Consider the following 72089-nt stretch of genomic DNA (forward strand, 5'->3'; position numbering starts at 1 on the left):
CACTAGCCAAAGATCGAGAGTTCAAGTCTTATTGAATATAAAATGTGTAGATTTAAGAGTAAAATAGCAAATGTGTATATGTTAGTTGTTCTAAAAAAAAATAGTGAACCAATTAGTTACCTGAATAAACTTGAAATTATGTTTCAAAGTAATTTAAGACATTTAATTTCCAATATGTTAGTTATGCCCTCATGTTAATAACCATATAGTAAATTCACCAGCAACTCATACAAAATTTACCAATGTATCATTCTAATATTGTACAAGTCAGGTCATAAAGAATACTAGTAAAGGACTAAAGGCATCGACGTGTTAAATGCAACAACAAACGTGAAGGGGCTGAATTTTTACACGTATAGGTAGAAAACATGTACCATTATGTAATCAATGCAATGAAACTAACTGGTTCCCAAAAATTAAAATCAGCAGGTAGAGAACGTCTCCATCGGAAGAGAAACAAATGTTTTTTTTTCTATCTAAATATTCACCAAAATTTGCATTATACTCGGAAAATGTAGCAATAGTATCCTAACTGATATAAACAAATACTACTATATCATTCGTTAATTCATTAAACTTTTAAAGAATATTCACTATAAACAAAATGATATTTAATGGTATATATTTTTAGTGATATATTTTTTATGCCTCGTGATTATGTTTTTAATGACTTATTATATATCCGTATAAAAATTAATAGATTTAATAATACTAACAATTTATGTTGTTAATTTTCATATTTGTTAGTGGCTTAATAGTTTAAGATGTCATTAAATTTATATGTCTATGTCATAAAATTATTATCTATTATAATAAATCAAAATCTATTTTGCCATATATAAATCTCTCATAAGTTTTGACTTTTGTTATTTATGATATTTTTTAAATAAATAATATCCACATGTTAATTTTTTTATTTTTAAAATTAAAAAATCACATAATATTTATATTTATATATATAAAATATTAAATGTAATAAATGTTTATTAAGATGTTTCTAAGATTTTATTGTAAAAAATATTTATTTTTTATTTTTTGATATTTAATATTTTTTTTAATCAATCATGTAAGATACATATCTTACAACTAGAATATCATTAAATGTTCTAGTGTGATTTAACCGATTCCATTTGCCCATACCATAATGAAATAAGTTAGTTTGGTCTGTTATTTATTTGAAATATTTATCGACTTATTTTAGTTTGATACTAATAATAGAAATGATAATAAGGAGTTTTTAGTGTTTGGATAATAATATTTCATAAGCGCTTATTTACTTAAATAGTAAGTTTTTGATAAGTTACTTCTTACTTACAATTACTTCTTACTTACTTATTTGCTTATTTAAGGGGTTTTAATAAGTTGTTTTATTATTATACATAAAATAAAAGTTTACCAAACACGAAAAATTATTTATCAACTTATTTCAATTTGATATCAGATAAGTTGATCTAAACATTTTTTTTAAAATTTCATTTTGACACCGCATAAGCTAATAATCACTTTTAAAGCGGAGGGTATACTCACCTTTCACCACTCACTTTCTTAGTGTCACGTTGGATTTCTCATCACTTACATTTCACTCATAAAATTCAGGAAATAGTCATCTTTCACTACCTCTCATTTTTTATTTCTTTTGAAAAAAATATTATTTATACATATATTATACTCATTTTTGTAGGGAATTAAAAACTCTGAATTTTGATATATTTTTTATGATTTTTTAATATATATATATATATATATATATATATATATATATATATATATATATATATATATATTAAAATCTAAAAACAATAAAAAAAAATACAAACAATAAAGCTGGACAACCACATAAGGAGAGAGAGGGCGGGATACCCTCGTCTCATCCTGTCCCCGCACTACCTAAACCGCGTCCCAGCTGTCTTGTTCAAAGGTGCGGTTTCCTCCCCTGCACAGCTTACCTACTATATACCCTTCAGTCATACAAATAAACATAAGTTGTTTTAAATAAGCAATCTCAAAAACCCCTTTAGTCATTCAACTTTTTAACTTTGTGTTTATTAAGTTATTTAACTCGTTTTAAGTTTTAAATGGTCATTTAATTTTTTAAAGCTTTGCCAGAGTTTGTCACTATAACCGCGGAGAACAATTATACACACACACACACACACACACATATATATATATATATATATATATATATATATATATTCATAATTTGTATTTACTACTTGATTTTTTATTTCAATTTTCATGTTTTTCTCGAAATAAATTTTACAACTTTATTTTTTTCTTCATTTTTATATGGCTTTTACAATCTGTTATTAGAATTTAATATATTTGCCTCGTTTCTACATGTTTTTTTCCATATGGAAACAGAACTTTATTCAATCTATGGTTTTTGATTTGATGATTATTGAAAACTTGTAGAATGTAGGATTATTACGGATCGAGGTGTTTTTAATTTACTTTTCAAGAATGTTCATCGTAGTCTCTAGTTTTAGTCTTGTTTTTGTTTTCTGTGTTTTTTTTATCTTGTTAGCATTTGATTATCGTTGTTGTGATCATTTGTTCCTCGTTTTGCTCTCTTTTTTGTTGCTAGTTGTGTTCCGGTATTAGCTTATATGTTTTTGCTTGATTATTGACATTATGGATCCAAAAAAATGATTATTTAGTTTATTAGTACCAAACTTGATGACGATAAATATACCTATTGGAAGTTATTTATGAAGAATTTTCTACGTGAGAAAACATATATGAGGTATTGTTATTGGTGTAATATGTAAAAAACCAGATGTAAAAATTATTAATTATGCAGCATTATTGGATGTGTAGAAAATAATCATTCTAATATTATTAATTATATAGTTCAGTTAATTGGCACCTAATTGACCAAGTAAATATATGAGGCTATGAAAACATATTATGAGAAAAAAAAACATACAAATCTAAATAAAAGTTGTAAACATGGATTTTGAATAACATAAAAACGAAATAAAAAATATAGTTATAAAATTAGTTTTTGAAAAGAAAAACATGCAATAACGCAATAAAAAATTAAGTTATAAAAAGTGAATTATAGGCGAAAAATATAAAATAAAGTTATAAAAACATGTGAAAACGAAATGAAAAATAAAGTCATAAAATGAGTTATATAAAAAACAAATAAAATACAATTTTAAAACGAATAAACACTAATTTAAAAGTTTCATAACTAATCAACTATAATAAATGAAGATCCATTTTGTCACATGTCAATCTCTCATGAGTTTTGACACTTGTTATTTTGTGATATTTTTAAAATCAATAATATCCACATGTCAATTCTTTGGTTTTTTAATTTTTAAAATTAAAAAGTCACATTATATATATATATATATATATATATATATATATATATATATATATATATATATATATATATAAAGTATTAAACCTCATAAATATGATATTAAATTACAATTAATATGTTTTTTTATTTGTTATTTCAAAATTTTATTTTAAGAAATATTTACTTTGATATTTAATCTTTTTTTAAATTAACTCGTGTAATGGTTTTATAACTACTTATATAATCAAAATTAAATTCAATGAATTTAGATAGAAAGAAGAAAAAACATTATAGAATGGTCCGTATGGTTTCCCAAAATCCGAAGTTTAGTACCCGTGGTTTAGAAACGTCATAGTTGGTCCCTGTGCTTTCAAAACTTTTGACAGTTGGTCCTTATCCCTAACTCCGTTAAGTTTTGTCCGTTAACTGAAGGGCATTTTTGTCATTTCACTACCACAGAGACCATTTATGATGTTTTCTCTTATTAAAAAATAAAAAATGAAATAATACTCTCTCTCTCTCTCTCTCTCTCTCTCTCTCTCTCTCTCTCGAACACGAGCCAAAAATATCAGCAACACCCCATCATCTTCCTCCCTCACCCTTCATCAAAAACTCCAAACACAAACATACACTTGAAAAATTGAAAACGCATAGCATGATGTTAATCCTTGTCTCAAGATTAGAGGAACCCTAGAAAAATATATTGAAAAGCTACTACAAAATCCTCAATATTAAATATCCAAACAAGAACTCTGATTTTGTTACCTAGAAAGTTTGGGCTTTCAATTTGCAACAAAAAAAGCTATAATCGGACCAGTAGGATCTTTTTAAACCCCAATCTTCTTGACAATCAAATGAAGTGATTGCTCCAGGTACTTCTTTCTTTTTCTTCGATCAATGACTTTCAGGTTCTTCCTTCTTTTTCTTCCTCCTCATGCTCGTTTCCTTCATCTCCATAGCCAAATCTGACCGACTTTAATCCTACTCCAATCACTTAAACCTAAAAGTGACAAAGTGGATTCAATCGAAGATCTTGATGAAGAATCAAAGTGTAGATTGTAACGCCCGTAGATCCGGGCTAGTCAATTTAGAGACGATAAGCATCAAAAAATGACTTTTTGATGGAAGATTATTTAGAAGGATTAATCTTAACCAAGTTGTAGTATATGTCTCGAGGTTTCCGAAAATATAAAGAACGCCGAAATCCGAGTTATAACGAAGAAGTTATGACCTGTCGAAGTTTCGCAACAAACTGGCACGGTGCCGAATGTCGTAAAAAGTGAGTTTTTGATAAACTACTTTTTGGCCTTAGTGATCTAAATGAAACTCGTAGTATTCGTTAAACTGAGAAGTTCGATAAAAAGAACGCCAAAATCTGACTTCGTATGAGGAAGTTATGATTTTTCGAAGTTTCAGCTTAGCAGTAGATAGCTAAAAACTCGAATTTTAGATCGATTGATTTTAGCCGACACGACCTAAACGAGAATCGAAGGTCTCGTCATTAGCAGTACAATGGTAAAAAGTTTGACGAAAACGGACGTCGAATGAAGAAGTTATGAATTTTTAACGGATTTACCAGTCCCGGTCTGTTAAAAATAATAATATAAAAATAAAGTCAAAATTTTCCGACGAAGTCTAAACGAAAGTTGTAGAGCATAATTTTCTCTACGCGTGCATATAAAGAACGTCAAAAATGGAGCCCGTATGAGAAAGTTATGGATTTTACAAGATTGGGCATATTTTTCGAGAAATTTTGCATGAATAGTGCTGCCACGTCACCCTCGCTCTGAGTTGGCCACGTGTCCGGAGCTGCTGCGTGGCGCGTCCGAGAAGCGACGCATGTCGCACAGGTGTCCGAATCGATGATGTGTCTGATGCGCTGGAAGCTTGCATGCGCGCCTCGTGTAGCTTCTGATCCATCCGAGCCTCGCATGAGCCACGAGCCCCCCCCCCCCCCCCACCTCGGACCCGGACTTCGGTCCAATCAGATCCCTCCAGCGAGGCCCTCGCATGCGCAACCCACGTGCGAGCAGGTGCTGCCTCCTTCGGATCTGCTGCCGCGTGACTTCTCTCCTGGCCGTCCGATCAGCAGCTCGCATGCTATAAATAGGAGGGTGCGAACCCTCCCGGCTAGAATTTAGAAATTGGCAATTTTGGCCCCTTTTTCAATATTTTGGCTATTTTCACGTCCCCCAAAGCCCCGGTATCAATTATAACCCCCGGAATACGCCCCAAAGTGCCCGAAGACCCGGAAAATTTATCTTTTCGGTTTTGAAGCCCGACCTTTCGCAGAGCCCGGTTTCTCAATATTACTCCCGGTTTTATTAGAAACGATCGTTTTAGGAAACGAATTGCTGCCCGATTTTCATTAAATCAGGTGAGTGTGTAGTCACTTTCATCTTACACATAGATATGAAGTATTTTATATAAAATATGTGCTATGTGTATATATGTTGTTTGTTTATTTGAGATGGATGTTGAATGAATGTTTTATACATGTTTAAAATGATTTAAAATGTATAAATATTTTATCTTCAAATATGTTGGGTAAAACATGGGTAGATAAAGTAGGAGGGATAAAAGTACAGTATAGATGTACGTTGGTAGCTATGAATTTAGTACAGTATAGATGTACGTTGGTAGCTACGGATTTAGTATGTTGGCAGCTATGGACTTAGTGCCTGTTGTATAAACCTTGGCGACGATGTGACTTCGTGCCTATTAGATAAACCCTGGCGACTATGAGACGTAGTGCCTATTGTATAAACCCTGGCGACGATGTGACTTCGTACCTATTAGATAAACCCTGGCGACGATGTGACTTCGTGCCTATTAGTTAAACCCTGGCGACGATGTGACTTCGTGCCTATTAGATAAACCCTGGCGACTATGAGACGTAGTGCCTATTGTATAAACCCTGGCGACTATGTGACGTAGTGCTTGTTGTATGAACCTTGGTAGCAATGGACTTTGGATAAATTCCTTAGGTCAATCCTGAGGAATGATTGGATGAAGGATAGTCGATTCTTGATCGACGTTTGTTAGTGCTTGTAGTATAAACCTTGGGCAACGATGGACTTCGTGCCTATTCCTTAGGAATGAGTGAGATTTGATTCTTAGGGTAAATCCTTAAGAAATAAATAAGATAATGGGGATTGGGTAATTGGGTTGATTGTTTGATGTTTAAGCATAATAAATTATTTATTGTGGGTTGAAAACCCTATATGCTCACCAGGCTCCCAAGCCTGACCCACTCAGTTTGTTTGTATCACAGGTATCGATACGAAGTTACTTTACACTGAGAGATTAAAAGAGATGTAGATCACTAGTGTAAGTTCTGTTTATGCTTATGTTTCTGTATTGACGATGACATCCCAATGGTTTAAGTGAATAAAATACATTTCTTCGAAAATGATTTGATAATATAATTATCATGTTTTTATGGGAGCAAATTCCGCAACACCCTTTTTAAAAGGATTACTCTGATTTTTATTTTAAAAAGCATAAACGAAATCGGTCTTTTCTGGCCGAGAAATTAGGGGATGTCACAGTAGATACACTGCATATCTTAAAGAAGTATCCAAGTGTAGATGCCCTGCACCTATCGAATAGGAATCGATCAATGTTCTTCCCCAAACTAGTCATAAGTGTGTGTGTGTCCATTTCTAGATCTGTAAGTTTGTATGTGTATCGATTTTAGGTGTGTAATATGTGAATGTGTAAGTGGAGGAAGGGGATTGTCGGAGATGAAGGGGTTTTGTCGGTGATGGAGAGTGCCAAAGATTAATCGAGTATCTGTATGTGTGTTGTGTGTATGTTGGGTAATCTTGAAGGTCCGATTTCAAATCCTTAGATCCATTGTAGTTACTCAAGTTCCTTGTACTTACACTCTCCCGATTTTCAGAAACATTTAGTTGAAGTTGTTGAAGATTTAGGTTAGGTATTTCATGGTTGTTAATGTGTGTTTGTGTGTGTTGATCGGGAAGAGAGAGAGAGAGAGAGAGAGAGAGAGAGAGAGAGAGAGAGAGAGAGAATATTATTTCATTTTTTTTCATTTTTTTTATTAAAATAAGAGAAAACATTATAAATGGTCTCTGTGGTAGTGAAATGACGAAAATGCCCTTCAATTAACGGACAAAACTTAACGGAGTTAGGGATAAGGACCAACTGTCAAAAGTTTTGAAAGCACAGGACCAACTATGACGTTTCTAAACCACGGGTACTAAACTTCAGATTTTGGGAAATCACAGGGACCATTTATAATGTTTTTTCTAGAAAGAATATATAGAAACCTTTTGTTGCATATTATAATGACGATTTTGAAATTTGTTGACAAAACTAAATCGTAATATGTGTCTAAATAAATACAAAACTAAAACTTAATTAACCAAATGTAACGTTAAGTAGTTAACCCTAAAACATAAATAAATAAATAAAAGTTTATTACTGTATAAAACTATTTTCTTCGTATAATTCTTTTAGCATCACCGAGTAATCGCCAAGGAAACGTATATCGAAACGGAGAATAGCGGTTGCAAGAGAGTTGTATGGTAGAAACAGCAGCGATGGAGGGTGGCCACAGAAGCGGCGACGCCGGGAGGGCGACGGCCGGAAGTGCCTCACCCGCTAGATCAGTCTCTGTCCTTTTCCAGTTTTCTTAAATACTGTCGAGCTAGGATTCTATAAATTTTCCAATGTAAACGAACTGTGAATAATTTTTGAATACTTTGTTATTAACTGTGCTAAGGAAGATGATGTTTGCCTAATAAATTTGATAATCACAGGTTTTATAACTTTAGTTGAAATTGTTACCGCCTTTTCGGTTAGCAAGGAAAATTGAGGATGGGGACGCAAAAGAAGAAGTTTGATTGATTTGACTCCTTTGAGGTATCGCTTCCAATTCAAATAATCATTTTGGAGAGTTGATGAGATTATTGGGTTAATCTGTGATGCACATAACTCATTTTTGGCTGATTGATTTGATTTGATTCTCATGATGCTTTTGTTTAGTGGTTTTCGACAACCCATGTTTTTTCAAGCTTCGCGAGATGTTTTTTCAAGCTTGGCGAGTGGAGACTCTCTTTTTTCCTCCGTCATCTATACGTGGATAAAAAAAATTATGAAGTTCAGTTGAGATATTCTTGTCTATGCATAACGTCTAGAAACAAGGGGAAAAAACCATCATACATTAAAGAAGTTGCTTAGCTTAGCAAGTTAGCATGGTATTTGGTTTAATGGGCTATATCTTATTGGCTAGGTTTAATGGGCTAGAATGGTATTAGCCTATTAGGTTTTGGATAGCAGATAAAAAAAAACTCATCCGGTAGCAAGACCAACTATACATGAATAAAAAGACAATCTAAAGAAAGACCGAAACCGAACTAGTCTAGATCTAGACCGGAGTTAAAAAGGGACCAGTTTGAAAAAAGAAGGGGACTGTTCTGAGACCGGTACCAAAAAATTCAAAGATCGATCCAAGCCAAGATCTGAAACCGACCTGAGAGCGGTCTAAAAAAAGAATGAAATCCAAAGTTTATATTCATATCATTTTTGTGTTAATGACACATACCTAACTTATCGCCTACTTTATTTTATTAAATTTTAATGTATCACCTGAAAACAAAACTAAAACACCGAAATCGAACTTAAAAATCCCCGAAATTGAATCGAAAAGATGCACACAAAGACAGTGAGACCAAACCAAAAAGGACCGAAACTTGTCCTAAAAATACTTATCCGAAAAAGACCGTATGGGATAGGTCCGAATAAAGACCAGACAATTATGAGGCTGGTCTTAAAAGAATGGAACCCGAGATCAACAACTAATGTGTAGTTCCAAGACCAACATTTATTTTAAGAGAAAATTAATCAAATGACCAAAAGAAGGGGGTGTTTGTAGCAAATGACCATGAAAAACATAAATTTATTAAATGACCACGACTTCGGCTGAGAGGGGCTTTGCGGAAGTCCTTACGCTCTGAGGAATCGAATACATGGGGAAAAGACAAAAAAAGTGCTTTTACATAGTTCCGCAGAGAGGGGCTCTGCGGAAATGAGTACACCTCTGCGGAACGCATGTACACCTCTAAGACATTTCCTCAGAGGTGTACATGCGTTCCGCAGAGGCGTACTCATTTCTGCAGAGGCCCTCTCTGCGGAACTGTGTAAAAGCACTTTTTTGTCTTTTTCCCCACGTGTTTGATTCCTTAGAACAATTTTCCCATTCCTCGGAGCGTAAGGACTTCCGCAAAGCCCCTCTCGGTGGAAGTTGTGGTCATTTAATAAATTTGTGTTTCCATGGTCATTTGCTACAAACACCCCCAACCTTTTGGTCATTTGATGAATTTTATCTTATTTTAAAGTTTATTAATCACTAAGAATAAATTACAATTTTGGTCCTTAAGCTATACATATGTTTACAACTTTGGCCCTAGTTTTGAAATTTTGATACCATACATCCTCATGGTTTCCAAATCCATCACTATTGGTCGCCGCCTCTGCTACTGTTGTATATCTCTGTTAGGAAGCCTCACGTGTCTTGCACACGATGGTTTTTTTGTCTATTCCCTCCCCATATGATCCCAACGTCCATATTTAAAATAGAACAAATTACTAAAATGGTCCCTGTTGTTTGCATAAATTCCGCGTTTGGTCCCTATAGTTTATTTTACACGTTTGGCATCCTTAACATTTGATTTTAATACGTGTTTGGTCCCTACGCCCGTCTGTCGTTAGCCCTCCCAGTTAATACACCCTACGTGCCTGGCACGCCAGGGGTATTTTTGTCTTTTTAAGAACGGTTTTCAAATACGAGATGAATCTAATCTTTCTTCTCTACACCTTCGACCTCTACTCTTCTTCTCTGCAACTCGTTGATTTCAGAAATTGATAATGGTGATAAGGTGTGATTGTGGTTATCCAACTGTTATACGAACTTCAACGACCAAGAAAAACCCTGAAAAGCGATTCTATTGTTGTATTGGACGGGTGATTTTTGGTTTAATCGATTCTACTACTTGATCTCAACACTTAATCGAAGTTACACCTAATTATTACAACTGCAGGGACCACGATGTGGGTTTCTATGTTGGGTTGATGAAGATACCACTGCTTGCTCTCAATACTTAATCACTAGCCAAAGCATACAAACCAACGTCCAAATCTGATAAAGGTTTTTTGAAGTGATAATATAACAACTTATCCTCCTCAACTTGATGAAGCTCCTTCATTATTTCATGAATTTTGTGAGCACATAATGTATCAATATCCAAAAGATCAATATATGTGACTTTTCCCTTCACGTATTTTCTGTCAGGGAACTCTGTGAACTCTCCACCATAGTGCAACTTGATGGAGAACACAGTCGGGTGACCACCTGTGGAGAGAAAAACTTAATCTTTACTCTCTTACATGTATGTTCTAAAATGAATCTGATGAACAAAAATTCTATGCTTACCATATGCTTCAAGAAGGTCGATTTCATCCATAGATGCTCTATTCTTCCATATAATCATCGTCGCTTGGGAGAGGGTTTTGACGTGAGGGTTTTCCAAAAAGGGTGATCAATTTGGGAGAGGGTTTTGACGTGAGGAAGAAGACGATCGGAATGGTACAAGACTAGAGTCTATTTCATATTAGGCGCCATGTTTAAAAAGACAAAAATACCCCTAGCGTGCCAGGCACGTGGGGTGTATTAACTGAGAGGACTAACGACAGACGGACGTAGGGAGCAAACGCATATTAAAAGCAAATGTTAGGGATCCCAAACGTGCAAAATAAACTATAGGGACCAAACACGAAATTTGTGCAAACCATAGGGACCATTTCAGTAATTTTTTGTTTAAAATATTGAATTAAAAAGCATCATCTTCCACCTTACACCTACACCTTATGACACTACTTTGACCTCTCTTCTGAAATTTCTTACATGAAACTCGATCAAGCAATATGGTGATTTTTCATAGTTGAATCCCAACAATCATGATCACATCATGGACTAACATTAACTCATGTAAATATAACAAAATCACGTTCTATGTTAGTTGGGTTGTTGAGTTTCTTCATATGTTTTCAATTTGACTAGTGTTTCGTGTGTTTTAGGGATCTTTTCGATGAAAATGTCACTGTCTTTTGGTAGGTTTAAGACAGAAAGTTGTAATGGTGGTGTGTTAATGTAATGGAAATCTCTTTTGGGATGAAACCTATATTTGTTAATAAAATTTTCACAAGGGTGAAGTTGTTTTCCAGGAGGTTTATCTAATATTAAACTATACATTGTTTGTAAGAATGATTATGTGATAATTTTGTGGAAGTTTTAGATCGCAACATATCACAGAGTGAACAATACAAAGGGTATTTATGTAATTATCATATCAATAAGAAATGTTATAAAAAGTATGAAATTGTGATGACAAATTGCGTAATGTTTGCTTCTTTTTGTTTTGAGAAATTGCATTAGACATTTGGTAAAACTATACATGCAAAGTAACTTTATTCGACTTTATTCGGTCAACGAGCAATAGATATTTGGTGGTTTTGTGATCAAGATTGCATTTTTTCTTTTTCATTCTCAAAATAAATTTGACAAACTGGATTGGTCAATAATTATATTGCACGGGTCCAAATACATGCAAAATGTGTCATACCAAATATTACAAATTGTTGCATAATAAAACCAAATAAACAAGTTTTGTTTAGACATTAACCAACAATGCGGCTATTGTCATTGTCTTGTAGTATATTTAAGATAATTATAATGTTTTATAACAAATTAATGTTATAATAAGTATTTCAAAGTTAATGACAACGACATAGTTACTTTTAATCTTATATATTTATTAATATTTTAATTATATTATAGTATCAACAATATATGAAAATTCACCTAGTATATTACAATATAGTCGATTTGACTTTAACCATATTATTTTGTAACCACGGAGTTTTCAACTTTTTGACTTTAACCATATTATTTTGTAACCACAGAGTTTTCAACTTTTTATTAGTACATGACATGCACGGGTCACTGTTGTGAACAAATGGTATCTGCTATGTGTCTTATTTTAATTTTTGCCAAAGCAAATTGTGTGTACTAACGGGTCTCGCCTAAACTCGCATAACGGGCCTCGCCCTAACTCGCATAACGGGCCCCGCCCAACATACAAAACATACAAGTATAACAAAGGTAATAGCATACAAAATAACTATCAGGCCCCGCCCAATAAACATATAAACTCATAACTTATGCACTAATCACAAAGATAAATAGCATACAAAATGGTTATTAGGCCCCGCCCGATAAACATATAAATACATAACATATGCAAGAGTCACGCAGACATCTAGCATCTAAACATAAGAAACCATGGGTCGGCATTGGTGCCTTTAACCCGCTAATCACAGTGAGGAAACTCACCTCGCCGACAAAATCCACAGCTAACAGCTCACACAGCCAACGAACGAGTGACATACACCTCCTAACAAACCATACAAGGTAAACCCTTAGTCAACCTTCTAAAAACAGCAATTTGACCAAAAGTCAACACTCAAATTCAACGGTCAAAGTCAACAATCAACAGTCAACATTTCCATCAGTTGACACTCACGTCGTGACCAGTCCTTGGTGACGTCGTGAGAACGCACTCAGCCAGATTCCAACTCAACTCGCTTCAACTCGGTCAACTCGGTCCCAGATGACCCACTCAGCAGACCTCACGACGTGAACCTTCCTTGGTCACGTCGTGAGCTCAGACAGTCAAAACATTCGCGTATAAACCACTCTCACGTCGTGACACTCCCTGTGTCACATCGTGAGCCACGTCTGATGTTAAATCCTAATGTCTTAAGTCCTTAATCCATTAAGTCATCCATTCCAACTTTCTAGAGGGCTTTCATACATCAAAAGCAACATAAAAATCTTTGCTTTATGGACATGCATGTCCAATGCATGTTTTGAACTTGATTAGGTCAAAATGGTGAAAATGAGATCCAAATCTCATTCATGGGACCAAAACTCAACCAAACCATAGATCTAGCACACCAAACCTCAAAGGGACCTCATGGATCCATAAAGTTGCCAACTTTATGGAATCCAACCATCAAACCACCTCCAACATGAAGAAAAAGGCATAAAAGTATAGATCTAGAAGAATAACACATAAATGTTGGAACTTGAGGACTTACCATGGTCCAATGTATGATCTTTAAGGTGGTGAGGGAACTTGCTTGTTGGATCTAAGCACCAAGAACATCTTTTTCTTCTTCAAAACACCAAAATCTTCATGAATGGATAAAAAGGAGAGGGGAGGCTCAAAATGGTGGAAGGGGGGCTAGGGTTTCTCTCAAGATGACCTAGATATGATGGAGGCTCATAAAATGCCCCAAAAACACGGAACCAACCCTTATATATGTTGAAAACCCTAAAAACTCGTGGGCATGGGCTGCACAGTTCTCATGTTGTGAGCCCTTAATGATCATGTTGTGAGCACAGTTTAAATCAGCATTTCCGTTTAATCGCTTCTCACGTCGTGAGCTCCAACTGCTCACGTCGTGAGTTCAGTTTTTCCTCGAATAGTCATAACTTCTTCGTTTCAACTCCGATTTCGACGATCTTTATATCCACGGAATGGTAATGAGAAGCTCTACACTTCTATCAACTCCCCCTTGCCATAAAAATTTCCAAACTAAAATCCAAAATTCATAAAATGCCTGAACTGCCACTTTACCGATATACCATTGGGCTCCAAAACACAAACCGACCTCCCAGATCATCTAAACTACATTACCCACACTCAAAGGGGTCTAGGTCTCTTTCCCAAAGGCCCTAAGCCTTATGATGACCGGTCCTCGGGTCACGGCCCTGAATTATGAAACGATTCGGAACAGGGCGTTACAAACAACATATAGTAGTTTACTAAAGAAAACATGATCTAGGAGTGACATCATTGAGCATAAGAAAAAAGCAGCCACTTTTCAATCTATCCTACCACCAGAACTATAATACTGCACAATCTTTGGATGGCTTAACCGACTCGGTAAAGAAACTTCCTGAAAAAATCAATAAATATCATTTAGCTAAATGGTTTTCAAAAAGGATAAGATCTGAGGAACGTGACATGTATTGGATTTCTCAATTTTGTCAACACCAACTATTTTCCATTGGAATCTGCCCAACTATTTGGAAGACCAAATCCCATGTTAGTTTGACAAAGCACCTGACCAACTCAAAAGTCTACGAAAAAATGGTAAGAAATTGTCCCATTTCATATATTTGTCATGGTTTCATTAGGGTCATCCATTATGAGATACCATAGGTGAAGAAGGTTTGAAATTTAAGAAATATACCACATTAGGACATGTAAAATCAAACGTCATGCAGAGATTGTTGATTCCGTTCCAAGGGTTTTGAGCAGGAAGTTCCTTTCCTACAAAACGATGAAATAAATTAAAGGTCAGATTATTATTTCTAAATGACGCCAATAATAACAAACAATAAATAAATAAATATATAAAATTGCGCTTTCTAAAAACTATGGGCTTGGAATTCCTTCTACCATTGATCTAAACAATGGAGTCACTTACAGTGGGGAATTGAACTTTGAATTTGGCAAGGGGCATATTCATCGATCACATAAATCAACTCTTTTGTATTACAATCTTCCATTGTAGCAACAATATTAAATTTCTCACCTAACATCTTCATACAACTATTACATAAATAGGTTAAACCACAGCATAATTCACACAAACTTAATAAAACTTTTACTTTTTTTTTTATTAACAAAATGTTTAGTACGTATCTTCAATCAAATGGCTTCAATCCATCTGAACTGTTCAGACCCATGTATTCATACAAATCTCTCTTAGGCATTTAATCAAACACATGACAAACACAATTGCAAACACAACCATATACATGGAAGAGAAAAAAAGTGATCACAAATTGGCTCTCAAACATGAAACAGAAGGAAACAGAAACTTTAGACCATAAGGTTTTATTCTTAAAAATTGTTTGTGCATCTTTTGACACAGAAGATGATGCATTATATCGAAATTATAAGTTGAAAAGCTAAAAAATCTAAAAAAAAATAGCCAAAATAGTCAAACAACCTCAGCAAGTGCATCATAAGACATCGCTGCAACTTTCAACCTCTAGATGTTGTTTCATGTGTACAAATTTAAAAATTACCCAAAATAGTTAAAAATGAAACCCATGGATGCTGTTGTATGTGTAAAAATCAAATGGATAGATGAAATATTAATTTATATGTATGGATTAGTATTAAAATGGTCATTCATTACTAAGTTCGGGTGTGCAAAACTATTATCAACAATATCTAATTAACAATTTCGTTTGACACAACCAAAAAAAATACCCGATTCATTGTAAGTTACCAAATCTTGAAGGCCATTAATCATCAAAAAAATTTGGTTGTTATTTCTTGTACTTACAACCAACATTTTTTAGAGTTAGATGCAACAAATAGAGGTTATAGAGCACTAAAAGAGAATCTGAAGAGGGCACATAGAATTTTGATCAGCAAGCTCCTCTATATCCAAAGACGAACTCTTTCATTTCTCAGCCTCCATTTGCATTTGTGTATCAACCTTTTTTAATATTTATATAGAAAAAAAGTAGGTAAAGAACAACACAAAATCGGTTTCTACAATAAAAAAATCATAATGTGATAAAGAAAGTCACACAAGCATTTCATCGAACACTTATTGTGCATAAGAGTTAAAATTGCCAACTTTTTCGATCAGGTGAAAAACACTTCACGGAAACCCATAATTACTTCTGGGAATCATGATAAAAAAAACAGATTAGAATTGAGGTAAATCCGAAAATCCATTTGTGAATTTCTTCAAGTCTATCTGAAAAACAGGAATTACACATTTGGAATAACAAATGACGGAATTACCTTTGGATCTTTGAACGAAGAGAGATGCAGAAACTGATGAAGTGGAGATTTATAACATATGGGGGGTGTGGATGTAGGACTGACATCAAGTCCAACGATGTCGCCAACTATATCGATTCCGGCCTGATCGATTTCTTCTCTGACTCTTCCCCTTCCCTTTTCTCCAGTACTACCGAAGAGGATGTTGATGAAGCAATCAGAGGCGGTGGATACATGTAACCATCTCTATAATCATTTATTGGAGGTCATAGCGGTGGGCAGGAGAAGAACATGTATAGTTTGGAAGACGGAAGTGGTAGAAAAAGGGAAGTGGTCGTCACAATTCGATCGACTGTTGAAGCATGAGGATGCGAGAAACGGTGGTGGAGTACATAAGTCATATCTATCAGTGGAGAGAAGGCGGTGGAAAGTATCAGAACCGATAGTTTTAGCCAAGCAGAGAAAAAGGTAGAAGGGGGAATATTGAGGGAGTCGGGAATGGATCTGGAGAAAAAAGAAGGGGGATGCGGTGGATTTCATTGGAGGATATGAAAATTGGAGGAAAAAACGGTGGATAAAAGAGAAGAAAAATGCATGTCCTATGGTGTCAGAAGCGGATGACATTGCTCACTGAAGCCTCAAGTCCATGCAAGTCAATGCAAAGAAAACCACCGACTCCAAACTTCCAAACTTGCTACCGTAGACAACCTAGAATTAATAGTATATATAATGTAAGTTTAATATTAACTCTTTATTTTTCAAAATAATATATTCTATATTTGTTAATTTCAATGGATTCAATATATATATATATATATATATATATATATATATATATATATATATATATATATATATATATATATATATATCCGGTAAGAATTTTTTTTTTTTTTGTAAGAAGGTAAGAAATTTTTTTCTACATATTTTTTAGACGAACAAAACAAATGAATCACTAGATGAATCAAAAATAACATGATTCACAAAAAAAAATTCTCAAAAAAAACATCTCGATAATTCATTTATACAATGATTTTGTTGTTATTCACTAAAATTGTTATAAAAGTGAATTTTTTCTTAATTTACTTAAAAATGAATCATGGTGATGTTTTTTTGGGAATTTTTTCTTGTGAATCATCTAATGATTCATTTTGTTAGTTCGCTAAAAAAATATGTAGAAAAAAAGGTTTTACCTTCCTACCAAAATTTTCCTTCTTATTTGATCTTGACTATATATATATATATATATATATATATATATATATATATATATATATATATATATATATATATATATATTAAAGTAGGACACCTCTTAGGAGGGTACTGTTCGTGAGGTTATCTTACCTGGGTTACTCTACCATGGTCACCGCTCTCTATTCTTCTCTTTGATTCCATCGCCTATCGACTCTAGATTCCAATGGCATTGACTCCAGATTCAATGACATCGATGTCTAAGCTAATAGGGATTAGATTGTTGTCCACCTCTTCTTCTTTCGCTTATTTACCTAGGTTAATCTCCACCGCTTTTCTTTATCTGCTTTTGTTGTACCTCATGCCGTTTTCTTCTCTATCTCAACAAGAATTGATTTTTTCCTCATCGTCACCGCTCCACCAAGGCTGTGCGTCGTCGCCGCTTTCGCCGAAACCCGCTCCTTCCACTCGCCTGCCTACCGCCTCTCTTCTGCTTCCACATTTACCATCACCACCGTCTGCTCCCATTCGTCTCTACCGACTCTTAGGGTTGGTTTTCACCATCACTCATCTGAACATCTCTCAAAACGCCAATCCCCATCACCGGTGGATGCTTCCTTGATATTTAGATGTGCTCCATAAAGTTTTTTTCTGATTTTCTAGGGTTTTTGTCTAGCTTACATGTTAAGATCGACAACACCACCGGAGGAACCGATAAAGCAGGAGGTGGCGAAAACCAACGGTGGAAACCGGTTGTTGGTTGCAGCCTTCTTCCGATTTACAGACGAATCGGAAGTGGGATAGATGGAGATTTGTTGATGTATACAAAAAAGGCGATTTTGGTAGCATCAGAGGTGAAATCCTTATCTTCTTAACGAAGCTTTGGATCCCTGGGTAAGTGCCCTGTCTTACCTTATGTATATATATTCATATAATTGTCTTTTTTACTCAAATCTATGTTATTGATGTTCAATTCCCTCCTACTTAACAAATCAGAAAATCTACCATGTAACAGTTGAGGTATGTGTGGCCACTGCAATACACTCCGTCAAGCACGTGCTCTCGAAGATCAATTGATTTTTGGCGGCGTCAGCGCTGCTAAAATCACTCTCACCAAAGGCCCTCCGGTTACACCTCTGGATGAAAGGTTCTCTACATCCTCTTCATTTTCAATCAAAATTCCTATTTTTCCTTTTACAAAATTATATTTTTTGTGAAAATGTTATCTGTTGGTCTCATCGTAACGTGGCTGCATAAACTGTTTGAAGTGTGTATATAGACTATAGCTCTTTGCCTTCCATACCTCGATCACGTATATCAACCTTCAATTTAGATTTAGGTCTCTTCCATAGTTTGTAGTTAGGTCAATAGTTGGAGTTATGATAGGATCGTTTTGCAAGAATTTGAGTAACATATCTCGCTCTATTTTTTTCAATAATATTGAAAGCAGGGGATGTAAATGATGAGTCAAGCTTCACTTCTAATCTCATTCTGGGGGTATGCCTTAGAGACTGCAACCTACATTTTTAATCTTGTCCCAACTAAGAAGGTTGCCAAAACACCTCACAATATGTGGACAGGGAAGGTTCCCTCGTTAGCACATATCAAGGTTTGGGGTTGTTAAGCTTTCGTTAGACGAGAGACTCACGACAAGCTTGAACCTCGAAGTGAGAGATGTATTTTCATCGGTTACCCACAAAAGTCATTTGGATATTTGTTTTATAGACCTAGTGACAACGTGGTCTTCGTAGCATGAAGGGGAGTCTTTTGCGAGAGAGAGCTCATATGCAAAGAGGACAGTGGGGGTACAATTGATCTTGAAGAAATTCAAGACTCAAATGATGAAGGAACCTCTGAAAATGCTAGGGCTCAACCTGTGGAAGAAATTCCAGTTGAACCAATTGACGAGTCATTACCTCTTAGGCATTCTAGTAGAGTTAGCATTCCGCCTGTCTTTTATGGTTTCCATATAATGATAGAAGGTGATACATTTATCAGTGATAATACACTAGTAGATTTGGATGAACCCGCTAACTACAAGGAAGCAATGGCGGGCCCTGAGGCTGCTAAGTGGAAAGAGGCAATGGACATCAATATCAAGTCCATGTATGACAACCAAGTTTGGAATTTGGGTGACAATGTACCAGGTCGTACGACAGTTGGGTGCAAATGGATCTTCAAGAAGAAGACCGACATGGATAGAAAGGTACACACTTTAAAAGCTCGACTGGTTGCGAAGGGCTTTACTCAAACCCCATAGGTTGACTATGATGAGACCTTATCACCAGTAGCTAAGATTAAATCTATTAGGGTAATATTGGCCATAACTGCGTTTCATGACTATGAAATTTGGCAGATGGATGTCAAAATCGCTTTCCTTAATGGGAAGTTGGTTGATGATGTTTACATGAGTCACTTAGAGTGTTTTGTGGATGCAAAGTATCCCAATAGAGTGTGTAAGCTTGAGAAATCAATCTATGGATTGAAACAAGCTTCTCGCAGATGGAATCTTTGCTTTGACGAGAAAGTTAAAGAGTTTGGCTTCTCTAGAAGTGAAGATGAATCTTGTGTATATTTCAAAGCTAGTGGGAGTATAGTAACCTTCGTGGTATTGTATGTTGATGACATACTTCTTATAGGTTACGACATTCCAACCTTGCGAGAAGTTAAGTCTTGGCTTGGAAAGTGTTTCGCTATGAAATATCTGGGAGAGACTGCTTATATTCTAGGGATAAGAATTTTGAGAAACATGAGCAAAAGACTAATTGGACTTAGTTAAAGTATGTACTTGGATAAGGTGTTAAAGCGTTTTAGCATGGAAAATTCCAAGAAAGTTGAGTTACCTATCTAGAGCAATACCAAACTGAGTAAGACTCGGAGTCCAAGTACAGATGTCGAGATAGTGGAAATAAGTCGAGTTCCATACGCTTCCACCATTGGATCGATCATGTATGTTATGACATGTACTCGACCTGATGTGGCCTTTGCTTTGAGCATGGTTAGTCGATATCAGGGAAATCCAGGTAGAGCTCATTGGATAGCAGTCGAGAATATTCTTAAGTATCTGGGAAGAACTAAGGACTGGGTCCTTGTGCTTGGTGGCAGTGATAACTTAAAAGTGATTGGGTATAGTGACACCAGTTTTCAGACAGACAGAGACAGCTTCCGTTCTCAGTCTGGTTGGGTATTTACCTTAAATGGAGGAGCGGTAACTTGGAAAAGTTCCAAACATGAGACGGTGGCTAATTCTACCTGTGAATCAGAGTACATAGCAGCAAGAGAAGCATCGAAGGAGGCTATATGGTTGAAGAACTTCATCGGAGACCTTGGAGTTGTGCCATCCATAAAGGAGCCAATGGAGATTTTCTGTGATGATGAAGGAGTGGTTGCCCTGGCAAAGGAACCGAGAGATCATGGCAGATCGAGACATATCAACAAAAAAATACCATTTTATCAGACATAGAGTAGAAGAATGACACCTCATCGTGAAGAGGGTATCATCATAAGAGAATCCTGCAAATCCCTTCACAAAGGGTATGAGTAGGATTAAGCACGTTCAACATGCAAGGAGCATTGGTCTGAACAATGATATTAGTTTTAGTAGTTAGATAGGTATTTAGAAACTTGTAACAAAGTAAATGCAATTGACTTTTGATGAGCAAGTAATAAAGAGTTATTTATAAGTAGTGTTTACTATATTTTGTCAATTGTTTATTATTGTGTTTCATTTTGCATGTTTTACTTCGCGAATAATCTGGTTATTCAAACATCCACAGTCGATCATACTTTTGGAAGTAAGTAGTGAATAAATACTGTCATGAATTGGATTGTAGATTGTCTAAAGAGTTTTAGACAAAGCAATGGCTTTGATGTAATGTTCATGAGTACTTTGAAATGGAGATTTAAGTATTGGATTAACCCGCGCTGTGAGAATTAGTTCATGGAATTTATCTTCTGAGACAATAATATCCTATAATCTTTAAACGGAGATATATAAGTCGTGGTTTACAAATCAATTGTGCATTGATAATATGTAAACACATTAGTAACTTGATGTTATAAAACGTATTGTTGTGCGTGATTTGGTGAGTAAATAGCACAAGCATATAAGTAAAAGTTTATATGTTCCTTTTTTTCTTAATGGGAAAAAGCGATATCTTGGGCCACTCGATGATTTGGTGTTGACTTATAGTGTCGGGCCCAGCCCGGACTAAATTGATATGTTCGATTATTAGTTATTTGTCATTACAGATCAGAAACTGGGAAACAAAGTATTAGACAATAAGATTGATTATGTTCCATGTCGTTTGTCCACATGATATATTGCAGAACAAAGGATTATATGATCACTTATCTTAGGACACGTAACTAACTAATTCAGAGTTCGACAACAGCTTTGAGAGCTACAATTTGGTGATCTGTTTAAAGTTATACTGGCAACTATAATTATTAGACTTATCCAAGAGGGAGACTGTTGGATTAGGTGTCTAAGCCCATAACTATAATTAACTATAATTGGTATATACTTGAATTGATAGTAGCACAGTCGTTTTGGGTTGCCTTCAAAACTAGCAACTAAATAGGATGACTTTTGGAGAGAGAGGTTGAATTTATCATTTGATTAATAAATTGAAATAAATAATTTGTTAATATCTTATGAGAATAATATATTAATTAGAAATAACAATATTTAATTAATATTTAATCTGAAATTAATTGGAATTAATTTTGGGATTAAAAGAATTAATTAAAAGTGTAGGGGCTAAAGTGCAATTGTTCAATAGTTGAGCAAGAGGTTCCAGTACCTTCCTAGGAAAGGAGGTTGATAGTTTTCATATGGATAATCTAGGGTTTCTAGATTATCCCATGTGGATAAATGTGGAGCTGGATAATTACCAATTTGAAATATTAATATTATATTCAGATTAGGGTTATCCAGGACATCCTATCTGCACTATAAATAGACCTCTAACCCTCATGATTTTCGGCCACTTGAAACCCTAGAAGAATAGCCGAAATTCTTAAGCCTCTTTTCCTCTCTCCTCTCTCATCCTCTTGTTAGTGTTGGGTGTGATCTACTAGAGGCACGACACTTATGGTGCTTGCTCTTGAAGCTTCAACAACACCAAGGATTTGTATTGTTATTTCCATATAACAATTAAGGTATGTTTTCTTAACCTTGTTCGTGATTTCGAAAATATACTAGTAGAATTAGGTTTTCCATTTGATGTTTTAAAGTTGTATGTTACATTAGAGAAAACATAGATCAAGAATTAGGGTTGCATGCACACATAGGTTTTTGTTTGTTATGCTCAAAACCAACAATCTTATCCCTCTATCGTTGTTGATTTAATTCTTTCATGTTCAGGTAATGTGATCATTTGTCAGCTTTTATGATGTTCAAGTTTTAATTTTAAGTCTTTCATTGCAAACTCAAAAGTTTTATATTTTGAAACTTGATCTTGAACACCATGTTTCCATCAATTGGTACCATCATGCATGTTTAGATCATCCAACTTTATTGTGGACCCTGGATTAAACTTACGTATTTCCTCACCATATGACCACAATATGGCATAATGCTCTTTTAACTTACTTTCTATCTCACCAATTGCTCTTTTCTTTGCTCTTTGATACTGGCTAACACAAACATTTAGGCTATACTTCTCTTTTATATCCTCTTGCAATTCTCTACAACTCAAATTTAGTTTTTCCAATATTTGCTTGGAATAGTTGTTGGCAATCCCGTTATCTGTAACAAGTGATCCACGATGCAAATTTCTAGAGCAATTATGGTATGGTATCAAGCTTTTAATCTGGAAAGATCTCTCTTTGGTCATCCACGTAGCCCGAAATCTAAATGGACACTATACTTTACTCCTCTTTTCCCACACCTAACCAATAATCTTTCTTTATATGATTTTTTATACCACAAACCATAACCATGGTCCATAATATAGTTTGTTAGACACTCCTTCAGTTCTTTTGGATCTTTAAACTTCATCCCAAGAACCAGTTTCATTGACCTTCAAGGTATAGAAGGGTTATGAGTAGTGTATACAATTTCATCAAGATCATCATCAGAAGTAGAATCATGTTGACCACTTTCTTGCTCAACAACAAACTATGTGCAAAAATAACTATCATCCTTACTCTTTAGCTTGATTATGTCATCTTCTTCTTCATGGTCCACATATATTCCATCAAACAAAGCATCATCACTTGACTTTACTATTTGATCGTCATCTACCATGTATCATATTAAATATTCACCATGAATATCAACATATAAACTGATTCTACCAACAATATAAGCATGTCGAAGGAATTGTTGGTAATCAAGAACACATTGTAGCTTCCTTAGTCTAGTTGCTATGTTTGGTCTTGGAATACAATAATAAACATGTCTACAAAATTCCCCGATGAGCTTTCTCAAGAATTATAAGAATGAGTTGTACTCCATTAAACCAAAATTAACACCATTTACCATAATGATTTTCGGATGGTGATATTTCATTGGTTTAAGGACAAAACACCCATAGTGATGTACGTCGGCTGTAATAAGCCCATCCATCTAGCTGACTCCACTGTTCGACGTCGACTGGTAATGCATTTCTTACAAGAATTTTAGGGGTTTTATAATAGGGTTTAGAATTTCGATCAAAGAGTTTGCACCGTTTACGGTGCAAGAGCAATTTGGGGGTTCGATGTTTGATTAGGGAAAATGATTGTAAAAAGGGTTTTAACGGGTTTGTTTAACGTTCGTTAAGGAGGAAAAGGATTTTTACTGGTTTTACCTTGGATAACAGGTTAACATAAGTAAAAGGGACAATGTTACCATCTAAAAACATAAAACCGTTTAACCGACAAATTTAAGACATTCTGAATGAAAAGTTACTTGGCAAAGAACCCTCTTTAATAGTATGTATCTATCTAGATGTCTTTCTTAAAATTCTATACCGTTGGTTTAGCCCTCATATTTCCAGATATTTACAGATGTACCCTCGCGTTTCACACACGTGTGCCCGAAGCCCTCAGCTTGGTTGCTTGCGGATTTATATGCCCTGGAAAACACTTATCTCAACCCTCTCTCTGTTTGGCTTACCTCTCTCTCATTCATCCCGCCGTAACCTAGCGGCGATCTAGCCATTCTCTGGTCGGATCTCCGACTAATCTATCCATACCTATTATCCTTCCCTCTCCTCTCTCTCTAGCTACCTGTACCCATTTCAAAAACAAAACAAAAAACAAGCATCTACAAAAAAGCGAAAAAATTTCTAGGGTTTCTGCGGTGTGTTTTGTTGTAAGTTGAATTTTTATCTGAGTTTCCCTTCTATCTATCTATTAAGATTTGAAATAAGAAGGGGGAGAGGGAAGTTACAAAAGCAAAAAAAAGAGAAAAATACCTGGAAAAGAGAAAATTTTTGCTAGGGTTTTGAGATGGCGGCGCAAGTTCTTCAACCTCAATCGGTGAACGGTGGTGCTGCATCTGGTGGCAACGCTCAGCAGTTTGTCCCGACGTCGTTGTATGTCGGTGATTTGGAGATGAACGTCACCGATTCGCAACTGTTTGAGCTGTTTAGCCAGCTAGGTCAGGTGGTTTCGGTTCGAGTTTGCAGGGATTTGTCTACTCGACGATCTCTTGGCTACGGCTATGTCAACTATGTGAACCCACAGGATGGTTAGTTCCGCCGAAATCTATTTTCTTTAGTGAAATGTGTATAATCTGTCTAACTTGCTAGCGTTTCGCTTTCTTCTGATAGTACTTGATTTCATTTAGCAATAATAGTAGCTGAAAGTCGAATCTAATATGCAAATAAGTAACTGGATTCGTTTTTGATGAAGACGAAATTAAAAACCTAGAATATAAATGCATTGTGTCAAACATTTGGATTGATCTTCAAGATTTATGTCTCAAACTCCATTTATGTTAATGACAGCTGCAAGGGCGATAGAGGTGCTGAACTTCACACCTCTCAATGGAAAGGCTGTTAGGATAATGTATTCCCATCGTGATCCCAGTGTACGCAAGAGTGGATCTGGGAATATATTTATCAAGGTATCTAAACATCTAAATCTATCTCACTCTGTATTTGTTTTCTTCATTACTGATTGATCTCTTGTTTGTTTCTTGAATGTCACAGAATTTGGACAAGGCAATTGACCAAAAAGCACTTCATGACACCTTCTCTACATTTGGCAACATCCTTTCTTGCAAGATTGCTACTGACATGACTGGTCAGTCAAAGGGCTATGGGTTTGTGCAGTATGACACTGAGGAAGCTGCACAACAAGCCATTGAGAAGCTGAATGGCATGCTTCTGAATGACAAGCAAGTGTTTGTGGGCCCCTTCCTACGTAAGCAAGAAAGAGAATTGGCTGTTGACAAGAGCAAGTTCACTAATGTCTTTGTTAAGAACCTGTCTGAATCAACAACAGATGATGACTTAAACAAAGCATTCAGTGAATACGGAACAATCACAAGTGCAGTTGTGATGAGGGATGCAGAAGGCAACTCCAAATGCTTTGGTTTTGTTAACTTTGAGAATGCTGAAGATGCTGCAAAAGCTGTAGATGGTCTTAATGGACAGAAGTTTGATGATAAAGAATGGTATGTTGGAAAAGCCCAGAAAAAGAATGAAAGAGAACAGGAACTGAAACAACGATTTGAACAGACCATGAAGGAGGCTGTTGACAAATCACAAGGGCTGAATCTTTATATTAAGAATCTTGATGATACCGTTTCTGATGAAAGCCTCAAGGAGTTCTTTACTCCTTTTGGTACCATAACTTCTTGCAAGGTCTGTTAATCAAGAATCATCAGATACAAACTAATTTCATAAACTGGTTATTAATTGTATCTGTTTAATTATCAGGTCATGCGGGATCCTAATGGAACTAGCAAAGGATCAGGCTTTGTTGCATTTTCCACTTCTGAGGAAGCTTCTAGAGCTGTAAGCAGATGTTTTTGTTTATTATGTTTGGATATTTTATGTAAGAGGTTATAATTTTATATCTAATTTTATAGCTGACTGAGATGAATGGGAAGATGATTGCTAGCAAGCCTCTTTATGTTGCTCTTGCTCAACGCAAAGAGGACAGAAGGGCAAGATTGCAGGTTTGTTTACAAATTAATTTTTTTGTAAACTGAATTTGTGTTCATTTTTTTTATATAAAAATTGGTGATGGTTTAATTTGTATGAAAGCAGGCACAGTTTTCACAGATGAGACCTATTGCAATGGCACCTGCTCCTGGTGGTCCCCGCATGCCAATGTACCCTCCTGGTGGTCCCGGTCTTGGTCAACAAATGTTTTATGGTCAAGCTCAGCCTACCTTCATTCCTCCCCAAGTAATTCCAATTCAAATTCCAATTCCAATTCCAATTCCATCTTTTTGTGAAAAGAATCTTGAATTATGATTTTTTATTGTGTGTGGATACAGCCTGGTTTTGGGTACCAACAGCAACTAGTTCCAGGGATGAGGCCAGGAGGGGGCCCAATGCCGAACTTCTTCATGCCAATGGTTCCGCCAGGTCAGCAAGGACAGCGTCCAGGTGGCAGGCGAGGTGGCATGCCCGGTCAACAGAATCAGCAACAGCCCGTCGCCCTCATGCAACAACAGATGGTCCCACGTGGGCGGATGTACCGTTACCCACCTGGACGCAATGTCGGTGAAGTTCCAATGGGTTCCATTCCGTACGACATTGGAAACGGAATGCCACTTCGTGAGGCCGGAATGGCACAGCCGATTCCGATCGGTGCTTTGGCTTCTGCTCTTGCAAATGCTTCTCCAACAGAACAAAGAACAGTAAGTTTTTTCTTTTAATGTTGTTTTTGTTGAAGAATTGGATTTGGATAGGGGGTAAAAGTGTAAATATGATGTATTTGGTTGTGCAGATGTTGGGGGAGAGTTTGTACCCGTTGGTGGAACAGGTGGAGGGAGAGTCGGCTGCTAAGGTGACAGGGATGCTGCTGGAGATGGATCAGACAGAGGTGCTTCATTTGTTGGAGTCTCCGGAAGCTTTGAAGGCAAAGGTGGCTGAGGCTATGGATGTGTTGAGGAATGTGGGTGGTCATGGTCAGGGTGGAGTTGGAAGCCCTGCTGATCAGCTTGCTGCTTTGTCCTTGAATGACGGCATTGTTTCTTAAACTAATCGATGTCTGAGGTTTTGAGACTTTAGAGATTATGTTTGGATTTATTATTCGGTTTTTGGTTGTTTGACTTGAGTGAGTTGTTAGGAGTTTCTTTTGACTATTTAATATTTATGTGTGGTTGAATTTTGAGATGGTTTCTTATCTCTTGCTCTTGGTTGGTTGCTTTATTTAATTTTCTTACCTGTTTCCATAATATTGATGAGATGCTTGTTAGGGCCTAGGGTTATTTGAAATATCTCAAATAGGGGTGTAAGTGAGCCGAGCTATTCGGGATCGACTCGTTAAAAACTCGACTCGAGATCGAATTAAACGAGCCTGAGCCGAGCTCGAGCCTAAATATGAGGCTCGTTTATTAAACGAGCTCGAGCCGAGCTTCAATTAATGGGCTCGCGAGCCTAAACGAGCTTAAACGAGCCTCTATATATATTTTAATTAAATATAGGGTAAGGATCAAATGAGAACTGAGAACGCGAGAACAGTTCTGGACCAATGAATATATAAGGGTATATTAGTAATTGTATATTTTAATTAAATTAAAATAAAATAAAATTTAATCAAATTCCCTTAAATTTAAGATCATTTACCAAAAAAAATATTCTATTTTTTATTTTACTTATTAATGGAATATAAAAAATATTTTTCCAAAATTTATTTTAAAACTGAAAAAAAATTCTAACAAATCATTTTTTTCCCCTGATTTCAAGTAAATTATACATCAATCGTAAATGGATAAAAAACTAAACTATCAATCATAAATGATTATATTATAATTTGACTTTGTATATTTATATCGACACAATTCTACTTAATGATTAAAATCACTTTGAAACCATGTATTCATATTTAAATGCACATCTTCATTCATAAATATAAAATAATATATTTTTTTTAATAAATACAAATATAATTGTACTTGAATAAAGAACATCATAAAAATAAAAAAATCAATACATTTGTAATCTTAATTGAATAGAACACAAATTAGAGATAAAACATTAACTTTGCAAAAAATATATAAACAAAACACATTTACAATCATATATGAATACAATTAATCACAAATGAAAATTACAATGTCTCAATATAAATAAATTTCGACTCCTTCCAAGTTGTTATCCATATGCATTCATCCTTCATCCTTATAATCCTTTAGTCCATCCGTTTTAACTAGATCAATCTACAAGAAATCAAAGATTTTTTTTGTATTATTTGTTCACAAAGTGCTTAACTCATTAACCAATTTGTTTTTTAAATTGCATTATTAAATCAAAATGTAATAAACAAAAAAATAGATTATCATTAATGAATAAAATTAAAAAAAAAAACAGAAAGTTGAAAATCAATCTTACAACAATAAAAAATGATTACAGTGTATTCATGTACTTAAAAGTTGACAGATTATAATGTATTTTTTTATTCAACATTGATTACTAACTTAGGCTTACCTACACATAAATGACTAAATTGAAAAGATTTAATCCCTTGTTTTAAAAGAAGTAGAAAACGACAAAAGCACAGCAGTTGCAGAATTGAAAAAATATTACATTCCATTTTCATCTGTAATCAACGATTCAAAAAATGATTATAGAAAAAAATATCAACTATATTTCATCTGTAAACCGATCTAATCACGTTATAAAAACTATCAATTTCAATTTACCTTTACTATCAAATTCTCGGTATTCACTGCAACCATTTGATTGATTTTCCCATTCCTCACCTTCATTACCTTTAATAATCAAGACTCATTGAAAATCGCAACAACCTTCTCCCTTTTCTTACTGAAATGAATTACAGTATTAGTCAAACTACAACAAAACAATTCACAAATCAGAAAAAAAAGCATACCTTGATCCAAACAACAAACTCAAATTCACAGCATCACGAGATACAAATTAGGGAGAAAGAGAGGCAGCGACGGCAACGCACGAAGAAAGAAGAAGAATGAGGCGACATAAGTAGGTTGTGATGAAAAAGAGCATCAGGGCGGAGATTAGGCAGGGACGACAACGCAAAATGGTGCTCACTTCGGCCCTGAAAATCGATTCAGCACCTGGAGCCTCTTGATCTTCTCTATTCATCGAGACCTTCATAGAAAATGATAAAAGATGAAGGTTGTAATGATGGTTTTGGAAGTGTATGGTGGTGACGGCTCAATTAGGGTTTAAAGTTTGAAATTTGTATTTAGAGAGTGAGAAGAAGAAGGATACGTGAGGGGAAGAGAGAGAGATTCCAACAACTTGACAAAAATAGGCTAACATGTAATGACCATATTACCCTTTAGACTATTAAAAATTTACAATCTCGTCCCATGACTTTTAGAAATTTACAATTTCATCTCATGATTTTATAAATTATATTAGCCTTTGATCGTAATATTTGAAGAGCTCAGATCTGTTCTCGCGTTCTCAACATTTTTGGTGTTCTCATTTGATCCTACTCATATATATATATATATATATATATATATATATATATATATATATATATATATATAGGCTCATTTAGGCTCGCGAGCCCACTAAATTGTTCACGAGTCGAGCTTGAGCTTCATTTTAAGGCTCGAATCGAGCTCGAGCTTCCTCAAAATTAAACGAGCCGAGCACGAGCTTGGTCAGGCTCGGGCTCGGCTCGGCTCGTTTACACCCCTAATCTCAAACTAATAACTTGACCTAAAAAACAAATCAGTAATACCGATTTTCATGCAACTTAAAAATCAGAGATTTTCCATATGATATCTCATCTTAAAGAGCTTACACCTCCATACAGATGAATGTAGAGCTGTGTTACGAGATACTATTACTTCTGATCATGGATTGTTTATGTCAGTGGTGGCAACTTTGAAGGAGTTTGGTCAATGAATATGTGGGAACTGTGTGAGATATTATGTCCCGAGCGTGAGGTATTATGTCCCGAGTCGTTCATGTCAAGTTGATGACATGAGCGGGCATATTGTTGGCATTCAAAAGCCGCCACCCAATGGACCAGAAGCCAACCTCAATGATGGGTTAGTGATGAATGTTCAGCTACTTGATCGTGTTTTTAAACTACCTATCACCACCGTCAAAAGCATCCCTCATAACTGTCGTATGGCTTTCTCTCAGACTTTGAAACTTGAAAACAACCCTTTCCAAGGTGGCTCATCCCGGGTCCATTGAAGCGTGGGTTGCTTTGTTAATTCTTCCTAGGTGTACTCTTCAGGTGTCTATGCCCAAGAATAGGCAAAAAAGTAGGTCTGACAACAGGTTGTCTTTGCAACATCGTAATATCCTGAGCGCATTAGCTACTTGGGGGACTGAAGACGGTATCGTCAAGCTAGTTAAAAACTTCGTTGACAATGCAAGACTGGCGCAACAAGGCAAAAAAGAAGAGTACATTCAGGAGGAAAGAGCATCGGGCAGCACCAATGTCAGACAATGTCTTCGTAAGGTTGCTGACGGACATTTTACAACAACAGTGAATGTTTTATGTTTTTCGGGGGTTGCTCCATTTGGGGGTGATACCACGAATGCATTAGAGGATAAGCTTCCATACAAGCTACCACCTTCCATGCCCAACACCATATGTTCATAACCTCCCCTTGTAGTGGATGTTGACAATGTCCTTGGGGGAATTAAATCCTTCCCTAAAGGTACCTCGTGTGGGAGAGACGGGTTGAGAGCTCAACACATTTTGGATGCCCTTTGTGGAGAAGGTTCAGCTATAGCCAAAGACCTCCTACGTGCTATTATATTTGTGGTTAATCTATAGATAGGGGGAAATACCATTCGAGTTTGGCATAATTTGTTGCCTCTGCTCCTCTCACGCCGCTCTTAAAACCTGACAAGGGAATACGACCTATTGCAGTAGGTACTATATGGAGACGTTTGGTTTCCAAGTTGGCTATGAAAGGTGTTGGTAAAGAAATGGCCAAGTATCTTAATGATTTTCAGTTCGAGTTTAGGTTGTCGGGTGGCGCTGAGGCCGTATTACATAGCGCCAATAGGGTGTTGAGTGAGCGCCACAATGACGGATCTCTTTCCATGCTTACCGTGGACTTCTCTAAGGCCTTTAACCTTGTCGACAAATCTGTATTACTTCATGAGGTCAGATTGAGGTGTCCTTCTATATCCTTGTGGGTAGAATTCCTATATGGTCAAGCAACAAGGTTGTATCTAGGCAACACACATATTTGGTCCACTACTGGGGTTCAACAAGGAGACCCCTTGGGACCACTTCTCTTTGCCCTTATGTTGCACCCGCTCTTGCATAATATTAGAGACAATTGCAAAATTCTTCTCCATGCATGGTACCTTGATGACGGCACACTTAATGGAGATTCGGAGGAGGTGGCCAAAGCATTGGACATCATTACGGTGATTGGCCCAAAATTGGGCCTTCAACTGAATATCAAGAAAACCGAGCTCTTTTGGCCCTCGTGTGATGGTAGGAAGTTGCGCGAGGGACTATTCCCGGCTGGCATCGGGAGGCCGCCTTTGGGGGTGAAACTTCTTGGGAGATTTGTTAGTAAAGATGCCAGTTTCATTAGCAACTTAGCCATAAAGAGAACCGAAAACGATGTAAATTTGATGCGCCTTCTTCCACAATTGTATGACCCCAGAGTGAGCTCCTTCTGCTTCGATCTTGTATGGGTATTGCTAAGCTTTTCTTTGGGCTGAGGACATGCCAACCCGTTCACATGGAGGAGGCGGCAATATTCTTTGAGAATGGGTTGCGCGGGGTGATTGAGGACATTGAGGTTTGTGGTGGCCCTTTCTTTGGCGACATACAGTGGCAAATTGCTTCCTTACTCATTAGGTTTGGTGGTTTAGGTTTATACTCGACAGTGGAGGCTACCTCATATGCTTTTGTTGCCTCAATGGCCCAATTTTGGGTATTGCAAGACTACATCTTACGGGATAGCGACATATATGGTATGAATTCTGATTATGATTGTGCATTGGCTTCTTTTCGTAACAAGCTTCCAGATATTGACCTTAGCAGTTTTACTACTAAAGACACCGCCCCCTAAATCCCAGAATACACTGGTGAGTGCCCTTTTTCGTAAAATTGTCCAAGATATGGAAGTGCATCTCGACATGACGGCTCAGCAGAAAGCGGTTTTCCAGTGCTTACGTGCACCACATGCTCAAGATTTTCTTCTAGCTATCCCTATAGATGGGCTTGGCCAACATATGTCTCTTCTGGAGTATCGTGCTATCCTCAAATATCGACTCATGATTCCAATATTCCCAGCTGACGAGATATGTCTGGTGTGTCGTAAGACATGTTTGGACTCTTTTGGAGAGCATGCAGTTCACTGTAAAGAAATCTCGGGTTCAAATACAGGCACAATATGGTTAGGGATGTTTTGTTTAACATATTTAAGTGTGCCAGGGTTTCAGCCAACAAAGAGGCGCCTGTGAATTTCTTGACTGACCCGGCAGAAGGATGGTCAACCCTTAGACCGGCTGACATTTTGATTTTTGGATGGGTCGGAGGGAAACACACATGTGTGGACCTTGCAGGGGTATCCCCTCTCGTGGGCTTGAGGGTTTCACGGCGGGACAGACTGCTTTAAAAGCTGCTACAGGCAAAGTCACCAAAAATGAGAAATCGTGCATGGAAAATCAACACGTGTTCATACCATTTGCATTTGATACGTTTGGCTTCCTCGCGCCGGATGCGGTGAAACTTCTTAATAGAGTACAACGGATCATGCATAACAATGTTATATCTCCTAGATCTATGGATGTAGTCTTTAAAAGAATTAACTTTACCATACAAAAAGGTTTAGCGGCGCAACTTGTTGCCTATTTATCATCTCACTCGTTGTACGGTGATAATTAATTTAATAAAAAAAGTTAATAACAAAAATTACTTTATGTTTAGAGGATGTTTACATTTAGAAATATGATAGTATTTGCCAATTAAATCAACATATGCCATGTTTATTAGATGAGAAGTTGAGTAATATAGCCAACAATGTAAGTTATTTTGAATAGAGTAACAATTACCCGTTTTTGTTTGAAAAATAACAACTGCAATGGGACATTACAAGGCGGGGGTTATCTAGCCCAACTCGTTCCGTATCGGGTTTGAACTTATTGGCCCCATAAGGCATTCCGGAATGTGTGTCGAAACATCTTCATATTTCGAACAAAATAGGCAAAAAAGAAATGACATCCGATTTCAATGGCCCCATAAGGCATTCCACAATGTATGTCGAAGCATTCGAACAAAGTAGGAAAACAAGAAATGACCTCCAATTTCAATGGCGCCAAAAGGCATTCCAAAATGTATGTCGAAACATCTTCATATTTCGAACAAAGTAGGCAAAAAGGAAATGACATCCGATTTCTTTGATAGCATGTGTTACAGGTAAATATTTATTTAGTCTTATTATAGACCCCAAAGATTAGAAGACTAGTTAGGTTAACAATAACATGTGCCTTAGGTAATTCTGAAATGAATTTAGTAATCCGGAACATGAAAAACATGTCCGATTTCGAAGAACAAGTCTGAAAAGTATAAATAGTCTATTCCAAAACGCCATAATCGACCCGTAATTATCTTCAGTGTTGTTTTGAAGCTAATTTCTTTTGTTTTTTTTTTCTATATGACCGTATTTTTTATGGTTCTCTTACAATGTCTTGAAAACCTGTCATTGCCACATATATTTTTGCAAAAATCAAGAACCGAAACCATACGAGGCCATCTTCTGACATACATGTTTCGGTAGGTGGTTAGTTATTATTGTCGGGGTACAAGGGGGTCATTTGTTTTTACATTACATATTCTACAAAGAAGTTGTCATACAACCTCAGAGCGATATAGTGGAAATGGTTTTTGAGATTGGGGAATACCGATTGACATTTAGGAAGAGTGAATTTTGCCTTGTCACTTGCTTCAATTTTGGTGATTTTTATTGTATCCTTAAATTCCGGTCATGCCTTCTGATTACGTGTGTTTTCTACGATCAAGACGAACAAGTCGGTAAATTTGGAACATGTTATAAATGTATTTGAAACATCTCTTCATGTGTTATCGTACGAGGATGTGGTTGGTATGTCTTTATTATATCTGTTGGAGAGGTGGTTCAACGGTCCGTTGCCTTGTCAGCTTGTCAAAGATGAGTATTTTGGTTTGGTATCCAACTTTGATGAATTTAACAGGTATTATGTCGTTAATTTATAAACATAATTAGTCGTTAAACTATAAATATCATTAGTAATTTCTTTTATGTAGGTAATTGTGCATATTTTTTTGGTTGACGCAGATATCTTCCCTAAGGGAAGATAATTTGGGAACAACTGTACGGTCAACTACGAACCATATTTGGATAACTTCATAAATTTCTTCATCTTGTCAAAGTTAATAAGTCAAAACCTCAAAACTGACGTACAAATATGATCCCTCTGACCATTGGATGGTCCAAGCTTACGCAGTTACAAAATATGCATTGTGATGTGCTTGTTGATGTTGACTGGGTATGGTTGTTTATATAAATTTGCCATTATCACTCCATGTATAAAGCTTTTAAAATTATATTATGAGAATAATAAGCTTATAGAAAAGTTAGAGATGACACTGGATGAGAGTCTTGTTGCCATGCAGTCTTATAACTACCACATAGATTGAACGTGTTGCTTTACTTAAGGCACTCGATCTCAGGACACCGTCTATCACACCATCACCTTGTAGGTCACCCAATTATGAGCCTCTACAAAAATAGGCACAACAAGATGCTAGAAAAATGTTCATATCAATCAGACCCACAACCACTACAAAAACTAAAATAACAAGAAATAAGGATAAAATCATAATGAAGTTGCAAAAATAGCTTCAAGATAATTAAAAACAGTTGCTGGCACATGATATGCGTATGTCTCGTGTAGAGAATGCATTAGGGCTACATGTAGATCATATCGTAGAGGATCATGGGTACACCTAATAATAAGGGTACCAGATGGCACCTCACTAAGGTTCGAGGTGCATTGTTATTTCAATTTATCGTATATCTGTTATTGCTTTGTTGATTATTTAATAGTATTGAACTGTTATATTTTTTGTAAATCGACAAAGTTACTGTCATAGACCAGATTATCATCGAGAATCATGGTACGTCACATGATGACTTTTAGACACATGGGTTTGAGGTATATAATTAATTGTGTATGTGCTATTACCCGTTGTAATGTTGAATACTTAAATATATTTAATCTTAAGTTTTTTTGTATGGTACCACTATTTTTTGTAGGGGTTCTCCGTTTAGATTACCAAACGCCAACGTTGTCACTTAGGCATATGTAAAGAGAAAGAAAAGACATCACACACGTATACCCATCATCGTTAGACAATTGTATAAACAATAACAATGACCGTCTATATCAAGTATTTGGGGTACCAAATCCACTAATGTAATTCCCCCTTGAAAGTTTCACACTCACCATTGTGAAAGGCACCAACACATCACAACAATGTCATAAAAAGAATTGTGAAGTTTTCTTATGTTGGTTCCTAAAGAGGGTTGATCGATCAATGAGGATAGAAGGTTGCATTAAGACTTGGGCCAACTAATATCGACGGGATTTGTATAAAATTGCATTATATTATTATTTGAACATATCTGAAGTTTTGTAATTACAAATTTTTGCATTAGATTTTTTGTTTCATACAATTCCAACATTTTATTTTTCGCAATACATTTTTTGTTTCATTTGAAAAAATGAGTTATTTTCAGAAACCCAAAAAAATGTTATTTTTGTCAAAAAAGGACATTTATATTATGATCATTTTCTTTTGTTTTGTGTTGCATTCCTGACTGTGTTTTCACTTTTCAAATAAACATTAACAGATGTTTGACATTGGCTTAAGGCTTGATTGGTGGGATTTATGTTTACAATTTGCAATCTAATTTCATTTTCAAGGGATGGTAAGTTTGGATTTTTGGTGGTATTATCTTTATATTTTTTTCTTGTTCTATGACAGATGCATATCATTAATAATATAACTGTTATATCAAATATCATTAATAATATAACTGTTATATCAAAGAACCTGAATCTTACCAATCAAACCTAACCTCTTAGCAAAATTAAGAAAAAAAAATTGTAATTCTAATTTCATATTAGAGGGGGTATTGTCAGCAGCTTCTGATCACGGTATTGACACGAATCAGAAGCTTTGAATCAGAAGCTCTACACTAATTCTAATAGATCAAATCCCTTTTCAGTTTTATATTTGTAAGTTTTGTTTATCCGAGTGGGTTGTGTTTATGGATGCAAAGGAATTTATATTAGATAACGAAGAGGGCAGAAGAAGTGGATCGATGAAAGCAAATGCATGGCATCATAACCTACTTCATTTAACATTTGATTCTGAAAATGGACATAACCACACTCATCAGGTGGAGACTAGTTATGATCCTAAAAGCAGGACTCGAAATAGATAATTTCTGCCCTTTATTTCTCAATACCCAAAGACTCATCATTTGGATCCAAATAGACGTCGAACATCACGAAAATTGGAAAATAGATGGATCAGATTTCTGGCTTGATTCTCCTAAAAATTTAGAAGAATGTTTAAATAGCGCACAGTATAATCAAATTCGATCATCTGGGGAAATAATCATCACTTCCATCCCTTTCTAAACCTAATAAATCAACTCTGGAAAATTTTCATCTTTAAATACAAATCATAAGTTTAAACCATTGATCAGATAATTGTAGTCTGGAAGTATTTTTAGATCGACATTATGTTTTCCGACAACTTTCTCATCACCTCAATGACAAAAACTAAAATCAATTGCATATACTATTAAATAAGAAAAAAAAACAGAGAAATACATGGTAGAGGATGCTCAGAAGGATCCATTGGTTGTTTCTAATCACAAGGAGAAAACCAAGTTTTCCCTCATAAAATAGGTAGATTTCATCATCACAGCATCTCTACTTCTTTCTCTCCATCGATTCGATTACTAACAAAAAAAAAAAAAAAAAAAAAAAAAAAAACGAAAACCAATTTAAAAAGAGCTACCAGGCATCTGATCGGCGATGGGGGATTTAGAATCAATCGGTTGTGTGCATTTATAGTGTAATTTATGCATACGGCGGCTGTAACGTGTAGCTAGGGCACAAAAGAAAAACCAAGTTATAGTTCATGACCTTGAAATATTAATGTTTGCTTTACGCCCCTTTCATTTTTATGGTTATGCACATTTCACTCCCATCAATATTTTCTATTTCAAATTCTCTTTTGAAGCATAATATTTTTTTTCTTAAAGAAATTATTGTAGAATTTAAATAAATTTATCATTATATTTTAATATATCTAACATTCTCATTTTTTTTTTCTAATGCAGCGTATGTATTAAGATGCAGCTTGTTACGTTTGACATGAGAGTTTTCAAAGTTAAATAGTTTTGAAAACATAAACTTTTTCAACCTATCATTAATACACTTACGTTTGTTTAAAAAAATTACATTGCCAAATTGTTTAAATTGTAATCCATGAAAGAATATATATATATATATATATATATATATATATATATATATATATATATATATAGGGTTAGGTTATTTTGTTTTTGATAAGTATTGTGTGCTTGTGTAAAGGATTCTAGGCCAATCATTTGTGGTAAATTAAGAAAGTGATTTTCTTTTTAAAATAAATAGAAAAAAAATCAAATTAATAGGCTTTCATTAATTGACCGGTCAAGGAATGGTAGAATGGTACATTGCGTCGTCATTTAATTAGGAAACGGTGGATAACTATGGAAGTGATCAACCGATAATCTCAAATATCTCGCATACTCACAAAATCAAAAACCCAATTCCTTTGGAGGTTGAAAAACATTCTGATTTCTTGTAATCAATCTTCAAAATCGGAAGATCCTTTGAAGGTTTTTCATATAAATATCGACACTTAACCCTAGAAGACGGAATCGACATTTGAGGGCTTCTATGAACGGTATTCTATAAGAATGAGGAGTACACGATCCACTTCATTCAAGTCAAAGTTCAAGAACACAGCAGTAACTGCCTTGAATCTTGAAGATGACGATGATGATTTCGTTGTTGAACCTGAAGGTAACAATTTTTTTTGTGTTAGATGATGTTTATTGAGTTCGAAAATGTATTATATTGTAGGAAGTGTATTTAAAATCATTTATGGATGTATGATTTGTGGTTTGGAAGAACAAGGTGTCATTTTTTTGTAATTTCTTAAGAATAAATACTGTTCATTACAGTATGCGTTGAAATTATAATAATATGATACAATGAAATTATTGTCTATGTTATTTTGCCCGAATGTTCTATTCATATAAACCTGAAGATGTTTGTTATTCTCCTAGAATTAATCTTGTTGTTTTATTAGCTAAAATTGTAATGAAATTTTCTATAAATAAGTAGTTAATTAGCAGGGTATAAATATTTTATATTCTAATGGAATCAAAGTTTGTAGATGATTAATGACTTAAACTGAAACATTCAGAATTCTTAGATATGGATTAAGTTGACATGTGTAAAATTCAAGAAGAATGGGATGTTGTATATGAGTGTGACTATCCACATAGATAGTGGATTATATGTCTTGAATTAAAATGTATATGATTCTGGTAGAATTCTAATTTGAATGAATATTTGTATTACGTTATATGATTATTTTTAAGTAATAAGAAAAGATAAATATTGTTAGATTAATTTACAATGTCATCGTCACTAGCAATCAAGGTGAATACTTTATTAAACGACATAAAAGATAACATTGAATGTGAACCGACAAAATTAAAATGAAATGTCCTTCTACTAAAACCAATAAAAAACAAACAAGGAAATTATTTCTCGGCGTTCTTTAAAGGATAATTTCTTTTGTCATGATGAACCATCTGTTGACATGTAGCACACTTTCTCTTAGCTTTCGAGATTTCTTTCTCAATCATCTCTTTTGTAGATTTTAATCTTTTCCCACGGCTACCGGAGCCTTTGTTACGAATATCTGTAGGATTCTGAATGTCGCTAACATCAGATACTACATCAGGACCTACTACGCCTAGAAGCTTCTTGAACTGTTCTGCTCTGTTCGGTAGATCATGATTTGGACAATCGTCTACTAATTTTTTTTTCAACTTATTCTGCTCGTCAAGGTATAACTTTAACTTAGCTGCATCATGGCTTAAAAAAGACACACAACGGTCAACAGTTGAAAAAATATCAATAGCAGTCATGTCGGAATTAGAATCGTCAAAAGAACTATTGAAGCGTCTTTTCAGTAATTCTGTTGGAATAAAATCCCTACGCCAATGTTTCAAAATGTACTTTTCAGGAATTTGTTCAATGCCATAAAACTTAAACACACAGAATATGTGTCTGCATAAGATCCCTACATGTTCAAAATGCATACAAGTACATTTGAATGAACCATCCTTTGTTGAGTGTGTGACCTGGAATATATAAGATGATTAGTAAGTATGTTTAAGTTATAAATTTTTAGTGTTTAAATTCAAATGATAAAATGACAATTAAAGTGTAAAAAAATATATCGTGTATTCAGTATCCCTTATAAGACAATCGTAATTGTATTCCTCATCTTTGTCATCAACATCGACATCATTTGTTTGCCTAGTAGTTATGTTTTTTTTCTCCAAAACAATAATTGTGCCAACACCGTTGGAAGATATCACATTCTTTTGTAAACAATTATCTTCAGCTCTTGATATCTCTTTCTGAACCTGATAAAAAATCTTGTGCGTATATACATTTGAAGCATGAGGTTCATTCGGACTACGAGTAATGAATTTAGGAAAAGTGGTGGCAGTATTAAAATCATTTAGAATTTGGTTATGTCTTTGTCGTTCCATGACTGATTCAAATGTCATCATAAACATGATAAGATAAGAACTGGTTAATGTGGTGGTTTGAAATGACCAATTCTGACTTTCAGACAATGATGTAGTTCGCATAAGACCAGACATTGGAATGTGCTTGAAAAATGCGGGGATCCAAGATCTCCGCAAACCATACATAGTATTCAGCCAACTGTTATTTGTAATTTTAAACTCCTCCAACATCATACGCCATACATTCTCGAAGTCATGTGGTTCCAGGTTAGAATTCCAAATTATAGAGTGAAAACGCTTTCGAAATTTTTGATTGGTGGCTGCATCTTCAATTGATAAAATCTGTATAAAATGAAATTTCATGAGGATGAGTACAGTTTAAGAGTTAAAGCAATTGATTCTGTTAGAATATGAGAAAATAATTGTAGAATCATAACATAAAATAAGAATAATATTCGTTTGATGCATACCTTATTTGGCAACTTCTTTGTTATATGCCACATACATAACCTATGATGTGCCAACGGGAAAACCTTATCTATAGCTTTTTTCAAAGTTGGATCTTGGTCAGATATAACCAATTGAGGTTGTTTTCTAAAAGCTTTCAAAAAAGCTCTAAGCAACCATTCATAAGAAACTCCATCTTCTTTACTTAAAAGTCCAGCACCAAATGTTACACATTTTTTTGTGATTATCGATGCCAGTGAATGGAACAAAAACCATATCATACCTATTTTAAAAATAAAATATTAGTTTACATAACTGAAAACAATGAAATTGTTATTGTAAAAGTATTAAAGGTTAGAAATACTTATTCATGCTGAATGTGGCATCAAGTGATACAACGTCTCCGAACGAATTCTAGTTATACTTTGCTGTTTTGTCAGCCCAGAATAGAGCATTCAATCTTTTGTTCAACACTTTATACTCAAAAGTAAATGATGGGACATTTTTCGTCCTGTCATTCATCTTGTCAACAAGGAATTCCGCGTCCCTCCCACCTATGTAACAATTAAGATTTCTCATAGCATTCTTGAAATCAGATACCAATCCACCTTGAACCGAAGGACCGACCTGAAGAGCACTATACAGTCTATGTGCTTTTACAGGACCAATATTTTGTTTTGACAAATTATGAATGAAAATTTCCTGGGAATAATCAAGTTTTCTCTTTGAACGAGATAAGTACATATTGCTCTTGCTAAACAACTCGTGATTATGTTGCTCGACAAAATCACTCACGACATATCTAAGAGTATCGGGAATTATTTCTAAAACAACTTTCGCTATACAATTCCTCCTAAATAAATCTTTCCTTCTTTGAGTCTTTTTATGCTGAATGTCCAGAGTATCTACTTTACTAGTATTTGGATTACCTTCCCGATTGCATACAAGATGTCTATTTGTAATAATCCCATTTTTCGTTTTTTGGACGCTTCCAAGCCTGACATCAAAACCAGATTCTAATGCATAGTTTCTATACATTGTTACTGCTTCACCATATGAATTAAATTTTGATATAACTTTTGGTTTGATATCGTCTGAAACAATCGGGGTCCAATACAAGGTGCCACCAGGAGAAACGTAATCATGTGTAACATGTGGTTGTCCTGTTTAAACATAGCAAATACAAAATTATTCTGAAAGAATTATATAAATATTATTCTGAAATAATTTTATTTTTCCTGTAAAAATTTCAATATCCTGAATTGAATTTAGTACCTTCACTGAAATCAATATTAACCTCTGTATCTTCATCAACGAAGTGATTTTCGTCTTCTACATGATTTGCGTCCTCTGTATGTTCATCAATGAAAATATTAACATTTAACATTAAACATATTTGTTACAATATAGAATCTGAAATAAAATGAAAAATTAAACAAAAAATTCAAAAACTCACCTAAATTAGGATTACTGCTTTCTCCTATTTGAAATCCGCCATTATATAGTGTATCATTATCAGGAAAATCGAAATCTTCAATTCCATTGTCATCATCACTAGCCAAATAATGTTCCTCATAAATATGATTATTGACATCTGGTTCTTGATCGCCCATACCTAAGAAATTTCGATAGTGTCTGTATATGCTTTGGAAGTTGAAAAAATAAAATATTATAAACTGTCATGCAAAATAAATAGGGATGAAAACGGATTCTATGCAAATTAAAATGCTTGATATTAGGGATCACTGATAAAAATAAATGATTCCGATTTGATTCTTTTTTAAAACATGATAAAGATAAAAATATTCATAAGATACTATATTCACATTCCAAATATAAAAAATTCCAACAGTACATTAAATTAATTACTTTACAATATTATTATGTATTTTTTTTAAAAAGTTACACAATATTTTATTAACGACATAATTCTATTAGAATGATATATCAATATAGATTCTAAAACTCTGCATATTATCATAATGACATAATTCTATCAGAATACTCTACCAATATGACTTATAAAACTTATCAATTTGTGTTACCTCGAATCAATGCACACATTGAATATCATTCTGAAAGAATTATATAGCAATATGGCTAACAAAAATGTTTACTGTGTGTTATCTCCAAATCAATCTACTAGAATATTATAGTAATATGGCTTACAAGACATGTAACAACGTAATTTTTTTCAAAACAATTTTTCATTTAAAAACATACATTCATTTACACGATAATCATAAAAACATAATGTGTCCACTGTAACATAACAAAACATGTCCCAAGATCTCGATATCATAAACTCCATAAGTGTGTACGGATCATGCCGGCACCTTCCCGCGATCCTCGCTAGTACCTGAAACACATCACACAACAACTGTAAGCATAAACGCTTAGTGAGTTCCCCAAAATACCACATACCCCACATACGCCTTTCCAGGCCACAACTCTGTAGGATCTTCCGATCCGTGTGTCTCAGGGGACTTCCGTCCCAAATCCTGGTAGACCTTCCGGTCCGTACCCTCTTGACCTTCCGGCCCATATCATCTCGACCTTCCGGTCCTTACCATACGTAACATACATAGCACATACATACATATCATCTTGACCTTCCGGTCCTTATCATTCATAGCATACATAACACATACATATCACATAACCGCATATAGCACATACATCATAGCATACAAGACCTTCCGGTCACACATAGGTACCCTTCCAGGTACAGTATAGTGAGAAGACTCACCTCAATGAAGTCGGATAACCTCTCGTGCCCAACGTCCCGACTTAGCCTCCTCCTATTATTCAAATAACATTCCCGATCAATACTCTCTCATGATCTCATCTCTACAGACTGGGTAGAAGGCCATTCTACCCTTCCCTGAACTCTCCTGAATCAGCCTTAACCAGAACCCTAAGGTCAACGAAAGTCAACAGTCAACTTTGACCCGACTCGCCGAGTGCACTAGGGTGACTCGGCGAGTACACACCTGCCCTCTACGCCCCTGGTCCTCCCTTGACTCGCTGAGTCAACCTTATACTCCACGGGTCGTCACAGTTCGCGAGTCACGGGGCAACCCGACTCGACTCGTCGAGTCTGCTCATGGACTCGGCGAGTTCATTCCATGCTCACACTCAAATGACCTTCTGAGGTCAGATCTGTTCCTCTAATCCATAGATCTAACCTTCCCAAGCTCAATAAAAACGTAAAGGTTCGAACTTGATACTCATGCAACGTCCAAATGACTCTACTTGATGATTTAGCCCCAAATACAACATCCTAAGTCCATTTCTTTCATATATCATCATAAAGCAAGATGGATAAGGTCCTCTGGACCACTATGGGTCCAGATCTGAAGCCTAAACATGATAAGGGACCATATCTCCAACAAATCATCCCAATAAAGGGTATAGAAAACCCTAGATCCAAGGATTGTTTATCAAAACAGAAAGAGGATCGATATGCTACCTCAAAGATGATGCCCTTTGCTTGAAAACCACAGATGTGCAACCTCCTTGGCCTCCTCTAAGCTGGAATCAACTTCTTCTTGCAAAATCAACCCACAAAGGTCCAATAATGGCTTCTTCTCTCTCTCAAACGCTCAAGCATATTTGCGTTTCTCTCAAGGGTCTGGTAGCCGCAAATGATGGCTATAAGGGTCCTTAAATAGGTCCCAAACCCGAGGAATTAGGGTTACATTAAACAGCGTGGACTCGCCGAGTCCACGAATGGACTCGCCGAGTCCTTCATTAAATCAGGCCAACACATCGCGATCCAACTCGGCGAGTCTGGGCGCCTACTCGCCGAGTCCCCCCTCTAAAACTCAATATAAAATACTTAAAATAGGATACCTGGGAATCCGGATGTTATAATTCTCCCCCACTAGGATCAGACTTCACCCTCGAAGTCCTGCTCGACAAACAACTCCGGATGCTGCTCCCGCATCTCCAACTCCGGCTCCCAGGTTAGCTCGGACCCTCGCCGATGTTGCCACTGGACCTGCACCAGTGACACCTCCTTGTTCCTCAGAACCTTGATCTTCCGATCCCGGATCGCGATTGGCCTCTCCGCATAATTCAGGCTCGCATCCACCTGAATATCCTCCAGTGGTACCATCGCCGACTCGTCGGCTATACACTTCCTCAACTGGGACACGTGGAAGGTATCATGAATCTGGCTCAACTCCGCAGGTAGCTCTAACCGATATGCTACCTTGCCCACTCTCGCGGTCACCCTGAATGGACCGATGTACCGGGGCCCCAGCTTGCCCCTCTTCCTGAATTGGATCACTCCTTTCCAAGGAGATACTTTCAGGAGTACGAAGTCTCCCACCTGGAACTCCAGCTCGGATCGTCGCCGATCCGCATAACTCTTCTAACGAATCTGAGCCGTCAGTAACCTCTGTCTAACCTGATGTATCTGCTCTGTCGTCTGAAGCACTATTTCAGTGCTACCCATCACGCGCTGCCCTACCTCTCCCCATCGAATGGTAGTCTGACACCTCCTCCCATACAACAATTCGAAGGGAGGCATGCCAATACTAGAATGTTGGGTGTAGTTGTAGGAGAACTCAGCCAACGGCAAGTACGTGTCCCAACTTCCCCCTAAGTCCAACACACATGCTCGAAGCATGTCCTCGAGCGTCTGAATCGTCCGCTCACTCTGCCCGTCCGTCTGTGGGTGGTAGGCGGTACTGAAATGCAATCTCGTACCCAACTCCTCGTGGAACTTCTTCCAGAACCTAGAAGTGAAACGTACATCTCGATCAGACACAATCGATATCGGTACTCCATGACGCGATACCACCTCTCTCACATACAACTCTGCCAACCTCTCAGCAGAAGAGCTTTCACTGATAGCAAGAAAATGCACACTCTTCGTCAGCCGGTCGACGATCACCCAAATTGCATCGACACCCCTTGCGGTCCTTGGCAATTTGGTGATGAAATCCATGGAAATCTGTTCCCACTTCCACTGGGGAACCTCAAGCGGCTGCAACTTGCCATGCGGACGCTGGTGCTCGGCCTTAACCTTGCGACAGGCCAAGCACCTCTCAACAAACCACGCGACATCCCTCTTCATACAGGGCCACCAATAATCTTTCTTCAGGTCCAAATACATCTTCGTGGCCCCGGGATGGATCGAGAACCTCGATCTATGCGCCTCCTCCATCAGAATGGTACGTGCCCCGCCTGCATACGGCACCTAAATCCGGCCCTGAAAGGTCATCAGCCCTCGACTATCCGTCACGAACTCGGACACCTGCCCGATCACCCGCTCCCTCTTGCGGTTCTCTGGTATCACGGCCTCTGCCTGGGCCTCCCGAATGGTGTCCAACACCGGGTTCATCACTGTCAACCTCATACAAGTGCCTCGAATCGGGGCACTCTTCGCCCTACGGCTTAGCGCATCGGCTACCACATTGGCTTTGCCCGGGTGGTACAGGATCTCACAATCATAATCCTTTACCACATCCAACCATCTTCTCTGACGCATGTTCAGATTGGGCTGATCCATTAGATACTTCAAACTCTTATGATCCGTATAAATGGTACACCGAACCCCATACAAATAGTGACGCCAAATCTTGAGGGCGAACACCACTGCCCCCAACTCCAGATCGTGGGTGAGATACCTCGTCTCATGAGGCTTCAGCTGCCTCGATGCATACGCTATTACATGCCCTCTCTGCATAAGCACCGCACCCAACCCCGATATCGATGCGTCACAATACACCACAAAATCCTCCATCCCTTCCGGGAGGGCTAACACAGGGGCTTCGCACAATCTCTGGCGAAGTGTCTCAAACGAGGTCTGCTGCTCCGGACCCCATGAAAAAGCAACACCCTTCCGGGTCAACCTGGTGAGAGGCACGACAATCTTGGAGAAATCCCTGATAAATCTCCGATAGTAGCCGACCAGTCCTAGAAAACTCCTGATCTTGGTGGGAGATCTCGGCACCTCCCAACTCATAACCGCCTCAATCTTGGCCGGATCGACCAAAATCCCATCCTGGTTGACGAGATGTCCCAAGAACTGGACCTCCCGTAACCAGAACTCGCACTTGGAGAATTTGGCATAAAGCCTCTCTGTCCTCAATACCCCGAGAATCTCTCTCAGATGCTCCTCGTGCTGCTCTCTAGATCTCGAATACACCAGTATATCGTCGATGAACACGATCACCGAACGATCCAACATCGGTCTACACACCCTGTTCATGAGATCCATGAACGCTGCTGGTGCATTGGTGAGCCCGAAAGGCATCACCACAAACTCGTAATGCCCATAACGAGTCCTGAACGCCGTCTTCTGGATATCCTCATCACGCACTCTCATCTGATGATATCCAGACCTCAGATCAATCTTGGAGAACCAAGACGCTTCCTGCAACTGATCGAACAAATCGTCGATCCTCGGTAATGGATAACGGTTCTTGACCGTCAGCTTGTTCAACTCCCGGTAATCAATACACATCCGGTGTGAACCATCCTTTTTCTTGATAAAAAGGATCGGCGCTCCCCATGGCGAGCTACTCGGTCGAATAAACCCCTTCCCCAGCAGCTCCTGAAGCTGCGAGGATAACTCCTGCATCTCTGGCGGCGCAAGGCGATAAGGCGCCTTGGCGATAGGTGCTGCCCCCGGAACCAAATCAATGCGGAACTCTACCTGCCTCTCGGGAGGCACCCCCGGCAACTCCTCGGGAAAAACATCCGGGAACTCGCGCACTATCGGAACGTCATCCACCGAACTCGGCCTCCCAGCGGCCTCTCGTGTGTCCAACACATAGGCTACAAACCCGCTGCAGCCCTGCTGTAAACTCTGTCTCGCTCTGGTAGCTGAACAGAACGCTGACCCACATCGGGTACCCTCGTCGTACACCGTAAGTACTCCCCCACTAGGGTCTCGTATCGTCACCAACTGTCGCTCGCAGTCTATCACAGCCCCAAATCGGCTCAACCAATCCATGCCCACTATGACACACACGTCCCCCATCGCTATCGGGACCAGATCTATCGGGAACTCAACACCGAAGATCTCGAGTACACATCCTCGTATCACCTCCATAGCATACACCGCTCGCTCGTCAGCTATGGAAACTCGCAGAGGTCGACTCAACGCCTCTCGCCTGCTACTGATGTGCCGACTAAACGTTATCGACACAAACGATCGACTCGCACCGGAGTCAAATAACACTAAGGCAGGTACAGAACTCACAAGAAAAGTACCAGCCACAACATCGGGCGCTGCGCGGACCTCCTCCGCTGTCAATTGGAAAGCTCTCCCACGAACCTTCGGTGCCTCGGCCTTCACTGGCCGAACCTCGGTAACCCTAGCAGCAGGGGCAGATCCCTGTGCTGATCCCTGATGTAACTGCGGGCACTCGGCCTTCCGATGGCCAGTCTGGTTGCAATGAAAGAAAACCATAAATCCCTTGGGGCAATCCTTGGCGATATGCCCCTCCTTGCCACATTTGTAGCAAGCACCCGATCGACAGACCCCATCATGTCCCTTGCCGCACTTTCCGCAAGTGCGGCCCTTCTGGACTCCAGATCTCGTATCAGCGGACTTGGCCCGCTTGGCTGCCGGATGAGACTGTGCCGTCCGCCGATCTATCCTCTGAGACTCGGCCTCCTCCCTGGCATGAGTCTCCAACTCAATCTCCCTCTTCCGGGCATTTGCCTGAAGCTCAGCAAATGTCCGGTAAGTCGAGTTCGACACGAACTCCCGTATATCCCTCCTCAAAACGCCCAAATACCGGCTCATACGTGCCTGCTCAGTAGACACCTGCTCAGGGCAGAACACCGCCCTCTCATGAAACTTCCTCGTAACCACAGTAACCGAATCAGTACCCTGCTTGAGGGTCAAGAACTCCTGTACCAACCGTTCCCTCTCCACCGGGGGAACATACTCGTCTCTGAACATGGTGGTGAACCTCTCCCATGTCACCGCTGAAATCTCTGCAAGAGTGAAGCTCGTCGTCACGAACTTCCACCAGTCCTTCGCTCCCAAGCGAAGCTGGTTCAATGCGAACCGTACCCTCAGATGCTCCGGACATGAACACGTGTAGAAGCATCCCTCGATATCAGCAATCCATCTCATCGCAGCGATCGGATCCTGCGTCCCATCAAACTCTGGTGGCTTCGTGTTGCTGAACTCTTGAAGCAACAACGAGTCACCTCCCTGAGGTCTGGCAGCAGCCACAGCTGCAGTAGCTGCAGCAGCAGCAGCCTCAGTCACTGCGGCGTACCGCTCATCGAAAGTCTCAAGCAGTGTGGTCTTGATAGACCCAAACATCTCCGGAATCTCGGCCCTGATCGCTGCCGCCACCTCATCGTGGATCATCTGACGAAGCTCCTCGTCACTCACGCCGCTCGACTCAGGTCTGTGGCGTGTCCCAACCATGATGTCTCTGAAATACAACATAAGGATATCAGAGACTCGCTCGAGCATACTCGCACTCGATAACTCAACCCTACTTGTTCCTTGGTACCCAATGGATTCTTACTTAGAGTGCGCATTGCTCCGGTGTCTTCTGTAGTACGGGCCCTATACTACCGTCCACACCGCATCAGTATTCACCCTAAGTCCTCCTCCTTGGATCCCAAATCACAAGTACTCTATATCTCACTGGCATAGGCTACCCTTCGGTAGACCTCTCATAAGCTCCTCACTGCTACCTACTCGCACTCAAGCATCACATAACAGCAAAATCCTTCATAGGCTAAGGCATCACAAAATCAGGCCACTCTAGTCCTAATATGAATACCTAGCCAACTCTATCATGCATATCATATCATAACATGTCTCATAACACATAATGTAAGGGTATTTTGGGAAATCACCGTTCGGGCGCTGGCTGATCGTACACACTGCTTCCTTCTGCCTTTCTCAAAATCTTTTACTCTTTTAGAAAAATTGTTTATTTTATGAAAAACTTCCTTAATTCCTCAGTTTGAGTTCAGATTCATCCGAAGATGCACCCGAATCCCTCAAACCAAGGCTCTGATACCAACTTGTAACAACGTAATTTTTTTTCAAAACAATTTTTCATTTAAAAACATACATTCATTCACACGATAATCATAAAAACATAATGTGTCCACTGTAACATAACAAAACATGTCCCAAGATCTCGATATCATAAACTCCATAAGTGTGTACGGATCATGCCGGCGCCTTCCCGCGATCCTCGCTAGTACCTGAAACACATCACACAACAACTGTAAGCATAAACGCTTAGTGAGTTCCCCAAAATACCACATACCCCACATATGCCTTTCCAGGCCACAACTCTGTAGGATCTTCCGATCTGTGTGTCTCAGGGGACTTCCGTCCCAAATCCTGGTAGACCTTCCGGTCCGTACCCTCTTGACCTTCCGGCCCATATCATCTCGACCTTCCGGTCCTTACCATACGTAACATACATAGCACATACATACATATCATCTTGACCTTCCGGTCCTTATCATTCATAGCATACATAACACATACATATCACATAACCGCATATAGCACATACATCATAGCATACAAGACCTTCCGGTCACACATAGGTACCCTTCCAGGTACAGTATAGTGAGAAGACTCACCTCAATGAAGTCGGATAACCTCTCGTGCCCAACGTCCCGACTTAGCCTCCTCCTATTATTCAAATAACATTCCCGATCAATACTCTCTCATGATCTCATCTCTACAGACTGGGTAGAAGGCCATTCTACCCTTCCCTGGACTCTCCTGAATCAGCCTTGACCAGAACCCTAAGGTCAACGAAAGTCAATGGTCAACTTTGACCCGACTTGCCGAGTGCACTAAGGTGACTCGGCGAGTACACGCCTGCCCTCTACGCCCCTGGTCCTCCCTTGACTCGCTGAGTCAACCTTATACTCCACGAGTCGTCATAGTTCGCGAGTCACGGGGCAACCCGACTCGACTCGTCGAGTCTGCTCATGGACTCGGCGAGTTCATTCCATGCTCACACTCAAATGACCTTCTGAGGTCAGATCTGTTCCTCTAATCCATAGATCTAACCTTCCCAAGCTCAATAAACACGTAAAGGTTCGAACTTGATACTCATGCAACGTCCAAATGACTCTACTTGATGATTTAGCCCCAAATACAACATCCTAAGTCCATTTCTTTCATATCTCATCATAAAGCAAGATGGATAAGGTCCTCTGGACCACTATTGGTCCAAATCTGAAGCCTAAACATGATAAGGGACCATATCTCCAACAAATCATCCCAATAAAGGGTATAGAAAACCCTAGATCCAAGGATTCTTTATCAAAACAGAAAGAGGATCGATATGCTACCTCAAAGATGATGCCCTTTGCTTGAAAACCACAGATGTGCAACCTCCTTGGCCTCCTCTAAGCTGGAATCAACTTCTTCTTGCAAAATCAACCCACAAAGGTCCAATAATGGCTTCTTCTCTCTCTCAAACGCTCAAGCACTATTAAGGTTTCTCTCAAGGGTCTGGTAGCCGCAAATGGTGGCTATAAGGGTCCTTAAATAGGTCCCAAACCCGAGGAATTAGGGTTACATTAAACAGCGTGGACTCGCTGAGTCCACGAATGGACTCGCCGAGTCCTTCATTAAATCAGGCCAACACATCGCGATCCAACTCGACGAGTATGGGCGCCTACTCGCCGAGTCCCCCCTCTAAAACTCAATATAAAATACTTAAAATAGGATACCTGGGAATCCGGATGTTACAAGACAATTAACTCTTAAATTGTTTAAGTTCAATTATTTGTATTGCTCATTGTTTACAATTTTTATTTTTTGACATTATGTGTTTTGATTTTATGAAACATCAAACATATAGTATGAAATATAATGAACGTTATTTTTTGACATTATGTTGGAATGAGAACTGTAGTGTTTTACTCTGACATTCTGTTGGAATGATAAACTGTATGATCCTATAAAACATAAATATACTAGAAAAACACAAACATCTTATTAGTTGTAAACATAATAATTAAAGAAAAACACCTAGAATTCATCAAACGATAAATTTATTACACTGAACTGAAACTTAATAATACCATATAATTCATCAAAAACAAACTTTTATTTTACTGAAATCAAACTAAATAATATATAAAAACGACGAATTTGATGAATTTCTTGTAGTTCTATGCTCTCTTCAATCCAAAAGGACAGTTCCTACTATCATGACCAAATCCAAAGCATATTTTACATCTTCTTTTTTTCTTCACAACTTCATTCACCGGATTCTTGGGATCATTGACATTACCCAGATCCTTCCCGGGATTTTGATCTTCATTTTCCTGGAAGATTATCAGATTTGATACATATGTATATGTAAAAACAGTAAAAGAGTGTGTGGGGGACGTTTAAAAAATATCTTCATTATCATAGACAGATGTTGTTAATAATGTATGAATACCTGGTTCCGATTTCCAGTATGAACATCCATCGATTGTGTAAAACAAATTGATCAGCAGCTAATGGAATCGACAATTGTGTTGGGGGGGGGGGGGGACATTTACATCGAGTATATAAAGAAAATTAAATTAATGATAACTAAATCAATCATAAATCATTGCCTAATATAAAGGGATAAGAATCAGACTAAATAAAGAATTAAAATGAAAGATTACATAATTACCCTCACATATTAAATAAAATAATTAATAATTTGCTAAATTGTGATTGGTGCATCCATGCACACAATACTTGTTGTAAACATTTGAACCTAATATATATATATATATATATATATATATATATATATATATATATATATATATATATATATATATATATATAGAGAGAGAGAGAGAGAGAGAAAATTGTAGAGGTTTAGATATTTAAGATTATTGAAAATTGCCTTAAAACATTAGCTGATGGATACTTATAATTACATAGTTTTTTTTTTTTTTTGAAACGGTAAATAATTATATATTTTTCTCCTCTCCTTGGGATTGAACCGAAGACCTCCTAGTTAGTTGTTAGTTTAAACCACCATGTTAGCCAAGTGGGCTAGCCCCAACTTTATAATTAAATAGTTATGCTTAACTAATTGCTTCAATGTTTAGGCCATTTAAGTGATGTTTGGACTCCAAGTGCGACGATTCAATAAGATGTGGTGTTATCCATTTTGAAGAACTGAATTGATCTTACTTTTATCATATGATATATTGGTATTTAGTTACTAAAGTTGCATTTGGTACATAATGAACATAACAAGGCTTTTTCAACTAACATTTGGCATGGAGGAGACCGTGACAAAAGGGGGTCGTTGACCAAGACCAAAGGCACTAATTCTCCAAAATTAATTTGATTTAGGGGTGTTTGAGATTATTTTTGAACATCAAAAGTCCTTTTTGTAAATTGATTTTTTGTAAAATGACTTTTTGCAAAAGTTTTTTAAAATAGGTTTGGATTAGCAAAATGACTTTTGGTTTAACTTTTACATGTCAAACAACAAAAAGTCATGAAAAATCAAAGTTTTGTGACTTTTAAAAATCTCTCATTTTCTTCTATGCCAAAAGTCATTTTCAAAAAAACTTTTAAATTATCCAAATACTTTTTTTTTTTTTTTTTTTGGAAAGTTAAAAGCTAAAAATTATTCTAAAAGGAATCCCAAACACCCCTCAAAAAGTTGGAACACAATGAAATAAGAAGCAAAATGACCAAAAACACCCTAGCCCCACTCTCATCCACCCTCCAAACGACCTCTTCATTTTCCCCATATTCTCTACTCGTTTTGTGGTGATAGTTTATGACATCTTTGCATTCATGTATAAAAACAGTGGATATTCTTTTATCAAAAAATGATGCTTGTAGAATATAATAAGAGTGGTCACGGTTTATGCACACCAACACCAAAACTCCAACCTAACTTCGATTGACACAAACGTGTATATGCTGCTGAAAATTTCCTCTTGCTATCCTTCTTTATTTGGTTCAAGGAAAACATATAAAAATAATTCAATCATCGATGGATCAAGTGTATTTGTGGTGATCAATCAATGATTTTGATGCAAAAATATGAAGGCATGCGACTATTAATTGCCATTAAATTGATGTCTAAAATAGAAATTTACAGTTCTTTATGCATAGAAGTGAAATTAACAGTTCTTTAGGCATAGCATTGAAATTTACAAATTAATCGGTCGTCTAAAATATCTCGTTTCCCCAACTGTTGAAAATAGTAGAAGCACTACAAGAAAAGGGTATAGAGAGAGGTTCGTTTCGTTGATACATACAATGGTCGTGGATAAGAGAGGGACAAAGAACATGATGAAGTAACTCATGGATGACGATGAAGCTACATGAGAGAGAGAACAATTTGTAACTTTTAACATTGCTTTCTGTCGTGTCATGGTTTTAATAAATGTCCTGATGAGACTTGTTATGTCAAATCTAGTTCTATCTCATCCGGTTCCCATATTAAGCATTACCTAATTACTAAAGTTTCAACTATATACTAATTTTTGAAATACCGAAAGCAAATTGGTATCTATGACATGATAAATGATGGTTTTGACCATTGAAAAATTGAGTTTCTATTTGTAACCAACTTCTAAGCCATTTGACAAAACGATCCATATGGTCCCATTTTGGATTTGTAAAAAACATTATTACTGTTTTTTGGAAAGTAATTTAATGTTTGTCTTCAAGTTGCAAACAACGGGCATTTTATTTTTTTTAAGTAACAAACTAATTTTTTGTATGTTTACCAGCTATCTCTAGGTTAAACAAATCAACAAACTATCCTTCTTATCATTCTCGTTGCGAAACTTAGGACAATCCTTAACGGAATGGTCCGTTCATGATAGTAATTACATGTGCATTTACGATTTACCCTTCACAAAAATATCTTTAGTGGGCTTTCTACAAATTAAAACTAGAGGTGAACAAAAGCAATCTTGGACCTGTATCAGAACAGTTTAGTTTTTTCTTGACCGGTTTCGGCATTTATTTTTTTGAACCATTCTTTTTCCGGTTCAGTCTTGGTCTAGTCTTGTTTTAGACCAGTTCAATCTTGGTGTTTTAGTCTTGATCTTTTTCATTACTGGTCTATTTGTGCATGTCTAATTGGAATGCCCATGAGTCCTCTTTCTTAATTCTTCCCAACTCATAGATGCCAAAACCTAGTTCTACAAGTCACAATTACTACCACTATCAAATGGGTCATCACTAAACCAATATATCTGCTCTTCAAAGCCTCACTATAGATGTCAATCTTCGTATCACCTTGATTACCCTGCTTAAAGAGTAATGGGGGAATAAGTAAAGTGAAAGAATAAGAGAGAAATCACGATCCATATCCCTTCATTAACAGTATTTAAACCTCAAAACTCTTCGTTCTACTCTCCTCACTCTCTTGGGGAGAAGAGCAAAGAGCTGAAAGTGAGGAAGGCACAACCACACAGGAATAAAAATGTAATATTGTACATAAAGCACAAATAGATAAAAAGGACACCAGGACCTAGAAAACTCATATACTTCTTCAATATCTTGTTTTTAAGCATCTACACAATTTAATATGAGGTCATGAAAACATGTAAGAGCCAACTCATTCATGTCTAACCTCATTTGATATTCTCACTTCCTTCTCATGAGGGCTCTACTCGCACTGTAGATCGTGAACAACTCCACCCTCCTAACTACATAAGTATGTTGCCTTATGTAGATGACCACTAACTAGGATGCAGAACAGAAATTACAACGTGCAGTAAGAACAACAAACACATCAATATGTACTAAACATTAATGGCAATCAAATTACAAATTATCTATTAGACATCAAAAGAGACTTACGACAACTACAAGTCTACAAGAAGGAAGGTGGAGACTATTACAGTCAATGGAATGGGACACAGATAGATCAATGAAGAAATAAATAAGACAATAGTTTGAAGTTACGCATAAAGGAGTTGGCTTTTAAGAGGAGTGGATATATCAAATTAAGGCAATATAAAGGAGTTGGCATGTACTTAATTATGTGAATAACTAGTTTTAGTAGTATCCATAGTCTTCATACTTTTTGAACCATATTCTCCTTAGTCGCACTAAAACTTCATTAGCAAACTTTTAGCTTGACTCAAGAATCAAATCCCACGGATTTAACAATTCAAATGTTACAGATTATAACATGAAACAAGTCTATCATCCTAAAAAGTCCCATCAGTATGCATCTCATCTGATGATGCAACACATGTCATATATATTTGTGTCAACAAACATTGATCAGACAGCCATGATAATACGATATGATGACGACTCACTTTTACCTTTTGCCAATTACCACACTGCTTCTTCTTCTTCTTCTTCTTCTTCTTTTTCTTCTTCTATATACTTACTTAACAATCTCCCTACAAATAATATATATTTAGTATTTACACAAACACTCCCCCTCCAGCCTCCAGGGGTACAACATTTCCCCCCCTAACCCTATGCCTCAATCCTACTACATCATCACCTTCACTACCCATCTCACCATTACCAACCAACAACTCATCATCTTGTCTCTCTGTCTCTTCCCCAAAGTTATGAAGTCTTCTCCCAATCAAATACCGATCATCCCTTATGGAATTATGTAAATTCCTCACCCACACATGAAACCTCTTCCCACAATAACACACCAAACTAAAACTCAAACACCCCACCCATGCAAACCTGTAAACAGCCGAGTTCACCACCAACGGGTACCCAAATACCGGAAATACCCCTCGTGCCAACACGTAAGGGAAACACAGAGCCGTTAGCAGCTTCATCACAATCGGGATCACAATCTCCCGCAGCACCCAAACTCCCTGCAGCCGAGAGAACCCGTTTTCTCTCACCCTCTCGAATTTCACCCGCCAGCTGTCGTCCACCAGTGGCGCCATCTGGTCCAGCATCACCAACTGTGTCCAGATTTTAAGGAAGATTAGCCCAAAAGCCCAGTCTTGGTACAATAAGAAAACCGGGCTTTCGTCTACCGGGACCCGCATTGGTACAATCACCAGAAGCTCAAACAGTAGCCCGATCATCACCGGGATCACAAAGATCTGGAAAATGAAAACCAAACTGAAAAAACGGAAAAAGAGAAATTTCCAAATAAGATAAAACATAAAATATATTATTTTTTACCCATATCGATAGTAGTATACAGCTCTTGACAACAATGGAGCACCATTTCCAGATTTGACCTAGTAAAACTGTGGCTCGCTTTGTTTTGATTTGGTCAATGGCATATCGGGCACCGGCTAGTCCGGTTGAGATCACGTAACTTCCGATAATGAAGGCGTATAGATCTGAAACAAATTGTTGAATGTTGAATTGTTGATTAATATATAATGATTTTAAAAAATAAAGAAAATGTTTTTTTAACTATTACCATTGCATTTGATGCCATGTGTGATTGGGAGAAGTGGGACTGCGTTAAACAAGGCACGTCCAAGTGAGATGGGGATCACAATTAATGCGGAATTGAAGATCAAAAGCGTCATCCAAGCCGCCAATAAAAGCAACACAATGCAGATCACAAATCCATACCTCCTAAAAAAGTGAAGAAAATTATTAATATTAGATAACCATGTCCAGATTAAGTGCTTAACCCATTAAGTTGATTGAGTAAAAAAGAAACAACCCCTTACTCTGAATCAGTTCGTTCATCAACATCAGCTTCTGGAGGATTAACATTATTATCCATGGGAGGAGGAGCCACATGTCCAACTATGGCCAGATCCTGCCTTACTGGATCCCGATTTCCATTTGCTGCTGCAGGTTGATATTCAGGTCCAGGCAGTAAGAACTCGGTCAGCCCAAGTGCCCAACCCACTCCAGTAAACCAATAATGTAGAAGCGATTTAATCGTTGCCCGAAGCTTAAAATGCTCAATAGCAAATGGAATGCATATTTGAAACAGAAGCATGTTGGCTGGGATCTCAGTAAACGGGTCCGACACTCTACAATACCAAAAAAAAAGAAGTTCATATAAGCAAAATAAGCAGAGCAAACAATACAAAAAATTTTAAAAAAAATGTTTCTTACGTGATATCAAGAGGAAAGATGTTAGGAGCCATTCTCATGGCAAGTTTAACTGGTAGAAATACAAGCATTACTATTAAGCTTCCATAAACCGCAACTGACAAAAGAACCCTACGCGCATGTTTGTGAACCGGATCATCGATCAGATCTCTAAACGGGTTGTAATTAGGATCAGCCGGATCACGCAGAAAATATAAAACTCCATGGCGTAAAACCTGAACAAATAACATGTTAATCGCAAGGGCAGAATGGTAATTACATTTACACTATTAGATTTTGGAATCAGACATATATACCCACCCCTCTGAGAAGGCTGACGAATATGGATATCTGTAACATGTACACGATTCCTACGGCCCAATGAATCAACGAGCTTGCCAATGGAGAGACTGAGAAAAAGTCAACCCGTTGACCGATTGACTTTCCAAACATTTTCAAAGTACAAAAATCCAGCCACCACCCACACATGAGAGGGAAAACCCCTAACTCAACTACCAAAAGGAACGCGACTTTTATCATAGTCATCAAATGTTTGACAGCTGTCACAAACTGTTTAAAAAGAGAAGGGATTGTTTCTAGAACCGAAGCAATTCCATAAAACCTTCCCATGATCAAAGGCTCCCCTTTCGTGTACCTAATAAGCGCCACAGTTGCAAAGTAGAAAACTATAAGAGAGAAAACAAAGATATAGCCGACAGCAAGTGTTGTGACATCAGACACCCATGATGACGTGGCGGATGTTGTTTCTAGAATATTATCAGGTGAAAAGGGAGTAGTGACATTCGTTTGTATAATCTCTGAGCTGTGGCTGTGATCAGATGTCAGATTTGCAACTGCAGTCAAAGTGTTTTTCAACGTGATATTCGCTAGAGAAAGTGCTTGTTCTGTGAGGGGTACAACCGTCATTAACATCGGGGTTGTAGCAGATGATAAAAGCCATGATAAATGATGGAGTATAAATCGTCCGAGGTGGAAAGGGACAAGTATCATAACACCAAGAAATATCATGTTGCTAGCAAGAACCTAAAAAAAAGAAAACAACAAATATTAAAAAACAAAAACATATGAACTAATTGCTATAATTATAATAGTATAATACTTACAGTAAATGCATTTTCAACCAAATGAAAAAGAGGTCCTTGCATGCCAACAAGTTCATCAAAGGGAACATCTTCAGCACCTTCTCCATCATCCAAACCATCAAACATTTGTTCCACATGTGCTTCCAAACGAGCTGCTTGCATTTCCCACCTGGCAGCAACATTTTCAGCATTTCTTCTAATTATCTGACCAGCGCCTGCGATCCCCTGTGCTGCAGCCACATCATCACCTACAACGTTCCTGTTCGGTTGTTGAGCTTGTCTTCTAGCAGCACGGGCCCCGTTTCTATCTCCTTCATCATCAACATTACCATCCTGCCCTCCAATTTCTCGTAAATGACGAAAATAGTCCCTGAGTGAGGTGGCACCGAGGAATATGAAGACAATGCTTGCAGAGAGTAGGAAGCCATGGAGACAGTCAGTGAGGATGATGGTGGTGGAGATGTGGGTTAGGAAGAGTTTTTGGGCTTCAGTGAAAGTTCTGACAAATGAGAAGCGCCATATCCAGAATGTAATGAAGGGTATGATTACAAGCCATACGGAAAGTACAAAGGTGAGGCGTAAAAAGAACTGTAATACGTGACATGCTTTCATTGACATTCCCACTACAAACTCCTGGAATGGGAGCTTTGCAGGGGCGTTTTCGGCATATACTGGTGAGAATGAAAATGGGTGTTTGCAAACCTGCAATACATGTTCAGAAAACCAGTTTAAATTTTGTTTTACAAAGCTATTTTGTAAACTTGTGTTCATAGATGGTTAATATAATTTAGAAAACAAGCATTGCTTAGTTTATCAATGTCATAAGTCCATAACAATCTCTTTCCTATGGTCAATATGTCCAAAAATCATAAATGAGCAAGGAAAAGATTGGCGAGCATGATATGTAGAATGCCATTAACACACAAGATAGGTTCCTTTGGCTACACCACTAGGATTGTTCACCTAAAGCCTAAAATCACATACAACGGATAATAAATCCAACCTAAATCCTTCTGAGTTCTAATCACATGGAGGATGTCTCAAGTACAGTTCGTATAATAATTGAATCAAAGGACACTGTTGCCCTATAGATGGATAGCATGTATACATTAACACCGCCATAATTCCAACCCATTAAGACCTTAAAGGCAGCTCCAACTACTTTCCAGTGATTTGATGATCAATACAATGTTCCACCATATATCAAAATGACAAAATTTCTAGTCATTGGACCATAACCTATGGAATCGAAATGGTTTTTCTTGTTGATATGCATCATTGTAATCTATGGTTACACCTGCATCTAAGCTTGACAGCTAACAAAATAACAGATTCGTTTATAAAGAAAAATGAAACACAAAATAATTGCACATAGAAGAAAAATCATTAAACAAACATCAAATCAAACGAAAGAGAAAGAACCTCGCACTGCCGAGCGTTGCTGTGATTAAGCCACTGGAGAAGGCAGTCTTGATGAACAAACTTGATACTACCACTACAAGCACAAGGATACCGTAGAGGATTATCGGCGTCTCCCGGATTCCGGCAGATCCGGCAAACATCCCCCTCTTCGTCGTCGTCGTCATCGTACATGGTGTTCGGCGTATTCTTGCCGCTATTAGCATTATCCGAAACAGTCTCTGATGTCAAAACCGAAGCAGAAGAAACCGATGATGAAGAAGATGCAGAAACCGGTGCATTGACAGCGACGTCTCGAACTGTGTCGTCTGCCGGTAGAACCGCTTGTTCGTTCGCCATCTCTTGGCAGTTGTACGTAAGATTTGAGGCGAGATTCCCTCTCCTCTCCTCGAGATCCTCTCCCTGTGATGGCGATGGAGGCTGGAATCGGAGCGAGACGGTTACGAGAACGAAAGTTGTGGATCGATGGCGGATGGAAAATGTTTTAATTAGGTTTTATGCCCTTATCTTTTTCCCCCTTTTTTTTAATTATTATTTCGATCTTCTGATCTATAGGTACGTTGGTTTGGCAAATTGTTACGCTTTTCCGTGTTCAAGATATTTATTGAGTTTGACGATTTTAAATATTTTATTTATTATTTAAAAATATCATAAAATCTAATTACAAGAACCCAGAACCCAGTAATATTCAATGTTGACGTGGTCTCGTTCGGTCAAAGTGTTTGACGGGTATGATTCAAGTCTCGTACGATTGAAATACGATAATACTATTGAAAAAACAACATATTCAATTGTTTATTTTACGAATGAATTCCATGATTTTTTTGTTCAATATATTTCCTTTGCAAATTTTGTTATATTTTTACTAAAAGTAATGTTATTTTGTGAAAATAACATTATTTTTGTGAAATAAAAAAAAAGGGTAAATTACATGGATGGTCCTTGTGGTTTAGGGTAATCTGCATGTTTGGTCCCTAAAAACTTTTTTTTAACTCGGACCGTCCTTATTTTATAATTTTGTTGCACGTTTGGTCCCTGTCGTGTAATGTCCTATTCCAAATCGTTACCATTTTGAGCGTGGGTGATGTAATGTAGATGATTCGAGTATTCGGGTTGGGTTTTGAACCAAGGGGTTTTTTGGTAAATTGGCAGCGGGCTTTATGAATTTGGGTTTCTGTTCGGGAAACAGACTTAAGACGAGGGAGTTATGGTTGTTTGAATAATTGCCAGATATGGTCCTTAATGGAAAAGATTTGCAAGTTGGTCCCATGCATGCAAGGAGGAAAAGCGTGTATCTGGGTGGGTACGCCCAACTTAACTAGCAGAGTGCCAAACCCTAATTTTTAGGGTTTGGGCAATATTTAAACATCCTTATAAGCTCAAGGCTCTCTCATTTCTCAACCTCCACTGACTTTAGAACCTCATTTCAAACCCTAATTCTCTTGGTGGGGTATTCTTGAGCTTGGAAGTCATTTTGAAAGGTTCTTGGTGTTATTTTAAGGAGGTGATTCTTGGTGATCAAGCTTGGTGTGACTTTGTAGTTGTAGATCCAGAACCTTCACTCTCTTGGGAAGCTTCAGGAGCGCGGAATTCAAGCGGATCAGCAGGCAGAGATTTATTGTGAGTTCAGCTGTCGAGGTGAATCTTCTCACTATACTATGGGTCGAAGGCACCAATTCCGTCCCATTAGGTTTATGTATATTAGGAAGACCAGGGGGTGACCCATTTGTATGAAAGACCAGGAGGTGTCTCTTGGCAATCTGTATGCAAGACCAAAGTTTGGACTCTAGCATCATCAGCCTCCTCGTCTACTTACCTCCTCATTCTTACCTGATAATATATATTCTCTCTCTCTCTCTCTCTCTCTCTCTCTCTCATCGGTTGCAAGAAAACAACACCAATAAACATGAAATTCTGGTATCATCCACTACTAAAACCAACATCGGACCTGAAACTTTCGACCTCCTCACCCCTCATTTTGGTTTTGTTGATAAAACACGAAGATGACATAGATGGAATAAAATGATTTTGCTTTTGGGTTTTTTGATTTCTTGATATTTTTGGTTTTGCTGAACAAAATCCCAATTCAACCATGGTTGATTTCTTGATAAATTTGGCAAAAGTATCAAGATTTCTTAAGAAATATGAGAAGCTTTTGTGTTTGTCCGGTCATCTTCTCCGACCACCTTCATCTTCACTGCCGATTACATCTCATCCCTCTTCCCTCATCACCAGCGACCTGAATAGATTTCTTTAAATCAGAGGGTTTTAAGGAAGATAGTACTGGAGGCGGAAGGTATGGATGAGGAGAAAACGTGGGAGATGATGTTGGGCTACAGATGTTGTCGGCACGATCGACGATGATGATGATGCCACCAGTGGTCGGGTTCCACTGATCTAGTGTTCTTTGGGGTTCTAACAACTACATAAGAGAGAGAGAGAGAGAGACCACAATTGTTAACACAATCTCCAACGATAATATGGCAGCAAAGGGGGCGGAGTTGGGTAACAAAAGAGGTGGAGGTATCACCAGTGATGTGGTCTAGGTTTAGGTTCTTAAAATCTGATGATCAACGGAAGAGATTTATTTGAGATGGTGGGTGTATTTGATTTTTATTTAAAGTTTCGACGGGGTCCGGAGATTATTGTGTGGGTGTGTTTTCTATTTTTTTTAATAATTAAAAAAAAAAGAAACACATAAGAGTTGGACCGACATTTTTAGTAGGCGTGGAAAAATTATTTTTTATTAAATTATAAATAATACTTAAATAAATAATAAAGAAAAAAATAAATAAAACTTTAATTAAAAAAGAAATGGATGAGAGTAAATTAGTCTTTTTAGAATGGATAAGGACCAAACGTACAACAAAATTATAAAATAGGGACGGTCCAAATTAAAAAAAAAAATTGTTAGGGACCAAACACGCAAATTACTCTAAACCACAAGGACCATCCGTGTAATTTATTAATTATTCCACAATTATCATCTTTTATGGAAACGAAAGAACTTAATGTGGATGAATGATGTAGTGATGATATCCCTTGTCAGTTACTTTCCAAACCCTTTTCATTTTGTTCCATAAGTAAACTTGAAAACAAGATATAAGTGCTTAGAGGAGTATTAGACTTTAGACTCCTTAAAGCTCTCACAAATTTTTTGGAACCTATCAGAAATCATGTGTTATTTGAATTAGGATTGATCAACATTTATAGAATTGTCAAAATATAGAAAATGGAAAAAGAAATCGAAAACCCTTGCCCAATGGCATCCATATTCATTAACCTAAGATGTTATGCCAGGGAAGGTAGTGTTTGAGGTGGGAAATAATTAAGGCGACGTGAGATCTGAGGTGGTGTTAGGAATGTCATGCCAGAGCGTCGATTTAAAGAACGTTATATGCATGGTGTCATAAAGGCTTAGTATGTCCTGTAACGAGACACATATAAGATGCGTTCAAAAAATCAATATCGAGTTTTGCCATCGAAGACGGTGATGTATGATGATAGGCTTTATTGACCATGTTTATACACATTGAGTTTGACTATATACACTTAGGTTTGAATGTTTTCCACATTTACAATAACATTCTTTTATATATATATATATATATATATATATATATATATATATATATATATATAAGGTACAAGACATAGAGATGATGCCGTGTTATGAAATATCTTTAAAAGGGTAAGAAGGTGTTTGAGATTTCATCCCAAAACAATTAATGATTTATTGGCTTTTTGAAAAGTCAATAAGTCAAAAAATGTGTTTGACAACAATAAAATGACTTTTAAAACAATTTCTTCTTGACTTTTCAAAAACTAGATTTTAAGAAGTTAGAATTTGTAGTTTTTCTAAACTTTTTATTACTTTTTGAATTATAAAAATCAATATTGCCTTAAAATACCCTTATACTAAGACAAACACTTTTTTTAAAAAACAATTTATTAATTTATTGATTTTTTCTCACCATAAAATTAATCAAAACGTTTTTTTTAAAAAATATTTTTTTTACCACCATAAGTGGTTTTGTCTAAAAGTTCTTTTAATAATCAAAATGAACTCTCAAACACCTCTAAATATTTAAAAGATGACGAAATAAGGACAAATCAGTGAGTACTTATGAATAATATAAAAAAGATAATTATGTTTAAACACATTGTAATATGCCTTAGACGGTTTTTTTTTTGTCACAACATTCAAGATCATATCCATCAAAGTCTATCTTCACATTTTTATTTATGCTACTTTTAACCCTTTTTGTTATCATTTTTGGTCAACTAACATTCAAATCTACACGTCATGGCATGCTTAATAACTACTCAGTAAAAAATTCTCTTTAATTTCAATGGTATCTTCTTGTCACACAGAACTACCGAGGCTGCCCTCCACTTTAACCAACCCATTTTTATACAATGAGTGACGTCTACCTGCACCAAACCTTCCTTATAGATCATGAACCCAAAATAATTGAAGCTTTAGGGATAAGAGCTTGCTCCCCTAAGCTTTCGTAAACTCCTTCAGGAATTGAACCATTAACAAATTACCAAATAGGCTCTAACTTTATTTAAGTAATTGTTTTTATATATGACATTTTAATACTTAAATAAACTTAAGTGACCAAATAAAAACATAGTTAAAATTTTAATGATTAAATTTGATCATAAAAGAACATAAATTAAAAAAGTTATAAATGACGTGAGGCATAACGTGACGGTATTGTTAAGCTTCAAGTTTTACGAGCCATATCGAATCATAACGTTTTTTAAGGCATGACTTAAGGCAAAAAATTTATATATATAAAAAAATTCACACAATTATAAATTTATATAAAACATACCAAGTTTTTTAAAAATACATCAATCCCTAATAACAAAAAGACAAAATTGCAAAAATGGTCCATGTGGTTGTCAAAATTATGTGGTTTTGGTCCAAAAAAGTTTGGTGATGCATCGGTGGTCCAATTTCGGATACCTTGTGTGGTTTTGGTCCATATGGTTAATATTTTGTTGTGCTTTTGGTTAATACCCCACCTAAAATGACAAATATGCCCCTAAAATAGTTATTTTTATTTATTTTTATATATTATTATTATTATTTTAATTAAAAAAACTAAAAGAAATCTCATCCCACCCCACCTAATTCATCACTTCTACCAATCTCTCTCTCAAGAAACACAAACATGTCGTCTCCACCAAAAAAAAAATCCCACCTCACGACCATCCTGACTGCCACAACCGTCCGCCACCACCACCTTCAACTACCTCCATCTCCACCTAGATTTTAGATTAAATTGTCCCAAATACCATGAAAAATCCAAGCTTCAAGAATAATGTCCAGACTTACAATCAATGGAGTGTTGATTTATAATATTTGATTCCTGTAACAATTTCCCATCTCGAATCCCAACAAGAAATTGGGCTAATCCTTCAAGAAACAGAGCTGCTTGATATACAGTTGTTGGAGACCCTTCGTCTGAGCCGACTTTCACATTCCGATCACCACCGCCACTATTGATCAACACCATTACTCTCCGGTTGTTTGGGATCTATAAACGAACTCCATCACCTAGCTATGGTTTTTAGATCTAACCTTTCTATTTCTTCGGTGAGTCCGATTCCGACCATACTCCCCCCCTTCTCCGGTGAGTTCGATTCCACCTATACTTCACCCTTTCTTCTTTTCTTAGGCATGAGTGATGTTGATTTGTAGCAAACTGAATATTCTCTTGCGAGTTCAATTCCGACCATACATTTGTTTAAGTTCGTCCCTTCCATGGGGAAAAGGAAACCTGCAACTCTGCATCTCCTTCCTCTGATCTAAAACCTGCACTTCGAAGAAGATGATGGTAAATCGATTTTGCTTCATGATTTTAGATCCACCACCATTAACATCCTCTATTGGTTTTAGATCGGGGTATATGGAGTTTAGAGTACAAAATGTTTTTTTTGTTTCCTCACACAAAGGGAGTGGCATGGGAAGAGATGGTGTTGACAGGTGAAGGGGAAGGGGAGATGTGAAGGGGGAGATTGCCGACGGTGGAAGGCTTGTGCAGAAGACGTCGATGATGTTGAAGGCTTTTTTTATGAAGGTTGTAGACAGAGGAAGGGAAAAGGAATATGGTGGGTGGATGGACCTTTTCTTATTCTTAATTAATTAAAAACATTTGAAGAAATAAAAAAATAAATAAATATATATATATATATATATATATATATATATATATATATATATATATATATATATATATATATATAAAGGCATAATAGTCTTTTCAAGTTGACAGGGACCAAAAACACTAAAAAAATCCAAAAATAGACCATTTTTGCACCACAAAACTTTTTAGACTAAAATCACATAGTTTTGAAAAATACAGGACCATTTTTGCAATTTTATCCAACAAAAACTCAATAATATAACGTCCGATAAAGAAAAACACGCAAAAACTCAATAATATAACGTCCAATAAAGAAAAACGTGTTTTCGAAACATTGTAATCACGCGCTTTTGAGCGTATGGTGCGCCTTTTTAGAACTTGATTAAAAATAAAAAAAAAATGTTTTATTTTTGTTTTTTGTTTTTGGAGCATGGTACTGTTTAGAATACAAGTGTAGTAATGCACAGTACATCAAGTCATTTGATACTCATCAATCGGTTCTGTTAAATCTCCATTATCATAACTGACATGTCGCTGGCCCAATTTTATCCCTCTTGTCTCCTCACCACCGCTTCATTGCCACTGCCGTGTCTTTTTTTGCTTTTCTTCAACCATTTTGATCATGACTACACTCCACACTCTCTCAATCTCTATGGGTTGGATTTGTTTTCAGTAGAAATTATTCACACTGACACCACCTCTTTACTGCCTTCAACCTGTTCGATGAAATGCCGCAACCAACGTCTAACTTGGATCACTTTATAGCCATGCAAAAAAAGTGGTAGTGATCGTTACTATCAACTGGGTTCTTCTAATTTAAGCTGGTTTCACTTAGGTGAGCTTCTAATTTCATCATTTTTCGAGGTTTAATTTTCTACTTTTGCTTCATGGGGTTTCTTTTCTACTTGGATTTAGATGGCATTTTTGTTGGGGGGTTTACGTATTGTTCCATTCTGTTGGTCTCATTTCGTGCTTTAGAGTTGGTATGATTTGCCTCTAATCTGGCCATGGGATCGTTTGGTGCATTGGTGGGGGCGCTGTAGCGTCCACCTTTTCACGTATTGTCTCATTCTCATGATAAAAACAAGCTTTTCTTTACTCGGTTTTGGAATGACAATTTGTGGGTGAAAGTCTGCATCAAAGATCATCACTGATTCATACTCCATTTTCGGAAATTAACACTCATATTAAAATTTGGAGATGTATTGTTTAATTTTACGTAAAACACAACTTTTTTCTGAAATAAACTGAGGTGACAAGATGTTGCCCTTCAATACATTATTCTATAATCCTACGCAAGTTTCAATCGCTTTGATATCCAACTTCATTACCTCTGGTTTGTGCTATATATGCAACTGTGATACCATTACTATGTTACTTTCATTTGTTTATGTTGATTTTTCATGTGTTGACTGTTGATCAGACCAAAATATGGACCAAAAAACATGGCTTCATAGGAAAAGATTGGTTGCTGTCAACAGTGAAGCTGAAATTTTTGTAAAAGGAAATGAAGAAGAGGTAGATTAAGAATTTATTGTAGTTAATCGTCTCAAAAGTCAAAATAGTAAAAGAAATGATTTTTAAGGTTGTTTTGCTTCTATATACAGAATCTTCTCTATGATAAAAAGGCAGCTTTAGAAGAAACTGTGAAAAACCTCCATGAACAGGTAGCTTGTCTTGTGTGTGAGTGTAATGCAAAAGATGAACTCATGGCTGAACATGTGAAAGCAGCACAAGAAGCCATAGCAGGTGACTCTTGTAATTTCTTTATTTCATTTATATTTAATTTCCATATTTTCTTCATCCTTCAACTTACATGAATTATTTTGATTCTTTTAGGGAGGGAAAAGGCAGAAGCAGAAGTGGCTAAATGGAAACAAGAACTAGAAGACACATTACAACATAATGTAGCTGCATATGAGAGATTAGTTCACTTAAATGCTTCATTAAAGAATTGCAAGGAGCAATTGAGTTGTATAAAACTAGAGCAAGATCAAAGAGTAATCCTGGAGAGGGCACTTAAGAGATTAGAATCAAAATACACAGAAACAAGGAAAAAACTAGCAGACTTAACCCTTGAAAATGCTTTGCTTAATAAAGCCCTTGTTAAAAAAGAGGAAATAATCAAAGATGTAAGTAATCATATTTCCGAAGCAACTTCAGAGTATCTTGTTCTCAAGAAAGATCTCAAGATGAGAACCCTAAATGCTGACGTGGCAAAACAAGAAACTGCAAGTCTAGAAGCCGAACGCCAGAGGCTTCGTTTGTTAGTAAAGAAGCGGGGCCCACGACATGGAAAGACAAAACCAGTTGATAAAAGTATGAGTTTAATGATAAAGAAGTTGAGTGAAGTGGAAGAAGAAAACAGGATTCTTAAAGAAAGTTTATGTGAGAGAGAGAATGAAATCCGGATTTTGAAAGGAGAAAAAGTTGATGAGGCAAAGATTTTGGAATTGGAAAACAAAATTGTGTCTTTGGAAATGGAAGTTGAAAGGGTGAATGAGTTGAAGAGAAGAAATGAGGAGCAGTTTGAGAATGTGAAATTAATGAATGTTGATCTTGATCATCAACTTTCTGATGCTAAATTTGAAATAAAAGAAGCTCTTCGGAGGGTATTTGTTTTAGAAATGGAGTTGGAGGATAGAAATCAACAATATGAAGGTTTAGAAACAACTTTACTTGAGCTACAACTTCAACTCGTGAGGTATGCTTTTCTTTTTCATATTCTTTCATCTTCAGAATTAAAAAAAAAAAAAATCCTAATTTTTGGAATATTTTATGCAGTGTTTCCAGCAATAAAGAGATAAAAGAAGATCTTGAGCAAGAAATGAAGCTTCTTCAGACTGTAAGTTCCATAGTCAATTCAGACTGTGACTGTGACTGTGACTGTGACTGTGACTGTGACTGTGCAGGGATCAGAGATTACAACAGAGTTGAGTCAACATTCATCTTTACGGGATCATATGGCAGCAGAGGATGGTTTTCAGAGGGAAGATGTTTTAAGATCTCCCATGATTAAAGACTTCATAAGTGCTACAGAAACAAAAGATGCATACCTGCCATATTGCAACACTTACAGTAGCTCATTTGGAGTGAAAAGTGTGGTACCTCAAGCTTTGCTAGTTGTACCATGGAAGAAGCAATTTAAAGGTACCGAGTTGCTTAGGAAGCTTCTATTTAGAAAGAAGAGGGGAGGCAACAGGAAGAAGCTTTGTGCGTTTGCTACGTATCATGTTTAGTGATAAAGGATGATGTTTAAGGTTAGGGTTAATGTGAATAATTGATGTTACAAATGATATTTTTATGCATCCTTTCACCTCAAAAGAAAAGAAAAAAAAGTTCAGCCATGATGGTTTGAGTTTTGGTTGGACAATGCACGATATTAAGAAAAAGACTAAATTATATATTTGAAAATTCTAAAATTACATAATCAAAAACCAAACATTAATATTCAAACACCAAAACTATGGAATGAAAGCTTAGCATTAATTCACATTTGATTTTCTCAATCCCCTCTCATATTTTGTATTGTGGTATAAGTCTTTTACACTGCTTCATATTTTGCATCAATTTCCACACACATTTCTTGACATGTGGCCTTAATTTCTACAACTTTTGCATCCATTTTTTCATGCATTTCTTGACATTTGGTCTTGATTTTTTCTTCTTTTGCATACATTTCTTCACGAATCTCCCCATGTGCACGTATACAATATGGATATGAAGTTTTGTAAAGTAGAATGTTATAAATTGTAATAGGGCGAAATGAAAGTAGGATGTTATAATCGGGTATGTTTCTCAATGTATAATATTGAAATAGGAAAATAGAAAGTAGAATGATATAATGGAAAAAAAGTACAATGAAAATGGAGTGATATAATGAACAAAGAAGAAGCATTGTTATGTCGGAAGGCTAGAATGAAAGTAAGATATTATAAAGACCATCTAATTATACGATCAAATAGTACACATTGAAATCAAATATCTTCCGAGTAAAAAAAGAAAACTCAAAATGGAATTAAGAATGAAGAATAATAAAGGAGTGGGATAGAGAAGCCGGAGAAATTAGCTTAGATAATGTTGACGATGGAGGTGGTTGAAATCTACAGTTGCGAGGGTTGCGAGGCTGAGTGGGTGAAATTAGGTTAAGAGAGCGAGGGAGAAGTTAGGGTCTTGATTTAGGAAGCGAGACGCTCTTATGCAAAATGAATAACACAATCAACTGACAAATATGCAAGATAACTCTTCAGATAAGATTGGTGATGGATTAGTGGGCGCATGAGGCACTTCATCTTTCCATTGGTGTTCCATCGCTAACACCCCGTTCCCGAGTTGAACTTAACGAGAGAAAGGAAAGGAAATGGGTGGAAATTAGAAGAAAATAAAAGAGATTGGTGTTCCCGAGTTTCATTAAAGGAGGGAAGTGGAAGGAAGTGGAGAGAAATGGGAGGATCACTTTCCCTCCTAACTTTCCTTCCGATTTGGGAGGATTCGGAAAGAAAGAACAAAATGATTCATTTTCCTTCCACTTCTCTCCAACTCGGGAACACAAATGAGAATTTTGTTTTCCTTTTCTTTCTCTTCTTTTCTCTCATGACTTTCTTTTCTCTTCTCTTCTTTTCTTTTGTTAAACTCGGGAACGAGGCGTAAGTGTCTTTATTTACCAACTGATTATCGGAGCAAAGATAGTTTGTTTTCTTTTAACCAGGCTTTGCCTCAAAAATAACATGAGATATTTTTAATGGTAATTCTTCGTTATGAATTCAACTTATCAAAGCCATACATGGTGATATTGGCAGTTTAGGACATATCGAGAATGGGTCTAAAATCAATGGAATATGGTCGAGAATTGTTGGTTCAATCAACTATTTAGACAATAAGGGTATTATGAATTTGAGGGAAAAAGTTATTGTACAAGTTTAAGGAATGATGTTTGGGTTGGAGGGAACTCTTAGAAAGATAGATTCAGCATACTTTATTTTCTGAAGATCGAGAAAAAAATGTTTGCTTTTGGATCGACTCATCAACAATAAGTGGGTGTGGAATTGGAGACTTGGCATCAGGGAAGGGGTCGAGCATGAACAATTCACGTGTCTTAAATATTTTGAAGTCCTTTGTTGCTTCTTTGGATGTTGATAAATGGTCGTCGTCTCTCGATCCTTCAGAGCGAATTTATGGGGAGATCTACTAGAAATCACATTGATGATCTAATCCTTAAAGTAGACTCGGTAAGTACTAAATGCGATATATTCGTTCCAAAGAAAATTATATATATTTTTTTCTTTGGAGAGTTATGCTTGATATATTGTCAACTAGATTCAATCTTTCCAAAACAGCTTGCAAATTGAATTCGAATATGTGTCATATTCTGTTAGGTATGTTGAATCAGTTGATCATGTGTTGATCAAATGTGATGTCACTCCTATTATTTGGAATAAATTTTTCCGTTGGTGGCATCTTCTTTTACCAGATGCAGGGGCGGACCTAGGGAGTCCATGGTGACACCGGCAACCCCTGACTTTTCCGGCCGCAGTGAAATTTTTTTCGAATTTTTTTTTTCTACTACCATGCAACCT

The 72089-nt window shown here is 36.9% G+C and overlaps 4 protein-coding genes, 1 long non-coding RNA gene and 3 other non-coding genes across 10 annotated transcripts; 2 read left to right on the top strand and 6 right to left on the bottom strand.

Annotated features, from left to right (window-relative positions):
* Window positions 1–12537: 12537 nt before the first annotated feature.
* On the bottom strand, window positions 12538–16862 carry LOC145114370 (uncharacterized). Its single transcript, XR_013710975.1, has 3 exons — window positions 16237–16862; window positions 14660–14739; window positions 12538–14362 (listed from the first exon to the last, which is right to left on the bottom strand). It is a non-coding gene; the product is annotated as an uncharacterized LOC145114370 (long non-coding RNA).
* A 7611-nt stretch (window positions 16863–24473) lies between these two features.
* On the top strand, window positions 24474–27705 carry LOC145115472 (polyadenylate-binding protein 2-like). 2 transcript variants are annotated; one of them, XM_079051764.1, is made up of 8 exons: window positions 24474–25090; window positions 25350–25468; window positions 25554–26210; window positions 26286–26363; window positions 26438–26527; window positions 26616–26759; window positions 26852–27217; window positions 27307–27705. In XM_079051764.1, the coding sequence occupies exons 1-8, from the start codon at window positions 24850–24852 to the stop codon at window positions 27556–27558; spliced, it is 1947 nt and encodes a 648-aa protein (XP_078907890.1). In that variant the 5' UTR covers window positions 24474–24849; the 3' UTR covers window positions 27559–27705. The 2 variants fall into 2 exon arrangements, with proteins under 2 accessions (XP_078907890.1, XP_078907891.1); XM_079051765.1 differs by having other exon boundaries at window positions 24475–25090; window positions 26619–26759.
* A 9375-nt stretch (window positions 27706–37080) lies between these two features.
* LOC145118146 (small nucleolar RNA Z103) lies at window positions 37081–37186 on the bottom strand. The gene has a single exon (XR_013713124.1). It is a non-coding gene; the product is annotated as a small nucleolar RNA Z103 (small nucleolar RNA).
* Window positions 37187–37254: 68 nt separating this feature from the next.
* Window positions 37255–37333, bottom strand: LOC145118158 (small nucleolar RNA Z155). Its single transcript, XR_013713135.1, has one exon. It is a non-coding gene; the product is annotated as a small nucleolar RNA Z155 (small nucleolar RNA).
* Window positions 37334–37397: 64 nt separating this feature from the next.
* Window positions 37398–37495, bottom strand: LOC145118149 (small nucleolar RNA R41). Its single transcript, XR_013713126.1, has one exon. It is a non-coding gene; the product is annotated as a small nucleolar RNA R41 (small nucleolar RNA).
* A 1890-nt stretch (window positions 37496–39385) lies between these two features.
* On the bottom strand, window positions 39386–42447 carry LOC145113211 (protein FAR1-RELATED SEQUENCE 11-like). The gene is made up of 6 exons (XM_079049326.1): window positions 42291–42447; window positions 42110–42184; window positions 41764–41997; window positions 40858–41117; window positions 40117–40729; window positions 39386–39930 (listed from the first exon to the last, which is right to left on the bottom strand). Exons 1-6 carry the CDS (start codon window positions 42445–42447, stop codon window positions 39386–39388), a joined length of 1884 nt encoding a protein of 627 aa, XP_078905452.1.
* A 13448-nt stretch (window positions 42448–55895) lies between these two features.
* Window positions 55896–60888, bottom strand: LOC145115474 (putative E3 ubiquitin ligase SUD1). The gene is made up of 8 exons (XM_079051766.1): window positions 60356–60888; window positions 58955–59635; window positions 58152–58874; window positions 57855–58066; window positions 57458–57769; window positions 57199–57359; window positions 56952–57115; window positions 55896–56869 (listed from the first exon to the last, which is right to left on the bottom strand). Exons 1-8 carry the CDS (start codon window positions 60689–60691, stop codon window positions 56216–56218), a joined length of 3243 nt encoding a protein of 1080 aa, XP_078907892.1. The 5' UTR covers window positions 60692–60888; the 3' UTR covers window positions 55896–56215.
* Window positions 60889–66919: 6031 nt separating this feature from the next.
* Window positions 66920–69877, top strand: LOC145117769 (uncharacterized). Of its 2 annotated transcripts, XM_079054085.1 has the most exons (7): window positions 66920–67348; window positions 67429–67849; window positions 67937–68031; window positions 68121–68262; window positions 68353–69217; window positions 69298–69358; window positions 69426–69877. In XM_079054085.1, the coding sequence occupies exons 2-7, from the start codon at window positions 67774–67776 to the stop codon at window positions 69750–69752; spliced, it is 1566 nt and encodes a 521-aa protein (XP_078910211.1). In that variant the 5' UTR covers window positions 66920–67348; window positions 67429–67773; the 3' UTR covers window positions 69753–69877. The 2 variants fall into 2 exon arrangements, with proteins under 2 accessions (XP_078910211.1, XP_078910212.1); XM_079054086.1 differs by lacking the exon at window positions 67429–67849 and having other exon boundaries at window positions 66922–67348; window positions 69426–69876.
* Window positions 69878–72089: the final 2212 nt, after the last annotated feature.

The sequence above is a fragment of the Lactuca virosa genome, chromosome 5 (genome assembly GCF_052849685.1).
Source record: "Lactuca virosa cultivar CGN04683 chromosome 5, Lactuca_virosa_CGN04683_v6, whole genome shotgun sequence".
In the NCBI taxonomy this organism is placed as follows: Eukaryota; Viridiplantae; Streptophyta; class Magnoliopsida; order Asterales; family Asteraceae; genus Lactuca; species Lactuca virosa.

What these genes read in the sequence shown, in the direction of transcription:
- LOC145115472 (XM_079051764.1), top strand. Translation starts at nt 24,850, where the DNA reads ATGGCGGCGCAAGTTCTTCAACCTCAATCGGTGAACGGTGGTGCTGCA. An exon ending in CTATGTGAACCCACAGGATG is followed by an intron (nt 25,091 to 25,349) that starts GTTAGTTCCGCC and finishes TGTTAATGACAG; the next exon opens with CTGCAAGGGCGATAGAGGTG. An exon ending in CTCCAACAGAACAAAGAACA is followed by an intron (nt 27,218 to 27,306) that starts GTAAGTTTTTTC and finishes TTGGTTGTGCAG; the next exon opens with ATGTTGGGGGAGAGTTTGTA.
- LOC145113211 (XM_079049326.1), bottom strand. Translation starts at nt 42,447, where the DNA reads ATGGGCGATCAAGAACCAGATGTCAATAATCATATTTATGAGGAACAT. An exon ending in TAATATTGATTTCAGTGAAG is followed by an intron (nt 41,998 to 42,109) that starts GTACTAAATTCA and finishes ATGTTTAAACAG; the next exon opens with GACAACCACATGTTACACAT. An exon ending in TCTTGTATGCAATCGGGAAG is followed by an intron (nt 41,118 to 41,763) that starts GTAATCCAAATA and finishes TTTTTAAAATAG; the next exon opens with GTATGATATGGTTTTTGTTC.
- LOC145115474 (XM_079051766.1), bottom strand. Translation starts at nt 60,691, where the DNA reads ATGGCGAACGAACAAGCGGTTCTACCGGCAGACGACACAGTTCGAGAC. An exon ending in GATGAACGAACTGATTCAGA is followed by an intron (nt 57,360 to 57,457) that starts GTAAGGGGTTGT and finishes TCACTTTTTTAG; the next exon opens with GAGGTATGGATTTGTGATCT. An exon ending in GTATACTACTATCGATATGG is followed by an intron (nt 56,870 to 56,951) that starts GTAAAAAATAAT and finishes TTCATTTTCCAG; the next exon opens with ATCTTTGTGATCCCGGTGAT.
- LOC145117769 (XM_079054085.1), top strand. Translation starts at nt 67,774, where the DNA reads ATGTTGCCCTTCAATACATTATTCTATAATCCTACGCAAGTTTCAATC. An exon ending in TAAAAGGAAATGAAGAAGAG is followed by an intron (nt 68,032 to 68,120) that starts GTAGATTAAGAA and finishes TTCTATATACAG; the next exon opens with AATCTTCTCTATGATAAAAA. An exon ending in AGCACAAGAAGCCATAGCAG is followed by an intron (nt 68,263 to 68,352) that starts GTGACTCTTGTA and finishes TGATTCTTTTAG; the next exon opens with GGAGGGAAAAGGCAGAAGCA.